Source organism: Pelobates fuscus, chromosome 7 (genome assembly GCF_036172605.1).
Source record: "Pelobates fuscus isolate aPelFus1 chromosome 7, aPelFus1.pri, whole genome shotgun sequence".
NCBI classification, from domain to species: domain Eukaryota; kingdom Metazoa; phylum Chordata; class Amphibia; order Anura; family Pelobatidae; genus Pelobates; species Pelobates fuscus.
In genome coordinates, this window is record NC_086323.1 from 147,452,159 (window position 1) to 147,524,247 (window position 72,089).

The window sequence follows — 72,089 nt, forward strand, 5'->3', positions numbered from 1 at the left end:
AGGGGCTGCTGGGGGTAGAGGGACTGTAGTAGGCTGTTGGGGGTAGAGGGGCTGTAGTTGGTAGGGTGATACAGGGGCTGCTGGGGGTAAAGGGATAAAGGGGCTGTACTGTGTAGGAGGTATAGGGGCTGCTGGGGGTAAAGGGATATAGGGGCTGTACTTAGGTGGTATAGGGGCTGCTGGGGGTGGAGGGGCTGAAGTGGGTAGGGGGATATAGGGGCTTCTAGGGGAAGAGTAATATAGGGGCTGCAGTGGGTAGGGAAATATAGGGCTGCTGGGGTAGAGGGGCTGTAGTGGGTAGGGGAATATAGGGGCTGCTCGGGGTAGAGAGGCTGTAGTGGGCAGGATGATATAGGGGCTGCTGGGGATATAGGGGCTGCTGGGGATAGAGGGGCTGTAGTAGGCTGCTGGGGGTAGAGGGGCTCTAGTTGGTAGGGGGGTATAGGGGCTGCTGTGGGTAAAGGGATATAGGAGCTGTACTGGGTAGGGAGATATAGGGGCTGCTGGGGGTAAAGGGATATAGGGGCTGTACTGGGTAGGGGAATATAGGGGCTGCTGGGGGGTAGAGAGGCTGTAGTGGGTAGGGGGATATAGGGGCTGCCGGGGGTAGAGGGGCTGTACTGGGTAGGGGGATATAGGGGCTGCTGGGGGTAGAGGGATATAGGGGCTGTAGAAGGTAGAGGGGCTGAGCCTTACCTTTAGCCAAAGAAGCCCTGGTGGTCCTGAAGTGCTGCCTCTAACACAGATCAGGCAGCTCCACACGGCTCCCTGACCTTTTGACACATGATGTCATTTCCTCTATCAGGAGCCGCATGGAGCTGCCTGATCTGTTGCAGTCAGCTCTCCTGCTCTGCTCACGAGTCAGGCACAGTGAGAGACAGCATAGTGGGTCTTTAGGAGGGCCCTTTAGCTGTCTCTCACTGTGCCCAGCCGAACAAGGGGGAAATGTGCCGTGCGGGCCCCTGACTGACTGGGGAGATTGTTTAACTCCCCAGCCAGCTGTTCCTTTCCTGCTCAGCGGGCGGGCCCCCAAGAGCCTAGAGGCCCTCGGTCCATGACCGATTTGCCCGAGTGCTCAGTCCGCCCCTGCCCCACTCCCTCTAGCATGTAAGCTCATAAGCAGGGCTCTCAACCCCTCTGTTCCTGTGCATCCATTTGTCTGGTTACAATTGTTGTCTGTTAGTCCACCTATTGTACAGCGCTATGGAATTTGCTGGCACTATATAAATAAAAAAATAATAATAACAGATACAGACACACACTAACACACATACAGATACACACACACACTAACACGCATACAGATACACAGACACACACATTGACACACACAGATCACATTACATATATTAACCACCCCCCTGCTTCCATACCTTTTTGGTGCAGGAGGGTGGCTTCCCTGGTGTCAAGATTTTGTTGGGATTCTGTCTCTCTCTCCTCAGGTCCTGCCTGTTAATCTCCCTCCTCTCTTGGTTTGTATGTAAGCAGGAAGTGGGAACCCACTGAGTGGGTCCCTGATTATTTCAGTAGCGGCTCGTGCGTGCAGCACACGCCGATGCACTGACAGTGATGTTGATGTTGAGCGCCCACGCGCACATTCCGGAAATAACCCTGTGCTTCCCCAGACCTTACCTCCACTTCTGGTAAGTAGTGCCAGTCACAGGACCCGAGGACAGCACGGTTATTGCGCGTTGGACTCGAGCGGTCAGAGCAAATGTTGTTGTGTTTGACTGAGCCACAGACACAACGTGGCTGAGTGGCGGGGCCCCTACCTCGGCCGGCCCTTAGACCATGTCCAAAGTGGCCGACCGTTCAGTCCACCCCTGGCTCTATCTACCACCAATCAAAAAAAATGACCTATCTCCCTCATCCTAATAATAACAAGGTGGGCAAATAAAACCCATACGTGTTAGAATATATATTATATATATATTAGAATATTTATATATTATTATACATATGTAAAGGCTAAATAAAAATCCATATTAACTTTCATTTTTTAAAATAAAAAATAAAACTTCTGATGTCTAAAAAATAATCCATCTTCACCCATGGAGAGCTACGTGCAGAATGAGCTTGCATAGCATTGGAGTCCTTATAAAGGCTTTCCTACATTATGCTTACAAGTCAACCAATCAGTATGCTCTCGCTAAAATTTTATAACATGGAAAGAGCCTAAAGGCATTAGGTCTTCCCCCCATCTGGTTTATTAAAAGGAATACTCACCCACTTACCATCGTGGTTTATTAATTATAGGAGTTACGGAAGGACACTTTGTGTATTATTATCTATCTATAGGCCCACTTTGGGGGCCTCTATGTCCCCCTGGTTTGTTTTTGTAATTAATAGGCCCACTGTCAGAGCATAGGCAGGGGACACTGATGTGTCCACACCATGCTCTTTAACCTCTTAAGGACACATGACATGTGTGACATGTCATAATTCCCTTTTATTCCAGAAGTTTGGTCCTTAAGGGGTTAAAGAAAGTCTCCACCCAATGGCCATTGGTGTAGGCATTATGGTCTGTACATTATTTGCTAGTCTTATGTTGCAGGCAGTGAGTAGCTCTATGTTTAGCAGACATGCCACCACAGTGAATGAGGGTATAGGAGTTTTATAAATGTACTGATGTGGAGATCATGTTTTCCCCCGTTTCTTAATATGGCATCTGGCTAGCAAGCTGTGGCCATTCACCACATGATTGACCTTTACGCTGCCAATGAGTTTAGTTCAGCCACACTTGTTTTCACAACCAAATTTTGGCCAAACTGAACCAACATATTGTCGTGCACTGGACGTCCTGCACAAAATGTCCAATGTGGGATATTTTGTATGGAAGAACTGAACAATTGCGGTGTGCACAAGTCTTCTGTAAGTGCTGCTGTGAATATTGCACTTGGTGCCAATCAGGGCCGGTGCAAGGATTTATGCCGCCCTAGGCAAAAAAAAAATTGCCCCCCCCCATATGTCCTGCCCACCATGTGACATCACATTGCCCCGCCCATATGCTCTGCCATACGTCAGTCTTCACAAAGTGTCTTATCTGAAAAGACTGTGTTTACATTAAAAAGCCTACAGGCACAGGCTATAGACACCAGAACCTCTACATTAAGCTGTAGTGCTTCTGGTGACTATAGTATCCATTTAATGTGAGCTAAATTAGAGATTAGTGCCACTTATAATATATTGGATTGCCTACTTACCACCAGATGAGGACAAGAGGCTGATGATGGGCTCAGTCTGGCTCCACAGGTCTGGTGTAGAAGAGGCTCTGTGGAGACTGTTTTTAACAGTGCTCACAACAATTAACGAACAGGAAGCAGCTCCAATTTTTAGGGCCCCTTACACAGCTCAAGGTCTGGGCCCCCAGGGCTTGACCGTGCGTATGCCTACAATGCCCACCCATAAATACCTACATGGCCCACCCATGAGTTCTCTCACAGGAAGTGTAGTGTATGTGTGTAGGGGATGTTTTATGTGTTATTGTAGAGGATGCAATGTGTGTGTTCTTATAGAATTTAGTGTATAGGGATACCAATTTGTGTAAGGGATGTAGTGTGTTTATAGGGGATGCAGTGTGTGTTTGCGTGTAAGGAATGCACTGTATGTTTCTGTGTGTGAGTGTGTGTGTAAGGGGTGCAAGGTGTGTTTCTGTGTATGTAATTGAATGCAGTGTGTGTCTGTAAGGGGTGCATTGATTGTGTAAGAGATGCATTTTGTTTCTGTGTGTAAGAGAATAAGTGTTTGTGTGAACGTAAGGGATGCATTGTGTGTTTCGGGTGTGTCTGTGTGTGAGTTGGAATGCATTGTATGTTTCTGTGTGTGTGTGTGTGTGTGTGTGTGGGGGGATGCATTATGTATGTGTGTAATGTAAAAGAAAGGGTTTGTGGGGTAGGATAGGGACTGAGAGGGGAGCAGCTCTTTATTTAAAAAAAAAATAAAATCATAGTGCTCTCCCCTCCTGTCAATTATTGATTTCCCCTTCCCTCCTGTCCCTCCATGTCCCTTAGTGCTCTCCCTTGGCCCCCTGTTCCTCTGCAGTCCCCCCTTGGTGGTCTTCTCACTCCACCCTCTCCCTCTTAGTGGTCCTCCCCCTCCCAAACCCCTTAGTGGTCCTCCCTCTCCCAAACCCATTAGTAGACCTCCCCTCCTCCCCCCACCCCCTTAGTGGCAATCTCCCCCCCAGTGGTCATTACCCTCTCCCCCCCCCCTTAGTGGTCCTTACCCTCCTCCCCTCTCCTTAGTGGTCCTCCCTCCTTACCCCCCTTTGGTGGTCCTTCCCCCCCTTAGTGGTCCTCCCTCTCCCAAACCCCCTTAGTGGTCCTTACTCCCCCCTCTCCCCTCCCCTAGTGGTCCTTACTCCCCCCTCCCCTCATGGTTCTTACCCCCCTCCCCTCTCCCCTAATGGTCCTTACCCTCCTTCCTGCCTATGTAGCGTGGCCGGGTGGTGCGGAACGCGGGACAGGAACTTCTGTTTCCTGTACCCGACTGCCGGCGGACTGAAGGGAAGTGCTCATTCAGTGAGCACTTCTTGTCAGTCCGCCGGCGGACGGGTACAGGAAACAGAGGTTACTGTCACGCGTTCCGCGCCGCCGGGCAACGCTACATTGAGAGACCGGCAGGAGGGAGCGCTCTGTGCCTCCCTCCTGCCGGTCACTCAAACCCGGCCGCCCTCCATACAGCAGTGCTGCGCCGCCTGGGGCTTGTAAAAGCGCTCAGGCGGCGCAGCATGAGGAGCCGCAGCGGGGACTCCGGGCACAGGGATCCGGCGCCCCATGCTAAGGTGCGCCCTAGGTGGCTGCCTAGGTCGCCTTACAGGTAGCGCCAGCCCTGGTGCCAATGCCTGTCACAAGATTGGAAGTGACCTGTGTCTATGAATAAAGATGGTGGATGTTACAGTCAGACAAAGTGTGTTCTCAGTTCTGTGCAGTGTCATAGTTCATGCATGACTCACGCAATGATCTGGGGATTTCTGGTTCTCTGTGCATACTGCAGTTGTTTACTTATTTATTGAAAGTCATATTTTAGCAGAAATACTCAAGATAACAGGTCATTGTGGAAACAAAATATTACAGTCTTCCCACCCTCTAAATAAACTTCCTTGACTTGATTAATAAGCACATCGAAACCATGCTGTTATTTTGGGTTTCAGCTAATGTCATTTGTTTTTCTTGTGTTTTGCTTTTTTAACATAATCTCAATTCACATAATTGATGTTTTAGTTTTATGGTGTAATCACATGTGGAAATCACATTTTTACTGTATTTTTTAATATACAATTACAGTTTATAATGCAGAGGTTATCTTAGAAGTTGAGGTTGCCACTTAAGCTTTCTTTGTGAAACACAGCTGGAAAGCTATGGGGAAATAGTAACTATTTGGATGACAAGCTGGATAGTAGCTAGTATAGCTGTTTTATCAGTATCTCTTGTATTACACCGAACTTGACCCTGTGGTGAAAAATCTACCCAGCTATCCCAAAAGTAGGGAGGGTGGGTGGATTTAAAATGTAATAATAATTGTGAATGTGGTGGGGGAAAATGTGTGTGTGTGTTTGTCAGTGAATGTGAGTGTGTGTGTGTGTGTCAGTGAATGTGAGTAAGTGAGTGAGTGAGTGAGTGTGTGGGTCAGTGAATGTGAGTAAGTGAGTGAGTGAGTGAGTGTGTGTGTCAGTGAATGTGAGTGTGTGTCAGTGAGTGTGTGTGCATCAGTGAATGTGTGTGTGTGTGTGTGTGTGTGTGTCTGCCAGTGAGTGTGTGTGTCTGTCAGTGAGTGTGTGTGTGTGTGCCAGTAAATGTATGTGTCGGAGTGATTGTGTGTGTCTGTCAGTAAGTGGGCGCGTCTGTCAGTGAGTGTATGCGTCTGTCAGTGAGTGTATGCGTCTGTCAGTGAGTGTATGCGTCTGCCAGTGTGTGTCTGAATGATGGCATGTGTCTGTCAGATCGTGTCAAATCAGTGAGTGTATATGTGTGTATGTCAGTGTATCTGAGATTGTGTGCTGGTTCATGAGTGTGTGTCTGTCAGTCAAAATGTGTGACTGGAGGAGGTTTTGGAGGTGTGGCCTTGGCAGGAAGGGGCAGGTAAATTTAAATTAGGGAGTGCCGAGATCTGTCATGCCTAGGGCAGCACCATTTCAAAATACACCACTGGCTGGGCTACAACTCACAAAAGAAAACATTTAAAAACAATGTTTTAGAGCAGAGGTGTTTCAATGCAGTTGGACTACAACTCACAAAATTATCTACCAGTCTATACAAGTCAGATCATAGTGCAGTTACAAATGCAGGAATTAGTTATATCCTCTTGGCCTAGAGTTCATGATATTTATTTAGATTTTTTTAAAAATCTTTAGTTCAGCGTGCCTACCATTTAGATGAGAACCTTTAATTGTCTCCAATATCATGACAAAATGTTTGTCTTTTCATAAATAAAGCATTTTGTAACTCTATGATTAAACACTAATTTCAGGTGCAAGAATTCTGTGAATGTGTTAATAAATATGTTTCTGATTTTTTAAATTAAGGTTTAACCCACTGAGTATTAACAGTTTTAATAATGCAGTTATCCTGATACATCACATCTCCTTAACCCCTTAAGGACACATGACATGTGTGACATGTCATGATCCCATTTTATTCCAGAAGTTTGGTCCTTAAGGGGTTAAAGGGTAAATGTTTATAGTTTAAATGTTTAAACTTGAATGTTGCCATTGCATACAGAATGCGTCAATAGTATTCCTTTTTTTTGTCCTTTCTTGCTATAAATGCTATTTTTTTTTGTCCTTTCTTGCTATTTCTTGCTAATTTTGTATCACGTGTAACTAAAATGAAAAAGTTTTCTGTAAACTTGTGGAGGCCTTATTCATAACAACACGAATATCTATAATTGTTTAACTTTTCTTTTGTTAGAAAACGAACTAAAACTAACTAATAGATGTTCCGAAGCAATCACATGGTTGATGTTTGAATGTTTTAGACTGAGGAACCAATTCTACTAATATCCAGAGATTTTACATGAAAATGATCTCAAGTTTTATAAACGACATACATTCACTGCAAAAAAAGGAGAAAAAACTGAATTATTTTGTGAAATGTTTATTTTTGTGAAATTAAATACATCATATTAAGCCTCTTCACTAAGATTTTACCTTATTATTACAGTAATCAGAACAACACCTACACACTATAATGAACACTCATTCTAAACAAAGTTAAATGTGTGTGGGTGAGTCCTTTTTATAAGTTTCCTGTCTTTTACAAATCTCTGATATGATTTGCTTGCAATAAACAAAGGCTGTTGATTCTTGATGATTTTTAGACAATGATCAGCAAGCAGAAATGCATTATTTAAAAACTGCCTGCTATGGCCGATATAATATCAGTATGGAGAGTTGTCAAGGAAACTGTACCTTTATAGTCATCAAGAAATTCATGTTCAAGTTATGAAGCCGAATTGGCAGGTGGACTGGTGGGAATGGCTGCAAAGGAGATATTTAATCTTGGAGGGCATGCGTACCAGGTTGGGCAAAATGCTTTTGAATAGACAGAAATGCTCCAAAATAGCCTACTAAAGCGGCAACTACCCTTATGCATGTGCTTAAAAAACACTTTATGGGGACTTTTCCCATGTTCTCCCGAAGCTGGCCACCAGTCGGAGAGGACTCCAAAATAATAATTTTCCTATCAAATTCAAAACAGCTGGCTAGTATACCATCACATGTGCTATATAAGACCTGCTAAAACAATAATAATGTACCTGGGTATCATGGTTCGAGGGGTTGAGGACAGTGATAACAAAAGAGTGCATAGGTTTGTGTGTAGGTGATGTGTCAATAAGATTTTTGAAGTGATGGACTGTGGGGTGGTGTTAGAACACCTGGTCATGTAGAAATTGAAAGAGCAAGAATCACTGCAGGAGAACAATTGTCCCCATTATTGCAGAAGGTGGGGGGAGAAGGTGCATCAGAAAATAAATGTGATGGATTTTATGCCATGGGGGCATGGTTCATCATTCATAGTAAACATATTGTCAATAAATGTGATGTATGCCGGTAATGCATGGAATGGTTACCCAGTAGAGGTGTATTGATTGACTTATAAGGAAAACAGTGTCTGAAAAGCAATGGGATAAGTCTTGTTAGTGCCTGGAAAATACTCTGAAATGGTACAGCAATTAAGGTATGTTTTATTTTCATGTTTGTAAATAGCGTAGACGTAGTGGAATGTGTGACTTGTCCAAGAATGGGCATTCTTTATTATTGGGCCTTATCAGATAAGTCAATGTTTTATCTCAAATGAATTGTATGAATTCACCAAAAGGATCTGATCTGGTGGCAAAGGGATCAGAAACACATGTACATAAATATATTAAATTGTGCATTTTCAGCCCGGTTTTTAAATACATGAATTGCCCCTCATAAAACAGCAATTCTTGCACCCCCTTTTCCTCCTCATAAGGGCTGGCCTAGAACCTGATGTAATCAAGTTGAAAAAAAGTTGATATAATCCCTAATGAACTTTGTAATTCATTTTGAGAGCCAAAGCTCTCTTGGGACAGAAACACTGGCACTTTGCTAGTACAGTGAGTATTAGGGTTTTGTTTATTTAGTCCTTTTCATTTTTATCTGTTTGTTCATGTGTGTTCCATATATGTTCATGATCAGAATTTTCAGTGGTGTGTTTTTAATTTGAGTCAATAACTGTTTCTAAATGTTACTGAGATTCTGGAACATAAATTTGAGTCAATATTTTGTTCAACCTTAAGCACTATCTGATTCCTCAGTAACAACTCAAAATTGTTTCCAACTGCCACACAAAGACCTAGACATTCTAAGAGGCATGTCCTGCTGTTTTTCAACACCCTTCTTTTCCCATAAATCAATCAATCAATCAATCAATATATAGATAAAGAAATAAATAGAATAACAACTATGAAGACTTTGGATAACATAACATTCAGAATAATACACTAAACCATAATCTTGAGCCGAAACATTGTAAATAGTTAAAGTTCACATGATGCAGGGTACGATACAGATTCATATGGACATATAGACATCTGGAGATATGGTCTTCTCATAGAATAGTTGCTTGAGAGAAACTGGTCTATGTAAGAGTAACTAAGGGTTGAATAGCACCAACCAAATTTTGTTGCTGAACAGGATCATTGGGATGTTATTCTGCATAATTTTCAGGCATGGTATTTTCATTCTTAGGAGACTTAAGTGGGCAAAACACATGCCATGCCAGATAGCCCTATTATCGAATTCTTGGATTACATTTAAACTGGTGGAAATCTATATCTCAACTTTTCTACGTGGCAAACAATAGTACCACCTGCTTGTAGTTGAACTTTTAACATTCTCTTGTCAATACCTCGACTGAAATCCATTTATCCTGACCACAGTGATTTCTAATACATATTCTATCATGGATATGAAACTCTGGAACACACAAATTGTTTAACTCTTGTTTATGAGGTTCTGGCTAAGCATGATCAGCTTAAATTTTACTACACCCTGATGTAAGGTGTGCAGTAAGTTCAGTGCTAATGTTTATAGCACAACAGAATTATTACTTGTGAACCCTAATTATTACTCGTGAATAGAAAGCCTGAAACTTGCACAATTTCATAAAATATGGGAGAAGATCAGGGTGAACCACTTTATGCCACCCAAGTTGATCAAAAGACCTAATCTTCTGTGAACCTTACATGTGAATATGTTGATAGAGTTCTGAGAAAGGGACAAACAGGTGGCCACGGTATGTACCCCTGCTTTGGAGGACTTCGAGAGCTTACCCCTACCCAATCTTCTAGGGAGACTGCAAGCAGGGTCCTTGGACCAAGTGCAGTTCAGGGTAGGAGCAGGTTGGACAGTTGGTCAAGCAAGCGACTTTCTCCCATGAGCCAGGGTACACCACATTAGCAGTACATAATGTAGAGCACCCTGGGCAGGCACCTCTGAGGGTGCCTGCCCAGGCAGTCCAGGAGACAGTTCAGGAAGGGATGCAGAAAGAAATCCAAGAGATGCTCTGCTTAAGTGTCATAGATGCGCCTTGCCGGTGGTACACTTAACAAAGCCGTGCAGTATGACCTGTCTCTGTATAGACTACTGGCAACTTAATGACAAGACAGTGACTGATGTCTAGTACCCGATGCCCTAGGAGAGTGCCAGGGGACATCATCTGACCACTATCGAACTGTGTAAGGGATACTGGAAGATTGGACAAGGAAGCTGTCCTAAAGTCAGCGTTTGTCACTCTCTTGAGCTTGTACCTATTCCGGGACATGCTGCTTAGGATGAAGAATGCCCCAGCTACCTTCCGAAGTATGACATCCAGTATCCAGTATGCATACCTGGATGACATAGCGGTCTTTAGCGACACCTGGGAGGAGTTCAATTGGATTGAGATCTGGGTAATTTCGAGGCCAAGGCAACAGCTTGAACTCTTTGTAATGTTCCTCAAACCATTCCTTAACAATTTTTGCATGTGACAGGATGCATTATCCTGCTTAAATAGGCCACTGCCATCAGAAAATACCATTGCCATGAAGGGGAGTGCATGATCTGTAAAAATCTAGGTAGCTTGTACCTGTGAAGGATCCATCCTTTTGAATGCCAGGATCTATGGTTTTCCAGCAAAACATTGCCCAGAGCATTACATTGCATCCACCAGCCTGTCTTATTCCCATAGTGCCTCCTTCTGCCATCTTTTCTCCACGTAAATGACGCACAAACACCTAGCCATCCACCTGGTGTAAAAAAAAGTGATTCGTGAAACAAGGCAACTTTCTTTTATTTTTTTGTGGTTCAAATCTGATGCTCACATTACCACTGAAAGCACTTTCGGAGGTGGGCAGTGTTCATCATAGGCACTCTGACCAGTCTGCGGCTACACAGCTGCATAGCACAGCAAACTGTGATTCACTGTGTGCTCTGACACCTTTCTATCATGGCCAGAGGTCAGTTTTTCAGCAACTTGAACTACAGTAGCTCTTCTGTGTGATCAGACCAGACACACTAGCCTTCATTCCACACATGCATCAATGAACTTTGGGCACACATGACCCATGAATCTGCTTCTAAAGCCCCGTTATTACTCCACTAAAAAAAGATGAGGAACTGTTTTAGGCAACCACTCCCTGACCTTATTACAGGGTGAACACCTTGGGAGCTTTCTGAGACAGAGTGATATGAACTGTGTAGTGTCTTCGAATAATGAGGTAAAAAGGAAAAAGTGCATAGTGAAAATTATGAGTGTATATTTCATGTGAATCAAGCTTCATCCATTTGTTCATTTGTTTTCTAACGAAATTCAGGAATTATTTTTTTGGTTCTGAATGGTACCCATAAGCAACCTGTGGGGGCCCTAAATAATCAAATGGGTTGTGGGACTATTGTCTCCCCCAGCACCCACTCATTGGCGGCAAATATGGACCTTTTGTATAATAATGAGGGATGGACCCCTCCTAGAACACATCCATTGGTGGTGGTGTGGGCCCTAAATAATAATTGGCAATGCTTGGGGCTAAAAATAAAATGTATTCCGGTGGGGACTGGGGGCGACAATAGGTCAGCCCCCTTTTATTGTTTAGAGCTACCGCCAATGGTTAGGACTGAGGAGGTGCACTGTTCAATTTATTTAATAGCCATGGGTGGGAACTGGAGGGGTCACTTGGTATGGGGAGACACTATGTCCCCCCTGTTAATTAATTTACTTGTTGCCCCAGCATGGAGGCCAGGTGCTAGGTCCATCTTTTTGTATTAGCGACTAGTCAACTGCAATATCTTTTTATATTCGCTGGATATTCGCTGTTAAGTAGACATGTCACTACTCACAGCCCAGAGGGTGGGGCAGGAGGGAGGATTTAACCTCCCTTGTGGGGGTCATATTGACCTCCACAGGGTGAGTAGGGGCATGAAGGGGTGGGGACTCCCCGTCACTTCTATGTTTCACTTCCTTTTAATATAAAACTAATGAAGGAAAGAACAAATTGCATGGATTAAATTTCATCCAACAAGCAATGTTTTAATTTGTTGTAATTTGTATTTGTTAATTTGCCTTTTGGACAAATAGCCCTAATTTAGATGAAAACATGTTCGGTCGAAAACGAAGACGCAAGTCTAATCCCAAGTAGGGCAATCCCACATCTCATTAGTAAATTAGTGGAGTCCTTTTCTAAACTGTACGCTATTCAGATATCCTAAGTAGGGCAAAGCCACATCAGGGTACCAAATTAGGGAAACTGTCCACTAAACTGTGCCCTAATTTCGTAACAAACCAAATTATTAGAGCTATCTACTAAACAGCAACCTAATTTGTCATACCAATTAGGGTAATCCAACATCAGAGAACCACATTAGGGGAGCTAGCTACTAAACAGAGTCCTTATTTGGTATCCTAAATTGAGCAATCCCACATCAGGGTACCAAATGAAGGGAGCTATCTACTAAACATCACTCTACACTGAATAACAGATGTCCTAATTTCTAAATATTTCAGTAACTTTTTGGATGAATTTCCGCTCGATACAAAATTATAATTAACAAATTTTGCCACAACGAATTTCAGAATTATCAAAACGAAACTGAAGATGATCCATTTTTTTCCCCTGTGCACATGTCTAGTGTAAAGCTAGATGTGAGTAAGCAACATGGCATGAGGTTAGGTTGGAGAAGTATTGTTGGTAGTGAAACCTTCATAGCTGCTAAAGTGAGTTATGTGCAGGAGTCAGTAAAAAGATTCATGATATTTACTACCATGGCTCGCAAGCTAACTACTGAGCAGTTGTAAGCTTAGTCAACATAGTTATTTTCTAAGCATAAGTGCAGGTTTTGCATGATACTGGAAAAATAACTAGTTTGAGTAACACTTCCTCTCTGTTTTTAGGTATCAATGAGGAAGAGCAGTAAACAAACATATGAACCCTTACCCCCCTAAAAAGTTGCTCTCTTCTGATGGTGTTAGAAGGGTAATTAAACTGTTTAAAATAATACATGCAGTGCATTGTGTACTCTCTCCTGTGACACTAATAGGCTTGATTTGTGTGATGTAGCTTGCAAAGTGAGACTTTACACTTCGTGTCAATAGGTGTAGCATTCATATTGGGAAAAAAATGGACTTTTCCACCTCTCTTAAACCATGATATAATTTAGTGAATAGCAAATTACATTGAGGTTTCTATGGCATTCTATAGCATTTTTATATTACTTTTCCAAAATGCTAAATGTTTCACTTGGTGGGACTTTGTAAGATGGAATAGGAAATAATAAAAATGATTTAATACATTATGTAACCTATTCAATATGACTTTATGTGACCATAATCTGTATTTTGATTTGACGTTATAGAAAAAAACTAAAAGTATGCAAATCAGGCAAGGCTTCACAAGATATTTAAAGCAGCACCCTTTCACAAATACAATTTATTCTATATTTCAAAGAATAATGCACGCTATAAATGTCCTTTAATATTTTTTGTTTCTTACACAATATACTGTCTAGCATACAGAGAACTGAAGGTAGGTGCAATATCCATTCTGTCTTTACTTCCTTTCTATTAATTATTGTATTAATTAATCATTTTTTGATAACGTACACTCATCCTCATACCAGAGCAGGTTGTCCATTACATCGCTGAGATGTTCTTGAATGTTCTTGTATTTGTCGGTATTAAACATGAGATTTATTCCTGTGTTGACAACATTCTTTTGGCTCTGATGTCTATACCTGAATCATACTTAGAATATGAAATCACACAATTAACAGATGTTTTTTCCCTATGGAACGAAGTACTAATTTGGCACAAATTTGTGAGAAAATGTAGAATTAATATTTTTAGCTAAAGAAGTGCAAAAGACATATTTTGCATTACCACACTGATAAAAGCAAGTAAATAAGAATGAAGAATGAGACATGTTTGTTTAGATTCTTTAAGATCAATGCAATGTTGCATTTACTGTAATTTTACAAATTTTTAAGTTGGGTATCATGTCACCATAGCTGATTGTTTAAGAAATAGACCCTTGACTACTGCATATTTTTTTTTAAATAAATGCATAGGTATAAGCAAGCAAACTAAAACTTTATTTCAATGAAATGTTGGTGGTATCCCATTGTGAAATACAAAATAATCTTATATGTCAGAATCTAACTACTCTGACATGGTTACCCCAAGATAAGAAACCAAAAAACTACATATGTTCAAATATGTCCCTCTTATATTGACTCTCCAATCGTGTATCAGGAAAGGTCAATTAAAGCTAAACAGTTGAAGGTACTGGTATTTTCCAGTGTCCACAGTGTGGTGCTAGCATGGCCCAGTTTTATGTGTGAGCATCACAGTGAGGGGTTCAAGGTTTATAGTTTGCAGCATCCTTGATAGATCATGATTAGCTGTTAGGGATAGGGCTACCTGGGTTCCAGGGTTAGTGGTTCCTAGGGTCCAAGCAGAGACATTCAGGTCCATAGTTAGTATTTTAAGGGACTATGGTTAACTGTTAAGGTGACGCTCCATGGTTTACAGCAGGAATTCAGCGCTAATCAACACACAATATTTGCAGAATGGGCAGCAACCCAAGCGAAGGAAACACCTCAAGTCCTTCAATGGATCAAATACAACACAAAAAAGATGGAGTAGGGCTGCACGAATATGAATAAAATAGTCTTAGAAAGGGTAGGAGGTCTCGCTAGAGTAGCAGTAGATAATCAGGGAAACTTGATAAGACGCATTCTCTTCAATGGGAGTGGATACGTCTCAGGGTGTTAGTTCGTATATATTATTATTAATATTTTTATTGCCATTTATATAGCGCCAACAGATTCCGTAGCGCTTTACAATATTATTAGAGGGGGGATTTAACTATAAATAGGACTATTACAAGAAAACTTACAGAAACGATAGGTTGAAGAGGACCCTGCTCAAACGAGCTTACAGTCTATAGGAGGTGGGGTATAAAACACATGAGGCCAGGAAATTGCATTTAAATTAGGTGAGAAGTCCTGCAAGCGCAAGTTGGTCATACGGGTGCGAGCAGCGGACAGAAGAAGGTCACGGGCAGAGCGGAGAGAACGAGAAGGGGCATACCTATGGATCTGTGAGGAGATATAAGAGGGGCTAAGATTATTCAGTGCTTTATAGGTATGGGTTAGCACTTTGAATTGACTCCTATAGTATACAGGAAGCCAATGTAAGGACTGAAAAATCAGTCTGGTGGCAGCATTCATTACAGACTGTAACGGGGCAATACGGCTATTGGGAAGACCAATTAGGAGAGAATTACAAAAGTCCATGCGAGAGATTACTAGAGCATGGACAAGCTCTTTAGTAGCATCTTGTGTAAGAAAGGGGCGGATGCGGGCAATGTTTTTGAGGTGGAATTGGCATGATTTGACAACAGACCGGATGTGAGGCTCAAAGGTGAGGCCAAAACCAAAAGTAACACCAAGACAACGTGCTTGTAAGGATGGGCTGATATGGATACCACCAATCTGAAGGGAGAGCGAGAGAAGAGGATTAATATTAGGAGAAGGAAAGACAAGAAGTTCTGTTTTGGAAATATTCAGTTTCAGAAAGCGGGAGGACATCCAATCAGAGATAGAAGAAAGGCAAAAGGTGACACGTTGCAGGACATCAGGGGAGAGGTCTGGGGAGGAGAGATCAGCTGGGTGGTATTGGAATCCGAATATATGAAACAGAGAAGAGGCAGAAAGCAACCAATAGTGCAGTACATCTAGAGTCCTAAAGTGCAGTAAGTAACAAGAGGTAGAGAACTCACATTTAAAAGAGCTATGGCCAGCTCTGGTATAAGAGCATACAGTAGTATAATCCCTGTTTATGGGATGTGGTAAGATGTATCCGTCAGCACCGTCTGGTAATCCAAAGCTTCAAAGGGAAGATAAAAGGCAACAATAGTGCTCTCAATTGTGATAAAATAGAGTATAAAAGAGTGATAAGAGTAATACTCACAAGTGTAGAGCAGAAACAGTGCTCTATTGATATAGCGTTGGTGGTATGATCCCCACCTCAGATTTACTTGTAGTGGACAGGCTTACTGCTCGATAGTATCAGCTCTGGTGGTATAATCCCTACCTTGAATTTCTTTTGATTAGTAGTAAAAAGACAAATAGCAGAGGAAATATATTATTATATGTCCTCCCTCCCATCCTCCACCCCTGCGCGATGGGTGGGGGCCATAAATTACAATGGGGGGGACCTACTGTCCTCCCCCCCGGCCCCACCTTTGAGTGGTGGGTGGGGGCCATAAAGATGATGAGGGGGGACCTACTGTCCTCCCCCCGGCCCCCACCCCTGCGCGGTGGGTGGGGGCCATAAATTACAATGGGGGGACCTACTGTACTCCTCGGCACCCACCCTTGAGCGGTTGGTGGGGGTCATAAAGAGAGCGAGGGGGGGGACCTACTGTCGTCCCTCCCCCGGCGCCCACCCCTGGGCAGCGGGTGGGGGCCATAAAGATAATGAGGGGGGCTCTGTGCAGACTGAGCTCTGCAGGCGGGGGAAGGCGAAGGCTTATAAAGCCTTGCCCCGTCCTGCAATTAGGCTAAGAACACTCTGATTGGCTGGTTTAAGCCAATCAGAGTGCTCTTTGGAATTTTCCCACGCTGTGTAAAATGACACAGAGCACTCTGATTGGGTGGCTTGAAATCCATTCAATCACAGTGCTCTGTGTCATTTTACACAGTGTGGGAAAGTTATTTGGAATTTTCCCACACTGTGTAAAATGACAAAGAGCACTCTGATTGGTGGCCTTGGAATCTAACCAATCACAGTGCTCTGTGTCATTTTACACAGCATGAGGAAGTTCTTTGGAATTTTCAATGGGTATGATGGTTTTTTATTTGGCCTTTTTTGGGGCTGAAAAATGAACATTTTAGAAAAAAGAAGACGGCAAATGGTAAGTTTAATTTTTCTTTACAGGTTAGTTATTTTATTCCCCCCTCACTATATTGTAGGGTGAGGGGAGTAGGTAGGGGGTAACTTTTTATTTGGGTGGAGGGGTGGGTGACTAGGGGCTTGGAGACCCCTAGTCACCTTTGATGGGGGGGAATTTGTCTTAGGGCCCCCACCCGCTGCCCAGGGGTGGGGGCTGGTGTGGGAAGGACAGTTTGTCCCCCCCCTCATTATCTTTATGGCCCCCACCCGCCGCCCAAGGGTGGGGGCCAGTGGGGGGAGGACAGTAGGTCCCCCCATTGTCTTTATGGCCCACAACCGCCGCCCAGATGTGGGGGCCAGTGGGGGGAGGACAGTAGGTGCCCCCCTCATTATCTTTATGGCCCCCACCCGCCGCCCAGGGTGAGGGACAGTCCTCTTCTCATTATCTTTATGGCCCCCACCCACCGCCCAGGGGTGGGGGCCAAGGGGGGAGGACAGTAGGTCCCCCTCATTATCTTTATGGCCCCCATCCTCCACTCAAAAGTGGGGGCCGGGGGGAGGACAGTAGGTTTCCCCCTCATTATCTTTATGGCCCCCACCCGCCAGGGATGGGGCCTGGGGGGAGGACAGTAGGTCCCCCCACTCACTATGTTTATGGATCCCACCTGCTGCCCAGGGGTGGGGGCCGGGGGGGATGACAGTAAGTCCCCCCTCATTATCTTTATGGCCCCCACCCGCCGCCCATGGATGGGGGCCGGGGGGAGGACAGTAGGTCCCCCCCTCATTATGTTTATGGCCCCCACACACCACACATAGTGGGGGCTGGTGGGAGGACAGTAGGTCCCCCCTCATTATCTTTATGGCCACCACCCACCGCTTAGGGGTGGGTGCTGGGTCGGGGCCGGATAGTAGAGTTTTTTTTTTTTAAACAGTGAGCAGTGAGCTCACTGTTTAGTAGACATGCCCCTACTCGCGGCATAGCGAGTAGGGGCATTCGGGAGATTTTAATCTCCCTTATGCTATTATGGGGGTCATATTGACCTCCATAGAGTGAGGGGGGACCTGGGGGGCTTAGGAAGTGGCGGGGAGTAGTGCTCCATGCCGCTTCTATCTTTACATTTTACAAGGAGGGAGCTGTGAGCCGGTAGCTCCCTCCTTGTAATAAACTGAACGAACAAACAAACACTGATATTCAGTGTTTGTTTGTTCGTCTGACAATGCTATTCATTCATTCGGCTTTCTGACGAATGCATGAATAGATGAAATTCCTGTTCGCATGCCCAAGTGTTTCACTGGGCATGTGCGGGAATCTCACAGCGCTATATAGTGTGGGCAGATGACGTGTCCCACAGGGACTTCATCTACCCACACATCTGAATATAGATCGGGGCAGAAAATAAAGATTAAAAATAGGTAATATGGGGGGCTTAGGGACATTTGGGGTGACAAAGGGGTCAATTAGATGTAGTGGAGTCGGGAGGGGGTTTAAAAAAACAAAACGGGATTCGGCATTGACAGTGCTGCTTTAAAACTGCAACTATGAAATGCCAAATTGATGTATCAACGAGCAACCAAAACTGCAATGGATGAGCCATTTTCTTTGGTTCATGATCCAAAGTGAAAAATGCCATTGATTTGTCCACTGGCAGTACGAAATAGTTAAAACTAATTGCAAAAAAAACACCTTTGCAATGCAAGAGTTAATCATGTGGTGGCTTTCCAGCACCTGCTAGCCAGATGCCACATTAAAATGTAAATAAAAAAATAAAAGCTTGTTATGCCTCTTATGCCACCATCCAGCATGATGCAATGTGGGCATGCATAATATACATTAGTCTCCAACCGTTGTCCATTTTTGAGGATCAGGGGGGACTCTAGCAAGTCCCATAATTTTTGTTTTGTAGAATCCCCATCTGCTGGCCATGGGTGAGGATAGGGTGGTGGATAGACCCATTATTTAATTTTAAGAACAAATGATGGTATGGGAGGAATTGTGCCAAGTATTTTACAATAGCTCCTAGTTACTAGTTTTTAATTACAGTGAGCAGCCACAGGGTATTAAACCCATAGGCTTTTTGAAACATTTTCAGTTTGTCCGAATCATTTGCATGGATGAAATTCATCTGAACTAAAATCAAATGGATGAAATTTGGTTTGTCCGAAACAAAACTGCTTTTAAAGCGGCACATGGCCGAATCCTGTTTTCTTCTAATCCCCCCTCCTGGCTCCACTACATCCCATATTACCTATGAAACAGGAATTTTGTCTACTCATTCATTCGGCCTCCCCCTGACCCTTGAGCGGTGGGTGGGGGCCATAAAGATAATGAGGGGGGACCTACTGTCCTCCCCTGGACCCCACCCCTGCGCGGTGGGTGGGAGCCATAAATTACAATGGGGGACCTACTGTCCTCCCCCCGGCCCCCACCCCTGGATGGCAGGTGGGGGCCATAAAGATAATGAGGGGGAGACCTACTGTCCTCCCCTCAGCGTCCCCCACCCCTGCGCAGTGGGTGGGGTCCATAAATTACAATGGGGGGACCTACAGTCCTCCCCCCGGCCCCCACCCTTGAGCGGTGGGTGGGGGTCATAAAGATAATGAGGACCTAAATAACACAGTGCAGTGGGCGGGTGGGGGCCCTAAATAACAATTAGGGGGGACCTATTGTCCTCCCCCCAGCCCCCACCCCTGCGCCGGGGGGGGACCTACTGTCCTAAATAACAATAAGGGGTGTGAACCTATTGTCCTCCCCCCTAATATAAAGATAATGAGGGGGGACCTACTGTTCTCCCCCACCGGCCCCCACCCCTGCGCGGTAGGTGGGGGCCATAAATTACAATAGGTAGACGTACTGCCCTCCCCCCGGCCGCCACCCATGGGCGGTGGGTGGGGGCCATAAAGAAAATGAGGGGGGTCCTACAGTTCTCCCCACTGGCCCCCAACCCTGGGCGGCGGGTGGGGGCCATAAAGATAATGAGGGGGACCTACTGTCCTCCCCCCCAGCCCTCACCCTTTAGGGGCCCTAAGACAAATCCCCCCCATCAAAGGTGACTAGGGGTTCCCAAGCCCCTAGTCACCCACCCCCTACCCCCAAAAAAAGTTACCCCCTACCTACCCTCCTCACCCTAAAAAATAGTGAGGGGGGAATAAAATAACTAACCTGTAAAGAAAAATTAAACAGCAGGTCCCCCCTCATTATCTTTATGGCCCCCACACACCGCCCAGGGGTGAGAGCCATGGGGGGAGGACAGTAGGTTCTCCCCCCTCTTTATCTTTATGGCCCCCACCCACCGCTCAAGGGTGGGGGCCATGGGGAGGACAGTAGGTCTCCCCATTGTAATTTATGGCCCCCACCCACTGCGCAGGGGTGGAGGTGGAGGACAGTAGGTCCCTCCATTGGGATTTATAGCCCCCACCCATCGCGCAGGGGCAAGGGGGCAAGGACACTAAGTCCCCTCCCCGCTTCATTGTCCATTATGGCGGGGGGAAGAAAATAGGTCCACCCAACCCCCCCCCCCCTCATTATCCTTTAGGGTACTAGTTGTTGTTTTTTTTACAGTGAGCAACCACTGGCTGCTCACTGTTTACTAGACATGCGGTATAGCGAGTAGGGGGGCTGAATTTACTAATACTTAGTAATCTTTACTTAGTATTAGTAAATGTGGCTGAAAGACTAATTTAGGTCTTTCAGCCTTTTAGTAGATAGCTCCCTGATACCGTGGGAATTAGGGAGTTATCTACTAAGCGGCTGCAAGATGCAGCCGCTGCAATGAATTGGATCGGAGTTTCATTAATTCAAATAAAATTCTGATACGAACAAATTCCCGAATTGCATTCTAACACGAATGGAGAAACTGTTAGAACGCAATTCGGCAGTTTTTCCGGCGTCCTGTCTAAGTGACAGGAAGCATCGCGGGAACAGGGAAGAAAGGTAAGGATTGTGGGAAAATTGCTGTGACCACCGGAAACGAAGCACACTTTGCTCCTCCGCTGGTCAATGCTGGTCACCGCATAGGAAACCTCCAGAAGAGAAATTGTCCCTACTTTTTCTTAAGTTTTAAAGAAAAGTTGAGCAGACAGGAAGAAATGGAGAACAGATCCTGAGAGAGGGAGAGAAGAGGAATTGATTGGGGAAAGGTAAGTTCGCAATGACAGTGCCGCTTTAAGATGAATATTTGAAATAATCACATTTCTTTGCAATGCTGAGTAAAGTCTAGTGGTACTTTTCTTGAAAGAGATCAGATCATTCTTATATTTTTAAGACTCTTCACCTAACATAATGCTGCGGAATGCCTGTCTTTTCAAAAAGTAGTCTGGCTTCAAAGGGTTAAAATGTCAGCAAAAAAAACCTTCTAGCTTTAAGTAAAAAAAAAACAGCATGAAAACTTTAATAACAACAAGAAAGCATGTGGTGAACTCTCTACACAATTAAAATCTAAATAGAAACCAATTCAAATGAAGAATTAACTATATATCAAGCCAAAGGGAATACTATGAATAGAGTATCATTGCTTTTATTAGAGTAATTGATGTATAGCAAAATAACAGGTAAGATTATCTGTATTAATACACAAAATTCATAAAAACAAAACAATAAAAATGTAGGTACAAATTACATGTCACACAAAGCAATCTTGTCAAGAGACAGTAGGTACAAAGACGCATAACAAGGAACAAATAACTCTGAATGGTACCACGAGTTCAAACCAATTACATACCAACAATGTTAATTGAATAGTGATGAAAGAAGAATTCCATAGAGGAGAAATACACTCCGATGTTTTGTCAAAAAATGCTGCTTTTCAAGGAAAAGTCAGTTTGACAGAATGCGATTTTTACTTTTTTTTATGGGGCATGTATTATTATTTATATAGTACTAACATGTTCTCCAGAGCTTTAAAATTACTAATATAATATCTTTTATTTATATAAGTATGCCCAGGAACACTTACAGTTAGGCAGTGGAGTTACCACTGCTCTCAAACTGACACCTAAAAATGGAGTCTACATTCTGATGGACAGACGTTGAAAATACTTCATATTGAAATAAGCAAAGCACACACACGCACATACACACACACACACACACACACACACACAAGCAGTGCTGCCCCTGGTGTCTAGTGAGAAGGAAGCGGTCACTGCAACCTGAAGCAGCAGAAATGGCTTCAGGACCCCATTGTATTCCTGCTCAGCATCTTGCCTCAGCGTGACGTGATGATATGATATCAACAGCCTGATTTCCAAACTATCAAGCCTCAATACTGCTGTAAGAAAGTCAGTGCTCCATCAGCTGATCGTCTGCAATAAGCAAAGATAGCTTTCTGGAAGACCACACTAAGACTCTATCCTGCACAGCTTCATTTATATTTAATTTAACCACCCTGTACATTTATTTTATTTTATTTTATATCCTGTGTGCATTGTATGTGTTCTTGCCTTTATATCTTGTTTGTCATGCTAAAGTGTAGTTTTGCTAGCCCTGTATGTAATTGTTTTATTCACCTATATGCATTACTCTATTTCCCCTCTGATTTCTGACTGACCTCTGACCCCTCCCTTATTTTATTGATATGTTTGTTTTTATCTGAATAACCATCCCTTCATCTCTATGCCTAGATACATATCCCCTCCCTCAGCTTTATTGCAAGCCTATCTGACCCTCACATATCTTTATTCAACAGCCTGATTTCAAAACTATCAAGCCCCAATACTGCTGTAAGAAAGTCCGATACCTGCCCTCTCCTCTCCTCCCCTCACCACACAACCCCACCCCATGCTCATTATTGCATTTATAGATTGTCTGTCACACCCAAATTTTAGATAAGTAAAAATAACAGGTGTAAACACTGCCTTTTATTAGTACACTCCTGCACTTTCTTAATCAATAAAACGTAATATTTACTCTACCTTCACCTGATCTTGATATTCCAATTATTTCCGATTTACTTTTTCCCACTTTAGCAATGATCTGTCTTCTCCTACTCTTTATTTCCTCCTTCTCCCTCAGTATAAAAATATCTCCTTACACCCACTTCACTCATCCCCCCATCCACATTTAGATATTCCCCTCTCTCCTACATGCCCCCCGTCTCTCATCTCATGCCTTGCACTCATTTTTCTACTCTCGCACTCCGACCCACAATCAATCTCATCCTCGACCCCATGCATACAAAACCCATTCACACCTCCTGTCAGTTTCTCTCCTCCTGCTTCTAGCAGCTGGTGATGCCTCTCCCAATCCAGGGCCCTTCAACTTCTCTGCACACACTAAGAAAATCAGAAACCCCACAAACCTCATCACAATACCCTGCCCTTTACCCTCACTTACCAACATTCAGTGTGCACTCTGGAACATCCGCTCCGTCTGCAGTAATTTAAAATCAACAGCCATACACGACTTTTTCATCTCAAACTCACTCACACTACTTGCACTTACAGAGACCTGGCTGTCCCCCTCTGATACTTCTGTCTCTTTATGTTTTGGTGGGCTACAATTGTCAGGATCAAGACAGGGATCCAACACGCAGTGTACTGAAAACTATAAAGACGTGTACCGGACCTTAGAGTGGCCGGACTAACGTCACGCAAACAAAGAATGGTCAGGGATGAGCCGAGGTCGAGGGATCGAGAAGACAGGTAAGCGAAAGCCAAGCCGAGTACAAGGATAGGAGAGAGAAGCAAGGTCAGGGTACAAGCCAAGTCAATAACCGAAGAACCAATCAATATAAACGCACTGAGGGACAGACAAGCTGAAATCACGACAGGGTAATGACTCACTGTAAGTGAGTACCTTTTATACCCTGCCTCTTTAATTGATGTCCACGCCCCCAAAACGTCCAGGTTTGAGATTTCCGGCGGGCCGTGACGTAATTGACGTAATGACGTCGGCGGCATTGTGCCGCGTCATAAAAGGGGGTGGGGCTATCGCGGCCGGTGTCCAAAGTGCCGAAATTGCTGGAGGAGAAGGAGGCTTGAGTGACAGGTACCGTGACAACAATTCTCTCACACTCCCAGGCTCAACTGTAAAGAAGGTGGTGTAGGCATCCTTCTCTCCCCACAATGTACCTTTCAACCAATCATAAGTCCCCCTGCCCTATCCTTTTCTTCTTTTGAAGTTCACACTGTCCGCCTATTTAAACCCACTCCTTTAAGAATTGCTATAATCTATCGCCCCCCCCCGGTCATCCTAGGCTATTCATTGAGCACTTTTCTTCCTGACTTCCCCACTTCCTCTCATCTAGCACTCCTTCCCTTATACTTGGGTATTTCAATATCCCAATCAACAACCCCGACTGCAGTGATGCCTTTCGTCTGCTCTCTGTAACCTCCCCCTTTGGTCTTACGCAATGGTCCAATTTATCAACCCATACAGCATAGCCATCTCTATACCGCCTCTAATTTCTCCAATATTCCTCTATCTGACCACCATCTTCGGACTTTTGACATCGGCATACCTAAGACCAATTGACACCACCCTCTGAACATCTATCTCACAGAAACCTTCAATGTCTTGATCTAGAGCATTTCTCCACTAATCTCCAAACTCTTCTTTTACTTATCTCAAACCTAATCCGGTCCTAGCTCTGCAACCTCCTTCCACAATTCCATCCTCTCCTCTCAACTAGACATCATGGCATTTGAACGCAGCAAGTGCCCCCAACAACAACCTTGACACACCAAGATGACCCGATACCTCCAAAAATGCTCCAGAACTGATGAATGCTGTTGGAGAAAGTCTCACTGTGCGTCTGACTTTATCCACTATAAATTTATGCTGCGCTCATACAGCTTGGCTCTTTCCTCTGCAAAAGTAAATTACTTCCATACCTTCATAACCACACTCTCCTGCGAACCCAAACGACTATTTCACACATTTAACTCTCTTCTTCGCCCTATTGTTCTTCCTCCACCTACTAACTTGACTGGTTCAGAATTTGCAACTCACTTCACTGACAAGATCTCTACAATCAGGGAAGAGATATCTCATCTTTCTTCTTCCCCTTACAATACTTCCCCTAACCTCACTCCCTCTGCTGTTCTAGGTTCATTCACACTCGCTACAGCGGAAGAAATTTCTGCTCTGCTCCAGTCTTTCCGCCCCACCACCTTCTCCTTAGATCCAATTCCCTCTCATCTCATCTATACTCTGTCTTCTTCTCTTTCTCTACCTCTCACTAAAATTCTCAATCTCTCTCTCTCCTCTGGCATATTTCCATCTCCCTTCAAACATGCAACTATAACCCCAATTCTAAAGAAGCCCAACCTTGACCCTAACTCCCCATCCAACTACCGTCCTATCTCGCTACTGCCTTTTGCATCCCAAGAGTTGGCTATGTGAGATTGACAGACTTCCTCAAGTCCAACTCTTTGCTAGACCCACTTCAGTCTGCTTTCCACACTAAGCACTCTGTGGAAATGGCACTCACCAAAGTATCCAATGATCTACTCGCTGCAAAATCTTGTGGTCTCTATCCTAATTCTCCTTGACCTTTCTGTGGCTTTTGACACTGTTGATCCTCAACAGATTCTTCTCATCCTCCGCAATATCGGTCTACACGATATTGCTCTCTCCTGGTGCTAATCCTACCTCTCCCTGCGCTCTTTCAATGTTTCTTTCTCTGACTCTGCTTCTTCTTCCCAACTCCTCACTGTTGGTGTCCCCCAAGGTTCAGTCCTAGTGTTCTCCATCTATACTGCCTCCCTTGGTAAACTCATTAGCTCCTTTGGCTTCAAATATAATTTCTATGCGGATGACACGCAAATCTACCTGTCCTCTCCTGATCTCTCCCCGCCCCTCTTGACTAGTGTCTCTGACTGCCTCTCTGCTATTCCTGGGAAAACAGCAAATAACAAAACAACACGGACACCCGTGGAAAAGTGATAAAAAACACAAAAACTTTAACTTAACTGATAGGTACACGGCCTCCCAGGGTTATCTCCCAGCTGATAACCAAATTGCAAGACTGTATAGTTGATGGGATATTTTGGGATATTGCTAGTGTACCTATAATAGAGGACAAAACATAGTGCAAATATTGCTACTAAAATATAATGAATATTGCCAGTGATCAGAATGCACTCACATATTCCAGAATAATAATGCGTGTTATAGGTGCCTCCCCTTGGTAGAAATGGGGGGTGTGTTCCTTTAAAATTCCCTCCTCAAGTGATAGCCGATAGGGTATCCAGGTCAGCATAGAATCTCACAAACAGCAACCAAAGGAATACTTAAAGGCGATTTATTCACTTGAAAAAAGGTTGAATTGAATAAAATAATAAAAACAAATAAGAAAGAGATGCTGGTCCTACGTGTTTCGTCCTTCTACAGCAAGGACTTCCTCAGGGACCTCTTTCAGTAAATCAAATTTTACAAATAACAGCATCCTCTTGTAAAATTTGATTTACTGAAAGAGGTCCCACGCATTATTATTCTGGAATATGTGAGTGCATTCTGATCACTGGCAATATTCATTATATTTTAGTAGCAATATTTGCACTATGTTTTGTCCTCTATTATAGGTACACTAGCAATATCCCCAAATATCCCATCAACTATACAGTCTCTGCTATTCCTAACTGGATGGCTGCCCACTTCCTTAAACTCAACTTGACCAAAACTGAAATTCTGGTCTTTCCTCCCTCAAATGTTGCTACTCCTGTGTCTGCCTCCCTCCAAGTCAACGGTGCTATCATCAGCTTCACCATGCAGGCTCACTGCCTAGGTGTTCTCTTTGACTCTGACCTCTCCTTCACGCCTCATGTTCAGTCTATCTCCAACTCCTGCTGCTTCCATTTCAAAAACATTGCGCGCATCCGACCCTACTTAATGCCAGATGCGACTAAGGTGCTGGTCCATTCCATTGTCCTTTCTCGCCTTGACTACTGTAATCCGCTTCTCAATGGTCTTACATGCTCCCAACTTGCGCCGTTACAGTCCATAATGAATGCGACGGTGAGGCTCATCTTCCTGTCCGCCCGCACCTCCCATGCCTCACCCTTCTGTCAGTCCCTACATTGTCTTCCTGTAAGATATAGGGCTCAATTTAAAATTCTGGTTCTTGCTTTCAAATCTCTACAAAATGCTGCTCCCACCTATCTATCCTCCCTAATACACAAGTATGTCCCGTCTAGGCCCTTACGCTCTGCTGAAGACTTAGGTCTATCTTCTGTCCGTACTCCCAACTCTGATGCTCGCCTTCAAGACTTCTAGAGGGGTGCACTGTTCCTGTGAAACTCACTTCCCTCCTCTGTTACATGCTCCAGATGCCCCAGTCTCCACTCCTTAAAAAAAATCATTAAAAACCCACTTCTTCATAAAAGCATATCAATTAAACTGTTAATAGCTCCCGACTGATTCCTCTCTTGCAACTGTCATTAGTCTAATTCTATCCTTACCTTTTGTGCCACTTTACTCCACTCCCTCTAGCATGTAAGCTTATTGAGCAGGGCCCTCAACCCCTCTGTTCCTGTGTGTCCAACTTGTCTGGTTACAACTACATGTTTGTTCATCCACCCACTGTAAAGCGCTGCGGAATTTGTTGGCGCTATCTAAATAATAACATAATAATAATAATAATAATAATAATATGAGGTCCCATCCTTCCAGTGTTAAAAGTCAAGATAGCAATTGAGATTGAAAGAGAAACATTACGTTTTTCTTTGCAAGTGGAGTATGAAGAGGTAGTTCCTTCCTTTCCGTCAGTAATGGCTAGTCACAACTGTTCTTTTGATCTCCCTTGACAGGCAGGTAAACAAATTCTCAGCTTTTGTGTAATCATGGCAACTTAGTGCTCTGGATTTGTCAATCTGAATTAACTAAGCATGTATGTGGTAGATGTTATGTAAAACAAGTTGTGCCAGAAAACATCAAAACACAGAAAAGCCTTCACTTACAGATGCAAGAGGACTTTCACAAAGGTGGTTTGAGCTAGAGGTCTCTGGAGAAAAAAAAAAAGAGAACATTTCATGAGTACAAACACTCAAAAAAGAACAAGAAAATAATCATGTCCATATCTGGAAAAAAAAATTTCACTGGTTTAAAACATCTGCATTATCACAGATGGGTGATCTTCATGCACTAATATTTTAACCCACCAACTCGGGCTTTGGTACATTTCCAAATCCGGAGTGGGCTCTAGAGTGCTCTAGAATGGGGATCTGCATTCTATCGGTCTATGGATTTATATTGTGCATAAGCAGAATAGGCTCATACCTCTGTGGGATTTCTACCTCTCGTAGCAATTTTGTCATATCTTTAATACAGTTCCATTCTAGTACTCACTGAAAGAATATACCGTATATACTCGAGTATAAGACGAGTTTTTCAGCACATTTTTTGTGCTGAAAAACCCCCACTCGTCTTATACTCGAGTCAGTTGTCTGTATTATGGCAATTTGCATTGCCATAATACAGACATGGACCGGGGGCTGTCAGGAAGCTGTAACTTACCTTCACAGCAGCTCCTGTCAGCTCCCTTCTCTCTTCTCCGGTGCGTGCAGCTCCCAGGTCAGCTCCCTCTGCAACTCTCGCGACCGCGCGGAGCGTTGCCACGGTAACCCGTGGCAACGCTCTGACCCCGCGGCTCTCGCGAGAGTTGCAGAGGGAGCTGACCTGGGAGCTGCACGCACCGGAGAAGAGAGAAGGGAGCTGACAGGAGCTGCTGTGAAGGTAAGTAACAGCTTCCTGACAGCCCCCTCCTACAGCCCATCCACTGGACCACCAGGGAGTGAGAGCCCCCCTCCCTGGCCAGCTAACAAGCAGGGAGGGGGGACGAAAAAATAAAAATATTAATAATAAAACAAAAAATAATTAAAATAATAACATAAAAATAATAATACAAATAATAATAAAATAAAAAAAAATAGTTACCTAAAAAAAATAACATTTAAAAAAAATATTAAAATAATAATTAAATAATAATTAATAAAATGCCCACCCCCCACCAATGCTCTGCACTCATACACACACACTGCACATACACACACTGCACTGCATTCATTATAAACACACTGCATTCATACACACTGCACTCACACACACTGCACTCATATACACACACTGCACTGCATTCATTATACACACACTGCATACACACTGCACTCATACACACACACTGCACTCATACACACACTGCACTGCATTCATTATATACACACTGCATTCATACACACACACACACTGCACTCATATACACACTGCACTCATATACACACACTGCACTGCATTCATTATACACACACTGCATACACAATGCACTCATACATACACACTGCACTCATACATACACACTGCACTCATACATACACACTGCACTCATATACACACTGCACTGCATTCATTATACGCACACTGCATTCATTATACACACACTGCACTCATACACACACACTGCACTCATACACACACACACTGCACTCATACACATACACACTGCACTCATACACATACACACTGCATTCATACACACTGCACTCATACACACACACTGCACTCATACACACACACTGCACTCATACACACACACTGCACTCATACATACACACTGCACTGCATTCATTATACACACACTGCACTCATACACACACACACTGCACTCCATTCATTATATACACACTGCACTCATACACACTGCACTCATACACACACTGCATACACACACACTGCATACACACACACAGCACTCACACACACACACTGCATTAATTATATACACACACTGTAAATAAATATTCAGTTAATATAATTTTTTTAGGATCTAATTTTATTTAGAAATTTACCAGTAGCTGCTGCATTTCCCACCCTAGTCTTATACTCGAGTCAATACGTTTTCCCAGTTTTTTGGGGTAAAATTAGGGGCCTCGGCTTATATTCGGGTCGGCTTATACTCGAGTATATACGGTATCTATAATGCATAATCTGTTACCTTCTTTAATATAACGTAGCAGCAGATATCTGTGACATTAGTGGCAATATCACATGCTAGACGCCTAGTTCAACAAGTAAAGTTTACAGAGGATACAGGGTCCTGAGCATGGTTGCAGCTGAATTGCCAAGATCCATATAGTTCTGCTACTGGGTTGAAATATTACTGGATTCGTTTTTATTTTCTCCATGAGTAATAACTCTGGAGTGAAATATCTCTTGTTTTCTTGTCTGAAACTCTTTGAAAGCTCCAGTAACCTAAATCAGTTAGATTTCGAGGTGGACTGGGTAACAGTCATTCTTTGGCCATTTTGTTACAACAATTCCCAGCATGCTTTGCCAGAAATGTTGTCCAGGCCTGCATTAGAACATTTTTGTTGGGTATCCTAAGCACATAAAACTTCTGAACATATATTTAATAATACTGAAAGGTTCCGTACATATAAACTGTGTCTCTGATACACATCATAAATATATGTATATTTAAAAATCACATAATGTTATCTCATTATTAAGAGGAACATTTTCAATCATTCCAGTGGTTAGCTAATACTTACAACTTGTCAGATACTACAGTGCCGCCTAGCGGGTGATTTAATAAGCAGACATTTTATCATTCCCTGCAAACAAATCTACTTCACATTTAGAGGAAAAGAGATGAACGATGTGCAGATTATCTGTAGTTTTATATAAAAAAAAAAAATGAAAATGTAAAAAAAAATTAAAATGTGTGGACGATTTAAGATGAAGACATTTAAAAAAAAAAAAACTTGTTAAAATGGAAATTCCTCCAGTGAGAGTTATATTAATAATATTAATCATAACATAGGAAAATTAAAGGGGTACATTTATAAACAGTGAGTTGAGGTTTGAGTTTTGTTAATTATAGTGCAAGTAGGAGTCTTAGATGGGTCTATTTACTAAACATCAAATTGTGATGAATTTAAAAATTATTTTATAAAGAATTGGGAAAAAGTTTGAAAATGTATATTCAAATAGTATATTTTGCAATTTGGTTGACTCTTTGCGAATAAAGTCCAAAGCGTCTCACACTCAGTAGACACCCTAGAGCAGCGTGTCCCAATTGGTGTTCCGCGGAAATGGGGTTCCGCCAAAAGTATAAAAAAGAAAATGGCCGCGGGCGACAAGGGAGCAGTGAGCAATGATCTCCCTGCTCATCTCCCTCGCACACACAGCAGTGCTGCTGGAGCCGGAATATGACGTCTGGAAATCTGGTGTTTGATTCCGGCTCAGCAAGCACCCTGGCTCAGATTTGTGGGAGTGAGTGCAGTTCCACATATACTACTCAAGGTTTGTGTATGTGCCAGTGTGTATCAGTGTGTTTGTATGTGCCTGTGTGCAGTGGCATAAACACAAACCATGGGGCCCCGGTGCGAAAATGATCCGTGGGCCCCCCTCTCTATTCCCCCCCGACAGACACACACACATACATAGAGACACACACACACACACACAGACACATACATACAAACAGACAGGCACACATATATACATACAGACAGACACACACACACAGACACTTACATACAGACCGACACACAGACAGGCACACAGACACATACATACAAACAGACAGGCACACATACAGACACACACACACACACACAAGACACATTCATACAAAGACACATACATAAAAAAGACAGGCACACATACACACAGGCAGACACATACAGACAGACATACACACAGACAGACATACAGACAGACACACACACACACACACGACATACGTATGTACGTACGTACATACATACATACAGACAAGCGCACACACAGACACACACATATACATACACAGACAGGCACACACACACACACATACATACAAAGACATACATACAAACAGGCACACACACATACAGACAGACACATATACATACAGACAGACACACGTCCATACAAACACACACAACATGTTTAAGTCACCCTCCTGTTTCCTACCTTTAAGGTGCAGGAGGGTGACTTTCCCTGGGGTTCAGTGGTGGCTCAGGTAGATGGTAGTCAGAGTTCCCACTCTGACTCCCTGTTCTTCCTCCCGCGCGGGCTCTCTATATGCACTGGGGGCCTGGTCGCACTGTTAAAGCGCCCAGCGCTGACCGGGCCCCCTTACAATCCACATCCATCGAGTGGCCCTGACAGCATGGGCCACCCGATGGACCCCTTGGACGGCAGTTCCGGCAGTCCCGGCGGTTTGCTGTGTGGGCCGGGGCCGCAGAAGATGATGGCGGCGGATACCCGGTCACAGGGGTCTGCAGGGTTGCTGCTGGACCTCTGCGACCGCGGTATGTACGCCGCTGCTTGTGTGTGTATCTGAGTGTGTCAGTGTGTATATGTGCCAGTGTATACGTGGGTGCAAGTGCGTGTATATGTCACTGTGTGTATCTGGGTGTTTTTATTTGTTAGTCACGATGTGTGTGTCAGTGTGTATCTGAGTGTGTGTATCTGTGTGCCACTATGTGCCAGTGTGTGTGTGTGTGTGTGTGTGTGTAAGATACATACACACACACAGATACACACCGACACAGAGGTACACACACTGGCACATACAAACACAGATATACACACCTTGACACACACCGGCACATATAAACACAGATAGACACACTTTGAAACATAGATACATACACCTTAAATGACAGATACACACACACACACACACACACACACACACATATATATATATATATATATATATATATATATATATATACATACACTGTCAGTGTGTGTGAATCGGTGTGCCTCATTCATACACACTGGCACATCCAAACACAGATACACACCTTGATACACAGACACACACAAACACATACACACACACAAACACACACAGATATACACTGTGTGTCAAGGTGTGTGTATCTGTGTGTTAGTGTGTGTCTGTATGTCACTATGTGCCAGTGTGTGTGTATATCTGTGTGTCAGATACACACACACACACACTGGCACATACAAGCACAGATATACACACCTTGACACACACCGGCACATCCACTATGTCAAAGGGTTCCATAGCAAAAATTAATTGGGTGCTGCTGCCCTAGAGAATAATGTTTGACCTAAAAATGCATTAGTATGTATTATTGGCAAAGAATGCTTCATCATGGAAAATAAATTAATTGCATCACAATTGCACTTTAATAGTTTAGTTTTGACACTGTTTTGAATTGCTTTTATCACATTAATTTTGTATACTCATAATGCTCTTACAATAGATTAACTTAATAAACTTTAGCTTATTTAACACTATTTGATTTGTCTCCCACATTGGGAGTTAGTGTAGGACCCACCGATATAGGGGCATTGTGAAATAGTGGTGTGCTTAACACAATATGGCCATATGGTGGAACTGAATCCCCATATTTGTTTTTTTAGATAGGCAATTTTACATAGCCTGATAAGATTATTAGTGTATTATTATGTGTGCGCTGCAACTTAATTTGTATCATGTGGAAAATAAATTAAAACATACTGTTGAGAAGAAATACGGGGAATTAAAATATATCCTTAGATACAAAGTGTTAACTTTATGCTGTAAATTCAATATGCCCATAATATTTTTTTTCACAACTTGTTAAATAAAGTAGCATGTGTAAGAGCTTAATAATATTTATAATAATACATTATAATAATAATACAAAATGTGTGATTTTTTCCACCATCTACTGCATAGGTATCCAACTTTCGCCACCCAAATGGAAAACATTTCCCATCATTCTCTGCACCCATCTAGATTTGCGAGCCCCAGATAGCCATTCCTGTACGAGAACAATATCCAACTCTTTGAGGATTATCCACTAAAGTGTAAATTGACAAGAAATCTGAATTAATTTTAAATAATTATTTCATGTTAGGCCATGATTTACAAATGTAAAAACATAACTGATTTGGAGAATTTCCCAATTAGATTATTTTGTCATGAATTGAAATTTACTTTGAATTCACTGTAAATTTTCATTAATTCTCACTTTAGTGAATAATCGTTCAGTAGGTAGAAATGGCCTCAATTTAATTATTTTTCCGAACACAGTTGATAAGTAGCAACTTTTTTAATATGATTTTTAATTTTTTTTTTCTGATTGGATTTTATTCCAGTACTAGTTATCCCCCTATTGATTGGGCAATCACTAGTTATTAGCTGCCTACTTGCTAGTCATGTTATGAGAGAGAACTTTCACTGGCTCCTTGCTGTATAGTAGTCATGTAGGGTGTATGAGGGAGGTTTTAAGCTGTTTAGTAGACATATATCTACTTGTGGGGCTCCATGGTGGGGCAATTGATAAAATCATAAAGCTGGGTATACTCTTGATCACTCCTTAAATTATGCCAATTCTAAATAAAATATACCCCCCCCCCCTCCCAGGTGACTAGGGGTTCCCGAGCCTTTAACCCCTTAAGGACACATGACATGTGTGACATGTCATGATTCCCTTTTATTCCAGAAGTTTGGTCCTTAAAGGGGTTAATCACCTCACCAGATAATAAAAAAAAAAACACTTAACTCCATTACCCTAATAATAGTACGAGGGCCCAATTAGTTACATTTCTGTTAAAAAATTATGCTTGCCATCACGTCTTCTTTCTTCTTTTGTTCAGTGCCAAAAAATGGCTAGCCACAGAAGGGGGCAGGGATGGGCAATAACCTCTCTGCAACCCGTTATTTCATTTCTGCCCCCGGTCCATGCCCACTATTGGGCTGCTCACTCTAACCCCACAAAGGCACATGTTTGCTCTATTTTGGTTCATCCAAAACTTTTTTTCCCCAAATAATCACATGGATAAAATGTATCTAAACTGAAAAACCATATGCGGTACACAAGTGATCTTCGTAATATAGTGCAAAACAGCATGGAAAGTAAAAAAGGTGATGCAGATTCTCACCAGGCTGTATCCTGATTGTCATATTTGGATGTGATGTGTACACCATATTTTTTCCTTTTATACTCAGAGAAAGACGTTTATATTACAAACACAATTTTATCTTTTAATCTAGCAAAGTTTAAGAAAGAGAGAAGAAAAATAAACAATAGTGAAATCATAAAGGTCAGTTTACAAAAGACTGCAAATACAGGTTCCAATGTGAAAGCTGCACAGAGAAACGCTTGGCATGGACATTTATTAGTGTTAACGTGTCAAGCAGTTTATGAGGATGTAACTGATGCTCACAATTTCAACAGACAAAGGACAAGGAACCTGGCTCTACACTCAATTAGATATATCAATAATAGGATTGTGGATTTTATGTGCTTAAGTGGTTAAACTCAAAGTTAAAAAAAAAACTAAAAAAAAACAATGTACCATAAAATCGCAAAGTTAACCGACATGCTTCAGATTTATGGAATCTTTTTAATACATTGCTAAGATCTAATGCAAATACAGAATAAAGGATAAGGAATTAAGCAATGATAAATCAGTCATATTAATAATTCAATCATCATAAAATTTTACGAACAAAGATTTTCTCTTTTCTTACCAATTTCATGTCCAAACTAGTTCATTGAATATCCGTTGGGAATGAAATTTGAAGACTTGTTGAATGATTAATGATTGTCTAATCATTCAACGTTTTACAGTATTGGTGTAATATCTGCTATCCCCTTGTTTAAAAGTTTTACACATGCTTATTGGCAGTCTGTAAATTCCAATACTGTGCAGTTACTCCGTTTGTGATAGGCGACTCTGAGCCAAATCTGGTTTAGAAGTAGCGATCAGCCAAAACTGACATCTTGTGTGAATATTTACTTCTGTGGTGCAAAAGTGGGATTTTGTTTCTGCTGAAAATTCCACCAAATGATATTAAATACATTTTGTCTGGATTGATGCCTTTCTGAACATGCAGTGTTTTCCTTTTTTCCTACACTTCAGTACATGTTATAATAACTTAATTGGGTCTGAGTTGATCATCTGTTAGCACTCTATAGTGCCTCTAGTGCCTCTAGTCACTGTGTATAACATACGCTCAGGAGTGTCATAGTTAATTAAGTGAGAATATTGATTGACTGAATATTTTCCTTGTTAGAATAGAGCTCATTGCAGAGGCTTCAAATTTGGAGGATTTTACAGCAAACGCTGATACCTAAAATATGAGATTTGTATTTATTAAATATATATATTATCTATCTATCTATCTATCTTTGGCAAACTGCCTTTTGTCACTGGTTTTTCATGTGACAAACTGCCCTGTTCCTCTGGCTTATGGAGAAGTCTGATTGCCAGCCTCCTGCCTCATGACTATGGACCTGGGGTGTATGGCCCTTTAAAAACAGTCTATGGGCATATTAAGACTTATTGTGACACTGCCCTTTTAAATCTGTAAAAATACTTTGTTCATGTCTTTTTCCCAGATGGTTCGGTAAATTGGGCTTACCGAACCAATTACTGAACAGGCGGACCACACACGAGCAGCCTATTTACCTCCCAGGCTGGTGGTTAACCGCAGGTTAATTGCCGACCGCTGGGTGGCCCGCCGTTTGTACAGTCGAACACGTGGCGGTGGCCATCTTTATTTAGTCGAACACGGTCGAACACGGTCAGCGGTGTGTGCCGTCAAATTCATGGAACTGAAATCGGCTACACAACGGCACGAACACCGCTGACCCTTACCTTCTCCTTCACTTCGATGCTTCGGCTGAAATCGAAGTGCGTTCGACGATTCGAAAGCCACATTCGAATGGGACTTAGTCATTTACTGTGTAAAATAGACCGACCGCACAGCCCAAATCTATGGAACTCTTTTGGGCAGGAAAGCCATGCTTGTGGTCGGTCAAATAAGACTACCAGCTATCTTTTGAACCACTGGAGGGAATTGTATGATTTTTTAGTATGTTTGTATATGGAGTATGCTGATTCAGAATATGTAACTTTTTATGGGAAGTGCATGTATGTTTTGGGAGTTATGAATATTGTATGAAACTGTATATTTTCCTGCCTGTGATAATTAAGTTAACCCATTGTGTACAGTAATTATATCACAGGCAGAGGTAGATGAAGTCTACCCAAGACGAAACGCGTTGGATTTAGGACTTGGACATTTGTTTTTTCCATTTTATATTTATTATTTTTTATTGCTATCTGACTACTGCTCCACTTGCTGTCGGTTTATGGACCTTTCCACATATTTCCATTTGTTAGTGGATATATGCTGACTGACTGCAATCTTAATGTAAGTGCAATCAGTGAAATAAATTGTGTTTTCTTTTAACTGTACTACTCTATATGGTTTCTTTCCTTTGAGGACCTGATTCATCAAGAGTCCCTTCATCAATTTTGCAAGATTCCCTTGCTTAGGAAGAAACACCTTTTTCATCTATACCCCACTATCAAGGGGAGATAAGCGCAGACCATCAGTGGCTTTTGTAAGTTTTCTACCTCTGGGATTAAGTCACTGGTCTCTACATACTTCACCATTGTGTGTATTTTTTATTCCATAGCATCTTCCCAGATTACTTCTTGTTATATACAGGTTGTATTTTATGTATATTTGTGCACTACCCCCTTTTTGATCTTTACACCTATCCTTTTGGGTTGGTTGTATAGATCTGCTTTTTGTATATATCAGGAGAGATGTAGTCCACAACATCGGTAGAGTATCCTTGCTCTAGTTTATCCCTTACTAAGAAAAGATATAGTATTCCTGCCCAGGCTGTGATTTACTCCTCATTGTTAATAACAATATTACAATTTCCATTGTCCTGTTCAATAAACAACTACATGATGTCAACAAAGCCCCTTAGAGCCAATACTGTCAGCACTTTTACTATAAAAATTGACCAGCTACATTTCCTGGTGTTCTGGAGGTCCTGCACTGAAGAAGAGTTATCAGGAAACATTGAGCTAGCTGCTTCTGGAGATGACGAAAATAGAATTGAAATGCGCCTTGAGTGTATGGGGGATTTTTTTTTATAGGTATATTACATAAAACACACACACACATATATATATATATATATATATATATATATAACACACACACACACATATATAAAATATATAATATAAACAGGTATTAATATACATTTAATATAAAAAAAAATTCTACATCTATCTATGTTTATTAATAATAATAATAATTTAAAACTAGGTAGATAAATACATAAATATTTAAACTATAAAATATTGCAGGCTTGTTTTACTTTTAATATTTTTCTTTTGCCTGTAGAGAATTAATTTAATAAAATACAGTTTCCATGCTTGCAAGATTATAAAGTAAAGTAATGAGGGATTAATACTTCAAAAAGTCAGCTTCAAAAACTTCCCTTTCTTTAAAGTTGTATTAATTAATAATATTATTTGGAATGCCTGGTTTAAGAAAATTACAGGATTTAAAACATCTATTCTTCTAGTGTGAAAAATGAAACTAACCATTTACCTTGTCTTTATACTAATGAAGATATTATTAATTAGTTTAGCAAAAACATAGATCTAACCATAATATGCAACAGTTATTAGAGATAATTAACTGCGGATCATTGGTTTGAAACATCTAGCCCAAAATGATTTCTGAAGGGCACATTATTCTAGGAGATAAAATAATTACTTTTTGAACTGCTGTACGAGACAAGAGTAAGCCCTGTGTTCATTTCTTTTGTTCTCTTTATTTTTATGTTTTTTTTTTATTCTGGGGAGACGCTTGCTGGCCAGAAATGTTTTCACGGCAGAATTTCAGTTGTGTTTTGTGACTCATTGGAGAATAAAATATACAAATTAATCTATATAATAAAAGTAGAACATGTGTTTGTTTTGTGTCTGTATTTGTATATGAACAGTACACTTGCATGGGTCAGTTATGAGAACTGACTTAGAGGAGGTAGCAAGAAAGGCCTACCAACAGGCAAAAAACAAAAATAAGGTACAGATAGTACAGGCAAAAGTCAAAAATACCAGAATGGAGTATAGTAAAATACAAACCTGAACCAGTTGACCAGAAAACAGAACCGTTGTATGGACTTTAAATAAAAGTAGGTGTTTTATTATTATGTTATTATTTATATAGCGCCAACAAATTCCGCAGCGCTTTACAGTGGGTGGATGAACAAACATGTAGTTGAAACAAGAAAAGTTGGACACAAAGGAACAGATTGGTTTTGGGCCCTGTTTAATGAGCTCGCATGCTAGAGGGAGTGGGGTAAAGTGACACAAAAGGTAAGGCTAGTATTCGACTAATGACAGTTGCAAGAGAGGAATCAGTCGGGAGCTATTAACAGTTTAATTGATATGCTTTTATGAAGAAGTGGGTTTTTAATGATTTTTTTAAGGAGTGGAGACTGTTGAGCATCTAACGGAGGAGGAAAGTGAGTTCCACAGGAATGGTGCAGCCCTCGAGAAGTCTTGAAGGCGAGCATCAGAGGTGGGAGTACGGACAGAAGATAGACGTAAGTCTTCAGCAGAGCGTAAAGGGCCTAGACAGCAGGGCCGGCCTAAGGGGTGTGCGAGCTGTGCGGCCGCACAGGGCGCCATGAAGCAGGGGGCGCCGTGCGGCCGACACAGCGCACACATGGCCAGCCGGGATTTAATAAAAATAAAAAAATTCGGCGGGGCAGAGCTTCCCTGTGACGGGGGCAGAACTAAAAGTGGCGGATAACTGCTGCAGGAGAAGCAGGAAGGAGTCCCTGCTTCCCCAACAAACATAATCCAGGAGCTGCACTGCCTCCACAATGAACAGAGGTAACTATGTGCGATTGTCAGTGTGAGTGTGACTGTCTGCCTGTGTGACTGTCTGCCTGTGTGTGTGTGACCTTCTGCCTGTGTGTGTGTGTGTGACTGTCTGTGTGTGTGTGTGTGTGTGAGACTGACTGCCTGTGTGGGTATATGACTGTCTGCCTGTGTGTGTGTGTGACTGTCTGCCTGTGTCTGTGTGTGTGTGACTGCCTGTGTGTGTGACTGTCTGTGTGTTTGTGACTGTCTGTGTGTGTGTGTGTGAGTGTGTGACTGACTGCCTGCCTGTGTGTGTGTGTGTCTGTATGTATGACTGTCTGCCTGTGTGTGTGTATGACTGTCTGCCTGTGTGTGTGTGTGTATGACTGTCTGCCTGTGTGTGTGTGTGTGTGTGTGGGTGTGTATGACTGTCTGCCTGTGTGTATGTGCATGACTGTCTGCCTGCGTGTGTCTGTGTGTGTATGACTGTCTGCCTGTGTGTGTCTGTGTGTTTGACTGTCTGCTTGTGTGTGCCTGTGTGTTTGACTGTCTGTGTGTGTCTGTGTGTATGACTGTCTGTGTGTGTGACTGTCTGTGTGTGTGACTGTCTGCGTGTGTGACTGTCTGCGTGTGTGACTGTCTGCGTGTGTGTGTGTGAGTGACTGTCTGACTGTGTGTGTGTGAGTGACTGTCTGCCTGTGTGTGTGTGAGTGACTATCTGCCTGTGTGTGTGTGTGTGTGTGTGGCTGCTTAACTCTGTGTGTGTGACTGCCTGCCTCTACGTGTGTGGATGTCTGCCTCTGTGTGTGTGTGTGTTTGTGGCTGTCTGCCTCTGTGTGTGTATGTGTGTGGCTGCCTGTGTGTGTGTGTGTGTGTGTGTGTGTGTGTGACTGTCTGTGTGTAATTATGTGTGTGTAAGACTGTATGTGTGGCTGTGTGTGTGTGTGTCTGTCTGCCTGTGTGTGTGTGTGTGGCTGTCTGCCTGTAAGTGTGTGTGGCTGTCTGCCTGTAAGTGTGTGTGTGTGTTTATCTACCTGTAACTGTGTATGTGTGCTACTGCCTGTACCTGTGTGTTTCTGCCTGATCCTGTGTATGTGACTATCTGCCTGCGACTATGTGCATGTGGTGGATTTCACAGTGTATATGTTTAACTGTGTGCATCTGACTGTGGTACTGTGTGCACATAACTCTGCAAAAATATACACCTGCATTCACACACAGGCCTAAATGCATGTTTTTATCTGAATTAAATAACCATGACACACAGCCAATTAATCCAGCATATCACATACAACCAATACACGTATATCACACACTGTTAATACACCCATTACAAATATCACACACAGCCAACACATAGCATACATATCACACACAGTCATCACACCTATCACATACACAGACAACACAAACATTACATCATACATGGATGACGGGGAGGGAGAGGGGGCGCTTTGAAGATTTTTTGCACAGGGCGCCTAAAGGCCTAAGGCCGGCCCTGCTAGACGGGACATACTTGTGTATTAGTGACGATAGATAGGTGGGAGCAGCATTATGTAGAGATTTGAAAGCAAGAACCAGAATTTAAATTGAGCCCTATATCTTACAGGAAGCCAATGTAGGGACTGACAGAAAGGTGAGGCCTGGGAGGTGCGGGCAGACAGGAAGATGAGCCTCACCGCCGCATTCTTTATGGACTGTAACAGCGCAAGTTGGGAGCACGTAAGACCACTGAGAAGCAGATGACAGTAGTCAAGGCGAGAAAGGACAGTGGAATGGACCAACACCTTAGTCGCATCTGGCGTTAAGTAGGGTTGGATGCGCGCAATGTTTTTGAGATGGAATCGGCAGGATTTGGCAATAGACTAAACATGAGGTGTGAAGGAGAGGTCGGAGTCAAAGAGAACGCCTATACAGCGAGCCTGCGTGGTGGAGCTGATGGTAGCACCATTCACTTGGAGGGAGGCAGACACAGGAGTAGCAACACCTGAGGGAGGAAAGAGCTTTAGGATAAGAGAGGCCTCTTTCGAGAAATGTTTTGCTGACTACTGAATTTTATCACAGCTCGGGGATTCAGGGGATGGACTGCATCACTGGGTGATACACAAATTGACTGGGGTCATTAAATGACATATTGTGGCATGTGGTATCATGAAAAGACACCGAAGCACAACATTGTTAAGTGACACCAGTCTTGTGAAGGAAGTTTTGAAGCAGCAGCCTAAGCATCATCACTGCAAACATGGAAGGTGGAGACACCATAACAACAGGTAATGTTTAATTCAATTAGATTGCCTGAAAATTCATGCAATATCTTGAGATATGTTTATACTATCCATTTACCACTTGCTGAAATATGGCAAATTCTGCTGCCTTTTCCTAAGCTCCTTCAGTTCTTGTGAGGTGAAAAGTGTAATATAACATGGACTGATAACAATAATAAATCAACGGCTAATGAAGTTAAAAATGCCTTTAAGTTCTTTTTCTGATGAATGTAACCACGCATTTAAGTCATATTTTATATTAAAATAACAGTGGATCATGTCTAAATTTTTTTAATTGAGTTAGACTTCAGAAGCTGATGATTTTTATTTTTGGCCTAGCAGAGCTTTTTTCAAGCTGACTTGAGAAAAGACAAAGCTACTTCAAAACTTTACTAATTTCACTCCCACCATAACACTCATATATCTTACAATTACTTTTTTCTCTATTCTTGTTTACTATACCCACGTTATTTTTAAAAAACAGTATTTTCATAAAAATATTATAGCAACTTTGACCACGGAGAATATATGCATTTCAGTTGACTATTGTTTACTGTAGATGAGACCCAACCATATGTGTGACTGTACTATCATCCCTATCTTAAATGTTCATTCTTCTGATGAAATTTATGTGAAATCAAGGAGATCAAGTTCATTTAAAGTTCAACTACACTCAATAACCACCAATGACCTTTCTGTTGGACTTCATTGTCTTCTCCTGCCAAGGTCAAAATGTTGGTCATCTCAAAGTGTCTTCTGAGTCACACTGCTGAACACACATTGTTAGTATTTAGTTTCCACTCCAAATGCTATCTCAGATTTTGTGAATAGACGCCATATGTTGAATTATTTTTGTTGGTGGAGATAACATTTTTAATTTAATTATAAGTGTGGCTTAAAGACTTTTTATTTATTTCAAGCTCCCCTTGTTAATTTAGTGGCACACCTCACTGAAAATATTTAAGCTATATGAAATATTAATCCTTTCCGGGCCAAAGTGGTATACAATGTTCAACTAGAAGCCTTTTTACCTATAATTAAAATATTGAGTCTTACTAGCTCCGAAACACACCAGATTTAATAAGAATGTTAAAATGACCTCAAATCTTGCATTTACAGACACAACCCAATGACTCTTTTAAAGGTAACACCACATCTTTTTTTGTTATCTCGCCATACAGATCCCTCCTCATTTCTAAGTAATTAAAACTTTCTTTTAGATGGTAAATGCCAACAAAACAGGTTGCTTAATTGATTTGACCTTTAGCTGTATTTTTTTTTTTTTCAATTTTCAATTTTAGATTCATTATTCCATCTGCCACGTTTAATACGACATCTGGTTAACTGTACTTAACCAGCTGATCACTGTATAGTTATTTTTAAATGTAATGTATGCTTAAGCAGATGTTATTTTTATAGATGTAGATCAAAACTACACTTGTATACGTGCTGTGTCTGCATAAGATCTTTCTGAAATTCAAATGTTGACATCAAAAATTACAAGCCAGAATGCTCGCGATCAGTTCTATTATATCGCTAGACTTTTTTTGCGGCTTGTTAGGTAAACAGCAGCTCAACTCCTTTTCTCTCTTCATTGCACATAAATAAAACATTAGCATTTCGTTTACAAAGTGATGAACATTTCACAGAGATGGATTTGGCTCTATAAATACGAATGCTGTCAGGAAGAAAAAAGGGATTTATTGAATAAATAATAAAGGCATTAAGGGAAGATGAAAAAAAATATATATACGTATTATGCAAAATGTGGTGTCTTTCAATGGGTCATTTCAGGTCATTAAACTCTATTTACTGAATATTTTAATCTCACACTACAAAGAACAGCAAGTAAGCATTACACACACAACACTGCAATTTAGACAAAATCAGGATGAATTCATATTTGCAGTTAACACTGTGTTTGTCCTAAGAAGATCTTGCAATCTGGAAACTCCAATGAATTAAACGGAATCTTGGCACGTTTTGTGTTCTGTGTGATTCATATAGTGATGCATGATAAACAGGTTAAGAGTGATGATATATGTGAATTATTACACAAGGATACAAAGGGGCAAAGCTGCTGACAGCAGACAAAAAAAAAAGCATTTGACTCATCTAATCTGCCCATTTCCTACTTAAAATAAAATTATACTTATTTAAGCTTGTGAAAGCATCATTCCTTAAGCTACTGCAATCAGATTTCTGGGTGGTTATACACTAAACAGTGAGTAGTGAAAAGCTACTAAATGAGCTACAAATTTAGTTTTTTTTTTTCTAGATTCCATGTATTTTGTGTAACTTAGTATCTTAACAAATTACAGGTTTCAATTAAATTAGCCTTTCTTGTTCTGATATTTATTTATATTGCATTGATATTAAATACATTATAATCAGGAGATGGTGGGACGACTAATGGTATAAATACAGATTGAGCTATAATTATCCATTTATAAATGTACAATTATATATTGTGTTTTCAATAAACGATGACTCTCAGTGCAGGAACTTTAAAGGGAGACATTGCTATCAAAATAATAAAAATAATAATACAAATCACTGTTTAGTAGATACCCTCCAAATTAAACCCATTCATGCATTAAATTGTGCATTTTTTTTCTTTGCGACTATATATAAAAATAGCTTTGCACGTCCTCCGCCCTAACCCTGTCAGACTTTCTGTGACTCTCAAGTTACCGAACTCCCAAAATAGGTGAAAGATAAATAATTACAAGGCAGGTGCTCTGGGCAATTGCCTGCCTCTTGAGTTAAAGGACCACTCTAGTGCCAGGAAAACATACTCATTTCCTGGCACTATAGTGCCCTGAGGGTGCCCCCACCCTCAGGGTCCCCCTCCCGCCCGGCTCTGGAAAGGGGAAAAGGGGTAAAACTTACCTTTTTGCAGCGCTGGGTGGGGAGATCTCTGCCTCCGATCCTCCTCCGTTCCGCCCCGTCGGCTGAATGCGCACGTGCGGCAAGTGCTGCGCACGCATTCAGCCGGTCGCATAGGAAAGCATTTACAATGCTTTCCTATGGACACTTGCGTGCTCTCACTGTGATTTTCACAGTGAGAATCACGCAAGCGCCTCTCAATGAGACAGCCACTAGAGGATTTGGGGGAAGGCTTAACCCATTAATAAACATAGCAGTTTCTCTGAAACTGCTATGTTTATAAAAAATGGGTTAACCCTAGCTGGACCTGGCACCAGGGCCGGATTAACATAGGGGCTGATGGAGCTGCAGCTCCAGGCCTAGGCCCATAGAATAGGCCCATTGATTTAAAAAAAAGAAATGTCTTTTTTTACACACTACTCTACTACACTATTACTTATGGTTTCCACCTGGCTTGTATTTTATTGGCACAGCCAGTATTTGAGGCTGCCTGGCCAATGCTGATATTGCAGTCATGCTGGCAATATCAATACTGATATTGCAGTCATACTAGGTATTTTTCTTAGTATAAACAGAGATTACAATGCAATACCAGCACTGGCCAGTAGTGGCCGCTGTGTGTGGAGAGAGGCAGGGACAGAAAGTCCCAGCATATCTATCCCTGCCTATCTCTACTCACTGATCCGCAGAGGAGCAGCTACAGAGAGTCCAGACAGCAACTCCCACCCTGCAGAGACAGCCTACTGGTCAGGGAAGTGACGAATGGGGGAAAGGCTGCAAGGAAACATGGGGAAACAGACACTAAGGGACATTGGGAGACATTATGACAGACACTTGGGGACACTAAGGGACATTGGGAGACATGGGGACACAGAGACACATGGGGACACAGTGTCCCCATGTATTCCAGTGTCCATGTCTCCCAGCCAGTGGCCCTGGTGTCTCAGTGTCCCCATGTCTCCCAGTGCCCCCTAGTCTCCCAGTGTCTCAGTGTCCCCATGTATCCCAGTGCCCCAAGTGTCTCAATGTCCCCATGTCTTCCAGCCAGTGCCCCTAGTGTCTGTGTCACTGGTGTCTGTGTTCCCATGTCTCCCAGTGCCCCCATGTCTCCCAGTGCCCCAAGTGTCTCAATGTCCCCATGTCTCCCAGCCAGTGTCCCTAGTGTCTGTGTCCCTTGTGTCTCAGTGTCCCTATGTCTCCCAGTGCCCCCATGTCTCCCAGTGCCCCAAGTGTCTCAATGTCCCCATGTCCCCCAGCCAGTGTCTCTAGTGTCTGTGTCCCTGGTGTCTGTGTCCTCTATTTTCCCATTGTCTCCATGTGTCCCAGCCAGTGTCCCCTAGTCTCCCAGTATCCCTGGTGTCTCCGTGTCCCCAGGGGGCACTGGAAGACATGGGGACACTGGGACAGTGGGAGACTTGAGACACTGAAACAGTGGGAAACTTGAGACACTGGGACAGTGGGAGACTTGAGACACTGGGACATTGGGAGACTTGAGACACTGGGAGCAATCCATCTATACAGCAGAAGCAAACCAAGAAGTTTTTTGGTGATTTTACAGCATTTTCTCTTATGCCACTCCTTGTGATTTACATCATGTGATGTCACCCATACATAATTAATTATGCAAATTAGCAAAGCTGGTATGTTTCTCCAAGAAAGTTGGCAACCCTAACTACTTTTCACATACTCTTGCTTATGTATGGAAAGTTAAGAGGGGTGTATGGGAACAAAACTTGTGTGGACTGGCTGAATATGAATATAGTTAAGGTAATATTGACTTTGGTCTATCAAACACTGTGGCATGTTCCCTTTCTTCTACACTCACTACATACAGCTTTTCTCTGTCCCAGACTATATACCAGGAGCTTCTGCCTGCTAGTAAGATGGTAAGGAGAAAAGTGGACCAGCGAGTGCTAGGGGACAGTCCTTAGAAAGCGTTGAGCGAGCGCATCATTAGACACATTTATGCCAAGCTCAGCGTACTGTCTGCGTAGTATATCTTTAGTTGGCCAGCTTGCATGATTGGCAGGCAGCCAGGCTGGCCTTCCAATTCTTTGAGCAGACATACCCTCTTATTGGGCTTGTTGGCCCCTTTTGGCAGATTACGTGATTTGTGTCAGTGGCCCATCCTTTTACCCCGCCCATTGACTTCCTGCTTCACTGGACCCTGCTGTTAGGGGTTATGGATTTACTTGGAAGATAAAAAACATAAATTAGAGCAAGATTAGCATAGGGTATGTGTTTTCTTTTAGCTGCTGTTTTCTTTCCCTCCAGCACCATCTCCATCATATACATGACGCTTGTGAGTGTTTTTGGTCGATAAGATTCTGTAATTAGGCCCATCATAACTGTCAGCACCAGGCCCCCTGGGCTGTTAATCTGGCCCTGCCTGGCACCCAGACCACTTCATTAAGCTGAAGTGGTCTGGGTGCCTAGAGTGGTCCTTTAAGTTCTCCAGAGCTAAAATAAACAGGAAGTACCAGAACTGTTTGACAGCCAAGGGGGTGTAACTACACTGAACAAAATTATAAACGCAACACTTTTGTTTTTAACCCCATTTTTCATGAGCTGAACTCAAACTCTAAGACTTTTTCTATGTACACAAAAGGACTATTTCTCTCAAATATTGTTCACAAATCTGTCTAAATCTGTGTTAGTGAGCACTTCTCCTTTGCCGAGAAAATCCATCCACCTCACAGGTGTGGCATATCAAGATGCTGATTAGACAGCATGCTTATTGCAAAGGTGTGCTTAGGCTGGCACAATAAAATGTGCAGTGTTACTTCTGTATTGGGGGGGGTCTGAAAACCAGTCAGTATCAGGTGTGACCACCATTTGATCTCCTTCGCATAGAGTTGATCATGTTGCTGATTGTGGCCTGTGGAATGTTGGTCCACTCCTCTTCAATGGCTGTGCGAAGTTGCTGGATATTGGCAGGACCTGGAACACACTGTCATATACGCCGTTCCAGAGTATCTTAAACATGCTGAATGGGTGACATGTCCTGTGAGTATGCTGGCCATGCAAGAACTGAGAGGTTTTAAGCTTCCAGGAATTGTGTTCAGATCCTTGCAACATGGGGCCGTGCATTATCATGCTGCAACATGAGGTGATGGTTGTGGATGAATGGCACAACAATGGGCCTCATGATCTCATCACGGTATCTCTGTGCATTCAAAATGCCATCAATTAAATGCACCTGTGTTTGTTGTCCACAACATATGCATGCCCATACCATAATCCCACCGCCACCATGGGCCACTCGATACATAACATTGACATCAGCAAACGCTCACCCACACGAGGCCATACACTCTGTCTGCCATCTTGTCAGGGTGGCGGTCCGGTGCCCGGGACCCAGACATTGCATAAGCCTGCCAACAACGCCAATGTACCCCATATCTGGCAGGTCCTACACTACCTAATGTATGCTAAAACAACCAAAGAAAACATATATAGCACTTGCCTGCAAGAAAGGGCAGAGACTTGAAACACTGCTGCAGGTCCAGGCTGAAACAAAAGGAATGATGGAAAACAAACGGGTGTGGCAAATAAAACAAACATGTAAATGAATCCAAGAGACTGGGAAATCCAGGGACGGACTATAGGAATGAACCAAGAAATCCCAGCATAAAGAAAACCAGACATAGAATAAAAAACCAAAAAAACAAGAAAAACTAAACAAGAATTGTAACAAGAGTACTGGATACCACAAGCCATTGCCAGACATCTCCACAGAACAGAACAAGATGTGACACATCTGCCATGTACAGTGAAAACTGGGATTCATCAGTGAAGAGCAGGGCCGTCTTTAATGTGGGGCAAAAGGGGCAGCTGCCCCGGGCCCAGTTGCTCCTGGGGGGCCCAAGGCAGCTGCCTCTTGAGCCCCGCTTGCCACTGCACACAAATTCGTGTCCCGATCTATTCCTTCACCTTCACTATGCGAGCGAGCGGCATTGCTGCATAGTGAAGGACTTACTTGTTGCTCCTCCTCCCGACCTCCCCTGCCCTTTGCGTATGCCGTGCACTGTGACATCATGCGGAGGCGGAGTCACGGCAACGCTAGGGTGAGCGTTGCCGTGACTCCGCCTCCTTCCCGAACTGCAGAGCGGTGCCTTCCGGAACTGCAGAGCGGCGCCATCCGGAACTGCAGGTCGGCACCCACCCCAGCCTTGAGCCCAGCTGCTCAACTGATCCTGAGCCTGCTGGAGTCTTCAGAACGGTAAGTAGTTACAGTATTTACAGTAGTTATAGTAATATATTGTTTTATGGGAGTAAGGGTGGTTAGAGGGGAGGGGGAGGGGTGGGGGAAGTGTGGTTAGAGGGGTGGTGAGGGGTGGTTAGAGGGGAGGGGGAGGGGTGTTTGGAGAAGGGAGAGGGAAGGGTGGATGGAGGGGGTTAGTAGTACAGTACTGTCACTTTGTTAAAAATAAAGTAATCTGTTAAATACTATATATTTGTGTCAGAAGTTGTGCTTTTTTAATTTTTATAATAATGATACAGACATTTTATTTAATACTTTTGTGCTGATCCTTTTTTTCCCCTCTATTTTCAAGGGACACTATAGTCACCAGAACCACAACAGCTAAACGTAGTAGTTCTGGTGTCTATAGCAAGTCTCTGCAGGCTTTTTAATGTAAACACTGCCTTTTCAGAAAAAAAGGCAGTATTTACATTACTGCCGAGGAATACCTCTAGTGGTCATTCATCAGACGGCCACTACAGGTGCTTCCTAATCTAAACACTCCTCATAGAAATGCATTGATTCAAAGCATCTCTATGAGGCCACGCATGTGCAATAGCCTCCCAATGCTTCTCTATGGGAAAGCAGTGGGTTGGGTATGATATACATGTGCATATATGTGACATGTGACATTCATGTGCATTGTATTAAAGAGGTGATCTGTAATACAATCACAAATTGTACGTTCCTGTGAGTTATATTGCTGTAGAGCTTGTGATACTCACACACTGCACTTTTCTATGCATTTTATTCTGAGGTGATCTGTGATGTACTTGCACATCGCACACTACTGTGAGTTGTATTGCTGTGGAGCCGTGCGATACACTGATACACTTCACATTACTGTAAGTTGTATTAACCCCTTAAGGACTGAGCCAAATGTACACGTTGTGAACAAAACAAAACGTTAACAAAACCTGGCATTTGCGCTATATGTCTGTCCAACCGTAATTCACCTCTTTCATATTAAATGCACCCCCCCTTATTATATATCATTTTATTCAGGGGAAACAGGGCTTTAATTTAATATCAAATATTTAGCTATGAAACATAATTTAATATGAAAAAAAGGGGAGAAAATAAGAAATTTTGTTATTTTTTTAGTTCTACATGACATTTTAACTGTCAATGCCATAATACTGTTTGCTTTTACTGCAATAAAATACACATATTTGTATTCAGCAAAGTCTCACGTGTAAAACAGTACCCCCTATGTACAGGTTTTATGGTGTTTTGGGAAGTTACAGGGTCAAATATAGCGTGTTACATTTGAAATTGAAATTTGCCAGATTGGTTACGTTGCCTTTGAGACTGTATAGTAGCCCAGGAATTAAATTTACACCCATAATGGCATACCATTTGCAATAGTAGACAACCCAAGGTATTGCAAATGGGGTATGTCCAGTCTTTTTTAGTAGCCACTTAGTCACAAACACTGACCAAAGTTAGCGTTAATATTTGCTTGTGTGTGAAAAATGCAAAAAACGCCAATTTTGGCCAGTGTTTGTGACACACTTTTAATGTGTCTGGAACATCGCCTAGGAGCCTACAGTGAAGTGTGTGATTTATTTGGTTTCTTCATAAGCGTTCCAGCGATGGACTCTGAATCCATTAACATTGCAGCAGAAAAGTTGTCTGCTTTCTACAAGCATGATCTGGGCACAACATTTGGTGATGAACTAATTCAATTTCAGTCATTCATTCTCTTTTCCTGGATGAAAAACCAGACGATAGCAGCATAGAGCAATTCACGTACAGTACAATTAATGCCAAGCATGTAAGAGATACTTTTCCGAACACGGAAATTGCTTTAAAAATATACCTTACTTTAATGATCTCTAACAGTTCAGGTGAACGATCTTTTTCAAAAATGAAATTGATAAAAAACATACAACGCACAACCATGAGCCAGAGCCGACTCACCAAACTATCTATAATGTCTGCTGAATCTGATATACTTCGCGGTCTTGATTTTTCAAACATTACAAAGACCTTTGCTGCTCAGAAAGCACGTAGACTCATTGTTTAAATTGCACTAAAATATTTATTTACTATTTTATGTAGAAGTTCTCTGCACTTTACGTTAATGGTTCTCTGCACTTTACGTTAATGGTTGTTAACCCCTTAAGGACACATGACATGTGTGACATGTCATGATTCCCTTTTATTGCAGAAGTTTGACCCTTAAGGGGTTAAACTACGTATTCTTTTATAATAGTCTGCTACTGCAGCAATTGGTGCCTAACAGGAATTATAATAAAGTTGACCATTTAACACTGGTACGTGATTCCCTATTCTCCATATTGGAATGGGAAATGTGCACTTGGATTTTATAACAAGACACGGAGGCTCATATTGCATATCCCTTTCTTTACTGTTGACAAATAGCAGCAAAGGAAACATACAGAATGAAAAAAGAATGAACATGTGATAACATAGGCCCCTCCCCCTCAGGTCCCAGTATAACAGGCAGCACTTCCCTTCCATTTCCCTCTTTCTTTGCTGCTCTGACACAAAGATAAGTACATGCCATACTTTCTCTTATATACTATTCATTGATAATTTAATGGATTTTTATTTAATTTGTATTTATTTAGTCTTTTATTTCTAAGGTTAGTAATTGTGTCGTTATACACTAGCCTCAGGGCCCAGACCTCCCCTGCTTATGTAACCTTGTCTGTTTCTTCTGCTCGAGCGCCTCTCTGCACACTTCTTCTTGTTTCATTATTCCTCCGCGTAGCTTGCGGGTGCCGCGAATCCCGCGAGATTCCCGGCGGCCATTTTCTGTCATTCTGTCCCTACCTCTTAGTGTGTCGCTGGTCTGGGCCCTGGTGAGAGCGTTTTTTTCCTTTGCTTAGTTTGTTTGGGTGACTAACCCATACGTCCTTGATCATGCCTAAACCCAGACTATCTACTGGGTCCGCTCACTCTGGGGAGTCGGATTCCCCAGTAATCAGAACTGAGGCCCCTGTCACCTCAGATATTTCGCCTTCTATGGCGGATGGGACTACCCAACCCGGTGGACCACAGTTTCTGGCGCTACAGCGCTCAGTGACAGACGCCATTATGGCTGCTATGGGGTCTATGTCCTCCACCCTCTCCCACACTATTTCACAAGCCCTCTTGCCCCGTCCTTCAGACGAGCAACTCTCGGGCACCTCGACACCCCAGGGAGAGGTATCTAAAGGGGACTTCAAAAAGGCTGCCCGTAAATCTAAACACTCCTCTGCCTCCAGAAACACCATGACTGGCGTACCTTCGGTCGCCCCAGAAAGCGTGTCCCATCCACGCAAAAGAGCCTTTCCGCGCCAGGCAGAACGGGCGCGGCTTTGGAAATGTGCTAGAGCACAGATTGAGAGCGGCACCGACTCAGAAATCGGGTCAAATGAGGAGGCTATGAACGAGTCAGATTCCGACTCTGATGCGGATTCCGCCGATGGCGCTCTCGACCTCCTTTCCTCTGCTCAGGCAGAGATGCCCGGAGGCGAGACGGGGACCAGGAACCCTGCGGCTGCGGGGCCATCCCTCGTGGATCCTTCGGGGGTCCCACTCTTCGACCCGGATGACCTTCATCATCCGAGGTCGGCGGAGTGGCTCCCAGCCGACCACGTTGCCACATATTTGGAAAATTGGGTCAGAAAACCCTTAAGCAAGGCGGCCCGCAACAAATTGAGGGCGGAGTGTCCTAGGCCTCTGGTGCCCAACAAGGTGTGTGACACCCCAGAGGTTGATCCAAAAATGACCCAGTTCCTCACTAAACTGGGCTGGAACCCCCGTAAAGGACTAGAGTCCGCTTTGAAGTCCTGCCAGGACAAGCACCTGGACATATTCGGGCCTTTGGCCAAATTATTTGACTTGGCGGAAGACGCCAGAGCGGAGAACCGCATGGTCGACCCTGAAGACCTTAGAGGTTGGGTCCAGAGAGCAATTTGTATTGCTGGGAGCGTAAATACCTCCCTGTCTATTGAAAGGCGTAAAGCCATATTGTTCAAAATTGAGCCAAAACTAGCCAACCTCGCCCTTAGACGCAAAGACGCCCAAGGACTCCTCTTCGGAGACTCCTTCATCAAAGACTTGGGGCGTTTTGTGGGGGCATTCACGGCTCTAGACAAGGCCCAGGCCTCCATGAGGCGAGTATTCCAGGGGCGGGTCTCTACCAGGGCCGGCAGAAGCAGGAGCCGTCTGTCCGGCCGCAACTATCCCCAATCCCGTGGCACGGGAAGAGGCTCCTTTCACCAGTATCACCAATACCAGGAGACCTCCCGCCCCATGTTTTTTCCATCCCGTGGACGTCAATGGCGATCCAGAGGCCTTCGGAGTAACCCAAACTCCAGACGACCATACGGTGAGTTGCCTTCTACCACACATTTCTTCTCCGGGTTACATAGGGGGCAGACTCCAACATTTTTTCCCAGCCTGGTCACAAATCACTTCAGATCCCTGGGTACTGGCCACTATTCAGGGCTTCCATATAGAACTCACCTGCCGCCCTACACACATTCCCCCTCCTCGACCGATCCGCTTTTCCATCCAGGATCGCGGTCGGATCGACGAAGAACTTTCATCCCTCCAGTTCAAAGGGGCTATCGAACTAGCACCCCCCAGCCCTGCGGGCGTAATAAGCAATATCTTCCTAGTGGAAAAGAAAGGCGGCCAATCGAGGCCAGTCATAAATTTGCGCCCCCTCAATGCCGTAGTCAGGTACCGCCATTTCAAGATGGAGGGTATTCACCTGCTAAGGGATCTCCTCCTCCACGGAGACTGGCTAGCGAAACTAGACCTAAAAGACGCGTACCTGACAGTGCCAATAGCGGAGGCCTCTCGGGACCTCCTACGCTTTTACTGGCGACACGAAATATGGCGATTCACCTGTCTGCCCTTTGGCCTATCCTCAGCCCCGTGGTGTTTCACAAAACTTCTACGGCCCGTTATGGCCTGGCTACGCAGTCGAGGAGTTCGGCTAATCGTCTACCTAGACGATATTCTACTCATGGCTCAGGAGCGCTCCACCCTCCTCTCACACCTACGACTAGCCATAAACTTCCTGTCACGCTTGGGTTTCATAATCAACTGGGAGAAGTCATGCCTGACCCCCGCCACCCGCTTGGAATTCCTAGGTTTCCAAGTGGATTCGGGGGCAGCGACGCTGAGTCTCCCGATATCCAAGATTCGTTCCATCCGCAAAGAATTGCGCAGGGCCCTTATCCGACCCCAGCTCACCTTACGCCAATTGGCACGCCTCATAGGCCTACTGGCCTCTTCAATCCAGGCCGTGTTCCCAGGCCCACTCCACTACCGAGCGCTACAGCGCCTAAAAATCGCTCACCTAAGAGCCGGGGCATCCTACGCAGACCTAGTCTCCCTGGAAAACGAGACGAAAGACGAATTGCGATGGTGGATTCTCAACCTGTCTGCGTGGAATGGCAAAGCCATCTTCGGCTTAACGCCGGAATTCACGATCGACTCGGATGCGAGTCTACACGGTTGGGGAGCCCACTGCGAGGGCATCTCAACTGGGGGCCGGTGGTCGGAGTCCGAAGCCCGACTACATATCAACGCCCTGGAGCTTCTGGCAGGCTCCTTCGCCATCCGCAGCTTCGCCAAGGACCGTGCCCTATCATGTATTCGGCTCCGCATGGACAATGTTTCGGCGGTGAGATATGTCAACCACCTGGGTGGTACACAGTCGGCGGTCCTGGCCAGGTTGGCGAAAGATTTTTGGGAATTCTGCCTGGAACGGAACCTGATGGTCTACGCAGAGTACTTACCTGGCCTGCACAACGTCCAAGCGGACTGGGGTTCACGTTATCTTTCAGACACCAGCGACTGGAGATTAGCCAGGGAGGTGTTCTCCAACATATCATCTCTTTGGGGACCATTCTCCATAGACCTTTTCGCCTCCCGGCTCAATACTCAACTCCCACGCTTCTTCAGCTGGAGGCCGGACCCAATGGCGGAGGCAGTGGATGCCTTCCTACAAGAGTGGAAGGGAGGCCTCCTCTATGCCTTTCCCCCATTTTCCATGATCCCTCGCTCACTCCTGCAGACCCGCAAACACCGGGCGGAGCTAGTCATGGTCACCCCATTCTGGGAGACGCAGTCTTGGTTTCCCCAAATGCTTGAGATGACGTTGGACTATCCTCGACTCCTGCCGGGTCGCCACGACCTGCTACAAGACCCGACGGGTCGCTATCATCCCCTCCGGCTGGAGGGCTCTCTCCCACTTCTGGCGTGGCGAATCTCCGGGGACCCTGGGAAATCCAAGGAGTTTCGGACGCAACTAGACTCTTATTGGCGGCAGCATGGGCTCCCGGCACTAGACGGGCATATGGGTCAGCTTGGCGAGCTTGGGCTGGCTGGTGCATGGCTCGGAACGAGGATCCCGTTTCGGCCCCTGTAACAACGATCCTGCAGTTCCTGACGTCTCTCTTCGAAGCCGGTAAGGCTTACAGGACCATTAACCTTTACCGTTCCGCTATCTCGGCGATTCACCAAGGCTTCGAGGGCCGCCCCGCGGGACAACACCCTCTAGTGTGCCGACTCGTCAAGGGCTCTAGATTTTCAAGGCCACCCAGGCCCCGCTACTCCACGACCTGGGATGTTTCAGTTGTATTGGCTTTCCTCTCATCCTGGCCCGCTAACGCAGGACTCTCCCTCAAACAGCTGTCGGCCAAATTGGTGTGCCTGCTCTGTCTCATCTCATGCAAGAGAGTCTCGGATGTCAGTGCACTGGACGTCGATGCCAAGTCATACACCCCGGACGGGGTAACTTTTAACATCAGCAGACGCACTAAGACTTCCATCAAGGCGGTATCCTACCCTAGTTTCCCTGCCTCTCCTTCGCTATGCCCAGTGACCTGCCTTCGTGAATACGAATCTCGCACCGAACCACACCGATCTACTGCCTCCCGTCAGTTGTTCTTATCTTTCCGCCCCCCTTTTCACCCAGTTTCCAGCACTACCTTATCACGCTGGGTGAAATGGCTGCTGGCCCAAGCGGGCATTGACACTACAGTGTTCGGCGCCCACTCAGTACGAGGGGCTTCGGCCTCTTCTATGATGTCTGCGGGCGCCCGCCTAGAAGACATTATGAGAACAGCTGATTGGTCTAGGGAATCTACCTTCCGAGAATTCTACTTTCGGCCGGCCCCACACACATTCGCTGTAATAATGGATCAGCTTTAAACTTGCAATATGAGCCTCCGTGTCTTGTTATAAAATTGCATGATTTTGCTATTACATGACGAAAAGTCATGATTTTATTAAAGACACGGAGGCGAGTATTGCCCCACCCTTTTTTGTTACTCTCACGCTGGTAAGTATATATCTCCCCACCCATATTACTCATACCACGATACACCACATGTTATAGTTTGGGACGGTAAGTGGGGCCGTCCTTATACTTGTTGTTTTCAATATTACTGGATATGTTAACATTGATTGTTTTGTGGGATTGTATATACAAGGGTCTTTGTTCTCACTGGTGTAACCTTGTACTAGTTACAAGTATCGACTTTAACCTGTTGGCTCCTGTCCTTTATGTCTCCACAGCTTAATCTGGCAAGACGTCTAGCAAGGGTCCGGTTTATTGGTCTCCTCCCGCTGTCCTCCGTCGGTCCTATGGATTCTACGGCCACACTTCCCAGTTTGTGATGTTATACCTCCTCGGTTTTTTCTGTTATTACCTTGGGACTTTATTCTCGCATTACTCTAGTTATGGACATTGTTCTTTGGTCGCATCTGCAGAAAGAGGGAAATGGAAGGGAAGTGCTGCCTGTTATACTGGGACCTGAGGGGGAGGGGCCTATGTTATCACATGTTCATTCTTTTTTCATTCTGTATGTTTCCTTTGCTGCTATTTGTCAACAGTAAAGAAAGGGATATGCAATACTCGCCTCCGTGTCTTTAATAAAATCATGACTTTTCGTCATGTAATAGCAAAATCATGCAATTATACAATAAGGTTTAATATTGTTTATTTAATTGCATTGTTATTTGTATTTTATTTATTTATTTATTTGTGATATTACTAGCCAACATGGTTATTTATTTTATAATTTAAACATAATAATGTTGATTTGCACTGTTACTGAAAGATATTGTTATTATGCTTGTTCTTCCAACAACGTATAACTGTTAATAAAAATATACTATACGACCGAGGTTAAAAGAAGCTACAGGTGGTCAAGCTAAGGACTTATTTGTGAACCAGTTCTTTATGTCTACATTATTAAAGTTTACTACTCTACGAGTTGTGTGTTTTGTTTTTTTGGTATGTGTGTGTGTGTTGTGGTGGAGGGCGTGATTGCATGCTAGGGTGTGGGAAGGCGGGATCCAGGGGGCCCAAGTAAATTCTTGCCCTGGGTCCAATCAATATTAAAGACGGCCCTGGTGAAGAGAACACCTCTCCAAAGTGCCAGATGCCATCGAATGTGAGCATTTGCCCTCCCAAGTCGGGTAATGACGATGAACTGCAGTCAGGTCGAGGCCCTGACGAGGATGATGAGCATGCACATGAGCTTCCCTGAGATGGTTTCTGACAGTTTGTGCAGAAATTCTTTGGTTATGTAAACCGATTGTTGCAGCAGCTGCCCGGGTGGCTGGTCTCAGACGATCTTGGAGGTGAAGATGCTAGATGTGGAGGTCCTGGGCTGATGTGGTTACACGTGGTCTGCGGTTGTGAGGCCGTTTGTATGTACTGCCAAATTCTCTGAAAGGCCTTTGGAGATGGCTTATGGTAGAGAATTAACATTCGATTCACGGGCAACAGCTCTGTTGGACATTCCTGTAGTCAGCATTCCAATTGCATTCTCCCTCAAAATTTTCAACATCTGTGGCATTGTGCTGTGTGATAAAACTGCACATTTTAGAGTGGCCTTTTATTGTGGCCAGCCTAAGGCACACCTGTGCAATAATCATGCTGTTTAATCAGCATCTTGATATGCCACACCTGGGAGGTGGATGGATGTTCTCGGCAAAGGAGAAGTGCTCACTAACACAGATTTAGACAGATTTATGAACAATATTTGAGAGAAATAAGCCTTTTGTGTACCTAGAAAAAGTCTTAGATGTTTGAGTTCAGGACATGAAAAATAGGGGCAAAAACAAAAGTGTTGCATTTATAATTTTGTTCAGTGTAGATTAATTTATTAAAGTGTACATTTTATTGAAATGGGCACATTCTTTAAAGTTAAAAAAGAGTGCACACATTCGGGGGTGGGGCCTGACTGTCATGGTGGAGAGAGGTGTCTGACTTAAGCTCCTCACTCATATTGGCAAAACAAGCGATTTTCAGCTTTCAAACGCTTGATCAAACCCCAAATCAGAGACATACCTGTCTCTTCTTGAACTGACTGCAGTGCACTACAGAGAATGAAACCTCGACAGAGGCTCACCTGTAGCTTGTTCTAGACCATGAGGTCTGAAGCACAACGGGCGGGAGAGACGGCCGATCTCCCAGAACGGAGCTGCCCACTGGTTCTCATCAGGTGCCCCGTTAACCCCCTTTGGACCGATGGGTTTGATCCCAGTCCACCCTTGGGAGGCTACCCTGACCTACTGGGAGTAAGGGGAGAAACTACTGAGTCCGCAGGGACATCAAGTGACGTATTAAACATGGTTTAAGCCACGAGGTCCCCCGACACTTTGAGGAACAGCTAGACTTTACAGCGAAGCTGAACAGAGCTTTTGATATTTTCTGGCAAAATCTAGAGTAGAGGATGCATCAACCTGCCCCTCAGTAGACGACACTCACCTCCACAACCTATCCCGAACATGCAGCAAACAGCCGCAGCCCAGACAAAGTTGAGGATCCCAAGAAGGCAGCGAGGCAAGAAGCTCCCATCACTCCTGCGGAAGGCAGCAAGCAGACTGATACTGAGCCAATCCAGCATTGGGACTCTTCGCGTGCCTGAGGTGCGTCTGTTGCGGCCCAAGGCTTAACTATATGATAAGCCTGTGCAGCTGCGAAATATCCCATTCTAGTCCAGCTATCAGGGCAGCCTGTCCGCATCTGGTCTCATGGCCCTTGTTGTGGGAAAGTGCTTTGCCCATTGTGGGTATCGGCTGAATCAGACACACAAACTGGGCTTATGGCCACTCACCTCTTTCCTCTACATGGAATATGATGGGGAACTTGTTTGTATTACTGTCTATCCTCATGGGTTAATATTATTTCATTTCTGTAAGCTTTAACACTGAATTTCTCATTATTCCACAGTCATAGGGGCCTCCTAGGGGTCTTAATCAACCTAGTTAAAAATTGTAACTTCTCTTTATTTAATCCTCGTTACCCTTTTGAGTTTAATCTTATGCATACAGCTTGTCTACTCAAAGCCCTAACGCTTCTCTTAATATGTACTGTGTTCATAAAAATGTGCTGTAGTATGTATACACCTGTGCTGGCCTATCATATCAATTCATTGCAATTTCTCTTCTGTATACTGTCTCCTATTTGTAATCATCAAGCACAACAAAAATAAAGTTATAAAAAAATGAGGGCACACTTTTCACACTTAAAGCAATTCAGAAAGCTGGAGTAATGTCTTACGTGCAATCTGTGTGTTAGAGATATAGGTGAGTAATATATCCTACCTAAATGTTTCACCTTTCCATCTGAACCTTGTTTTAATTATTTTTTTTAAGTTAGCACTTTTCACCTCTAGAGTGAAATGGAATTTTGAGGAAGCTCTGTCCTTTTGCAATAAAATACCATCTACTTTAACCATATACCATGTTTTCATCCACACTGCATTCACCTTTTACCTATGTCCCCCAACCACAAATAGTTAGTTTCCTATTTTTAGTGAGTTGTTTACTCATGTGTATACTTGTATCGGTGGACTTTAGCTCATCAGTGATTGTGATGTATTACCTGGCCCTTTGCCTATATAATGACCGAGTACCTAGAAACACCTGACTACAGGGCATCTCAAGCAAGAACTGTCTGTATTCACAACGATTCCCATGATATCATAAACAGAGCCTTGGCATGCAGCCATGTCAGTCACATTTTAGCCAAAATGTATATTATACATCTGTGGACATGGGTAACTATGTATTAGTCCAGTATTATATGCAATAACTTATTTTCAGGCATCTCTCTGCAATGGAACTGATTACGGTCTATTAATGAAAATTAATATTTTTTTTTTTTTTTACTATAAATTATAATTCTCCTTTAATTGGCTGGAGCTACGTAATGCATTAGGAACAGAAACAACACTACCATGATGATATTTCAAATGAGATGTGGAAAACCCAGAAAGACAATCCCAATCTCCAACTTTTCATTTTGCTCCAGAAGTAGAGATCGAAGCACATATTTCACAAAGAATGTTTGAGTATCAATTTCAAGGTTAAAAATCTCAGCTACACATCCTACCACAGTCGTTGATAGACATTTTCTCTCTCCAGAGTCCATTTTCTATGAAAAACACCACCTAACATCTGTTCATAAACAGTCCTTCTGTGAGAGAACTGACACAGGTCTTAAGGCTGTACCAGCCCAATTCCCTCAGCATATACAGATGGCACAATGTATTTATACAGCTGAATTCTTTGTAATACAAGACCGGCAGTATCTGCAGGTAACCTAGAAGACAAATGTGCAGTTATTCAAGTAAATTCACCTTTTGCCTGTTTATTATTTTTTTTTTCACTACTGATATGAAGACAAGTTTTACTGAATTAAGGGTTAGCTGAGAATTAAAAAAAAAATTACCTTCAGAGATGAACGCGGCAACATTTTTCAAAGGTTTAACTCTCTAATTCGCCCCTGCTATATTAACGCATCTAAAGATCAGGCACAAATAAACTTTGGTTTGGGTCCCTTTTGTAAGTTAGATAGTTTATTCTGCTACTATTTTATTTGCCATGGGTTCACATACTATTATTCAAAAAATGTATCTCCTTTTTTACTTTTTTATTTTATCTTTTTAATATTCTTTATTAGTTTTATTAACATAAAAAATATATATTACACATACATTGCACACAAAAATACAGAGACACACATCATATTGAACATAACATTTGAAGACCATGATCTGGCAATTATTTATAGATGGTGATGGAATGCAACTATGGTTTGTGTAAAGTTTGTATAATAATCTTTGTGTAGAGATTATCTTTTTTTTTTTAGATAATTTTAAATTACCATATGTTTTTGAGAAAGAGATGCTGGTATTCTTACCCCAGGTAGAAATGTTTAAATGTCATGGAAATGCATGTTGTCAGCCAGGTATTTCCTTAACCATACCCGAACATTAATAAAACCAGAAACACATTTAGTTAAACTATTTTACAAATAACAAAATATAGATGTGTTGTAATAGAGGTGTAGTTACATCATAGGTTATCTCAAAAGTTAGAAATCTCTCCATTCCTCAATGTTAGTGATAATTGTACTGGGTAATAAGGGATTTGGACTGGACTAGAATAAACTAGAGGTTTAGCAAATTTGTGTTGATGCATTCATTTTTTTTATTTATCAAATTACAAATGATACCATGGATGTGTTTAGATGTTTTTGGTAGTGAAGGGCGTGAAGAAGTGTAATCTGTCTCTGTTGATTTGGAACTTCATATGGAGGTATGTATTACATAGGCTACTGCAATTTTATGCAATATAATGCTTTGCTTCCATCAATTTGACATGGCTACTACTGAGATGTGAGATAAGTTAACTAAATTCAATGTCAGTGTTGGATAATTGGATTAGATGCAAGGGAATCATGAGATCGGATCAGAGGTTGGGTATTGATGTTAAAAGTATTTGGGAAAAAAATATGCATAAAGGTAAAAGACAATAAGGCTAGTGAATGTAGAATTATGGTTAGAGTTTAGAGATAAGGGTTAGAGTCAACAGGTTGATATTTTAGGGTTGTAGTTAAGACTTTGGATAAGCAGTGTTGGGCTTGGGGTCTCTGGTTTATGGATAAAAGTAAGAGGTAAGATGGCTGGAATAATATGTTGCTTACCTTATAATGTGTGGTCCCACAAAGGCAATTTCACAATATTCTACACCTGTGTTTCTAAAAGGGGCAACAGTACTCAGTAATGTCAAAATTCTAGCAAATTAAACTGGCCTTGCCTGAAGTTACAATGCTTCCAGCCTTACTAATACTCATTTAGACTATTTAAAGACCAGTTTTATTAATTGCTCTCATTACTCTTTATTCAGTAAAGAACCTATGGAGGTATTGAGTATTTCTCATGTAGATTTAGCAACTGAATACATAGCTTCTACTTTTACATGCGTGGGACATTCCATTCTGATATAGTATCTTTAAAGGAACACATCCATGTATTCCTGACCCTATAGTGCAAAACCTACTATTTAGGTGGCTTTCCCCCCCTTAGTCCCCGTAAAAGGAAATACAACTTACCTTATTTTCAGGGACTCGTGGGTCTGCCGGCGCTGGTTTTGCCCCCTTGGTGACATCATCAGAATTGCATATTTTTAGCCAATCCAATGCTTTCCCATTGGGAATGCATTGGGTTGGATAAAATCGACAAGGGGCGGTGCCAAACACGTTTTGACCAATCAGAACCTCCACATAGAGATGCATTGAATCAATGCATCTCTATGAGGAAAATTCCACGTCCCCATGCAGAGCTTGGGGACGCTGAATAGCAGGGCTCCCTACTGTGCAGCACTGAGCCAGAAAGCACCTCCAGTAACCATCTGATGAGGGGCCACTTGAAGGTGTCCCTAGGGGCAGTTCCTGTATATAATGATTATATTTACCAGAACAACTACATTAAGCTTTAGTTGTTCTGGTGACTATAGTGTCCCTTTAAAGGTGTAATTGTTAAGATAAAATTATTTCACTATTAGTCCTTAAGGAGTTAATGTACACAAACAGGGCAATGCTTGCGGGCAATACTTGGATTTTCTTTATTGCTATAATTTGTAAATATATATGTATATGTGTGCATGTAAATATAAAAAAAGACAAAATTAAGCATTTTAACCAATGATTGATCCTAATGCAGCTAATTATTTGAGCAATAATCTAAATAATGTTACTTGGAATTACAGTAATTAAAGGGTTAAAAGTTCCAGTGAAACCCCAAAGATATCTCTACAGATTTGCAGTTATATAGACATAAATACAAGAAAAACGAATGCTAGTCCAGAATGATAAATACGTAGCGATTGCTATTAAAGATAAGTCATCTGTTTATATGATACAGTTGTGGCACAGAAATTAGCCTGCAAGGACTATTCATTTTCATTAAAAATGTCTCTGAATACATACAAGTGTAATGTTAATATAAGTCAATGGCGTTTAGAAAACTGTCACCCTTGGGTGCTGTAAACATTGTGTGGGCCCATTAAGTGTTTTTTAGATTAATTGAATATGCATAATTTACACATGCAGCAAAGTATGTCCCTTTTGTCAAATTAAACTCCCTATTTAGAGTTAAAGGGGCACTATAGGGATGTATATATACCTACTAGCAATGTGCTAAAACCATCTATGCAAAATATATATTTTTTTAAATGACCTTTAAAGTTCCTATAATGGGAGAGCTTTCGTAGGCAAGTTGCTGCAGAAGAGAGACAAGGAAGTAGCTCTAGAAAACAGGAGAGTTATTTTTCCATAAACCCCTGTTCAGCAAGAGTTTTCGAGATAATTAGTTTAGCTTAGAATTGGGAACAGCATGCAAATTCGGTTCAGCCGAACTATTGTTTCCGATTAGAAAAGAACATTACGGGATGGCCCAATTTCACAGATATGTTGGTTCAGCTCTGCAGAATTTCGGTACCAAATAATTGATTCAGAGAAAGAATTAGACGAGCCAAAAGGACTCGAAAATGAGTCAATCACAGTGGAATATATAAACCAGAAAAGTAAAAGTGCTAATAAAACAAATCATATTAGTGCATCCTAAATTTATATCTCAATGTATTATCAGTGTACTTAAAATCATTCTTCATAGATAAAGCTTAGAAAAAACAATGAAATCATAGACCTTTTGAATATTTAAGTGAAAATATGTATTTATGGGTAGGCATATATGTTTGACATATTTATATTCATGGGTCTACACAGGGGTGTTTCTTTTATTTTCTAATTTTGTCAACAGCATTACAGATTATTAAACAGATTCTTTATTGTGTTGGCTCATCCCTTTTGGTGTGCGCTACGCAGCTCACCATAATGTCAGTGGGACTTCCTTTTTGTCATGAGATAGGTGCCACGGGCAGGACTTCACCCAGAGGTTGTAGAAATGCGTGGAAGGTTAGTTGGGGGGAAAGGTGAACCTGGGGTAAGGCTTAAGGTAAGGAGAGGGGAGAGAAAAAAAAAGAAAAAAGTAGGGGGGAAGAGTCCAAAGCCTGAATGTAGACTTCTTCACAGTTTGTTTTTTGCTGCTCCTGCTGCCCCATCATATAATGCCCCTATTGAAATGTACAGTTTCTGACTTTGTGCAGTGGTCAAAGACTTCAACAGAGGACTCCTAACCATTTACAGATATCCCATGCTATGACAATAACTTTTCCTGGCCTCTTTAAGCTGGCCTGCTTTTACTCTCTCTTGTCTCCCATCACTACTGCCGGGACAGGGAAGGATATGGCTACTAAATCGCATGTATGTCTGCTACTACTCACCAGCCACCCTGTGTTGTATATAGTCGAACCATGAAGTCCAGATATTCGTGTAGAATCCAGATGAGTTGTGCTTTCATATATTACATGCTGTTGACCTCCTCGACCTTAGTGATTCACTGCATGAGTGTCGGTAGCACCGGACTCTGCTAGTGCAATAGTTTGTGCACAATTAGCAGATGTTTGAGCAGCAATCTTTTTGTATAGCCTTCAGAAGACCTGAATTCTAAAGATGTAATATCTCAGGAGATCAATACCAATGAATTCCGGGTTTCTACCCCTTTTTCTGCAATTTAGAGCATACCGCATCTTGGTGTGTTAAAATAAAAAAAAATTCCCCATTCCTTGTTTAATGTTTTTCCGGTGTCTGCTTCCCATCGCTTCATGAACTTCAGACGCAAACCTGGGGTGTTCGTCAATAGCAACAAGTAAAGTATCGAGATTCCTCGGGTTTGGTGTTCCCTATCAATGTTGTTCAAATGGAGTCAGATCTCTGTGGAATATTCACTTGTTTAGGTTAGTGGCATAATAGTGCCTGATTTGATGATGTCTGAACACCTGACCAGCCCAGTGGGTCATGCATCAGGTATTCGTGTTGAGGTAGGTTTTAGTCCATCTGTGAAGCACAATTGCTTGACATGAGCAAGTTTTGCAGCTGAAAAGCATTATGCTGAGTCTGAGCCCCAGTAAACAAATCTAAGGATTGCTCCCAGAACTCACAGTTAGCAAGTCTTGCAGTGTCACGATTACTGTGTGACCCATCACGCAAATCTATATTAACACAAACAACGTATACAGGACCTTAGAATGGCCAGACTTAAGGTAAAAGAGAATGATCAAATAACAAGCCGGGGATACAGAATGAGACAATACGAATAAACTAACCAAGGGTCAGGATACAATAAGTAGGTAAAGTCAAAAACAATAGCCAAAGTCAGAAAATATCCCAAGAACGTACTCTCTGACAACCAACAAGTGGAAACCACGACAGGGCACTGAGAAAAGGCATTACAGGGTTTCAATATGTCTCTCAATGCTGTGATTGGTTAGTACATGGCCTGTGACCCCAAAAACATGCGTGTGCGTCAATATCGTGACATCACACGCACACCGGTGCCATCTGTAATGTTGGTAATGCGTCCTTTAACAGAAACAACTGGACCGCTGTGGTCGGCATCACTTAAAACGCTGTACCAGCTGGGATCCGTCTTCTGGGAGGATCGGGCGGCACTTACCACGATCCAGGTAAGTTAAGCTTTCCCTTTGCGGCGTGACCACCCTGCTCATGTGTGCCCCCCCCCCCCCCCCCGATACAAACCCCCTGCACCGTGACATGCAGCTCAAAAGCCTTATGCTGAGGTAGCATCTCTGGAAGATTTTTTCCAGCCACCCTGCCCCACACCTCACCCTCTCCATTGTACTCACTACATTTATAGATTGCTCAAATCACCTGGTTTTCTAAACACACTAATCATGTCTAACATCTTCTCCTCACCTGTAACACCTCCACTCTCTATCTTTCTGCTTACCTGTCCCTACTGACACCATCTTCATTGCTCCTGGTTTACTTCCCTCCTCTCTCTGTTCGTCCCATACACTATACTCCTACCTATCCACCCTTTCTCCTCCAACTCCTTATGAAACCTCAAAATACAAACATTCAACCAAAATATTTAAATCTTATTCCCATCTTCTCTTACTTTCTATGCTTCTGCTCCTGGCAACTGGTGATGTCTCTCCAAACCCTGGTCCCACCTCTACATACCTACCTTGTTTCCAACCCAGAAACCTCTCCAATCTTACACGCGTCCCATGTAACGCTCCCTTTAAGCCCTCCTTCCATTCTGCCCTCTGGATTGCACTCTCTTTATGCAACATAACTAAAACTACTTATATCCATGACTTATTCATCTCACGTTCCCTAAACATACTTGCATATACTGAAACTCGACTTCTGACACAGCTACCCCACCCTCATTATCCTATGGGGGTCTACAGTTTACGCACAACCCAAGACAGTCTGACAGTAAAGGTGATGGTGTAGGGTTTCTCCTTTCTCCCCACTGCTCCTTCAAACATTTACCCACGCCCCCTTCCCTCTTTTTTTCCTCCTTTAAAATTCACAAAATTCGCTTATTCAATTCCATATCTGTAAACATTGCAGTTATTTATCGGCTCCCAGGTTCTTCTCGTCTCTTCCTTGACCATTTTGCTGCCTGGCTTCCTTACTTCTTCTCAAGCAATATCCCATTCCTAATTCAGTAGCTTCAAAACTTATTTAAATCACCTCCTCCTTTGGGCTATTGCAATGGGCTAGTTCTCCCACACATGTAGCTGGCAATACCCTAGATCTTTTTTTTTCAAATGCATGCACAATCTCCAATCTCTGTAATACTCTATTTCCAGAATCAGGCCACCTCCTATCATTTGTTCTCGAGTGCACCCACACCCAATACCCTCAACCTAACCCCCCGCAACTCAAGAGAAATCTGAATTCTCTTGACCTCCAGCAACATTAAGGTGATCTCCATTCCAAACTCTCATCCATCCCTACCTTCTCCTGTCCATCTCTGGCTACCTCCTCATATGTTGATACTCTCACTTCTGCCCTTGACGCTGCAGTCCCACTCCAAACACGATCCTGAAGGAGGGTGTGCTTCCAACCGTAGCACACTAAGTCAACCCTCTAACGGCAGAGATGCTCCAGTTCAGCTGAATGCTGCTGGAGGAAGTATTGCACCTTATCAGACTTTCTACACTATAAATTTGTCTTGCACTCATACAGTGCAGCCCTCACCCTTGCTAAACAGTCCTACTTTTTGTGACGAAGTGCCCTTTGCCACTTGCTTTTGGAGGAGCCTAATTGCCAGCCACCTGCCTTATGACTATGGCCCTGGGGTGTATGGCCCTTTAAAAACATTATTTGGGCATATTGAGACTTTTAAGACAATGCCCCTTTTAAAAATGTGTCCCCAGACTGTGAAAATACTTTGTCCGTGTCCTTTTCCTATATGGTTCGGTGATTGTGGCTTACTGAACAAATTACCGAACAGGCGGACCACACACAAGTGGAGTGTGCAGCCCATTAACCTCCTAGGCTGGTGGTTAACCGCAAGTTAATTGTTGAATGCTGGGTGGCTGCCGTTCGTATAGTCGAACACGTGGCGGCAGCCATCTTGTTTAGTCGAACGCGGTCGGCGGTGTTTTGCCGTCGAGCTCATGGAACTGAAATCGGATACACGACAGCACTAACACTGCTGAACCTTACCTTCTTTGCCACTTCGACACTTCGACTGAAATCTACTCGAACGCCACGTTATAATGGTGCCCATTCGTGCATTTGAATGGGACTTAGTCCTTTTTTCTATGTGAAATAGATCGACTGCACAGCCCAAATCTATGGAACTCTTTTGGGCAGGAAAGCCATGCTTGCGGTTGGTCAAATAGGACTTCAATCTATCTTTAAAACCACTGGACCAATTCGGTCCAACACTGGACCAATTCGGATGATTTTTAAATATGTTTGTTCACAGATTATGCCAGTTCAGAAAATGTAACTCTTGTGGAAATTGCATGTATGGTTCGGAAGTTATGAATATGGTATAAAACTTTATGCCCTGTGAGGGGAGGTTTTGTGTGCAGTATTTGGGTGTATTAAATTATTAAATGTACAAATATGTCCTCATTGATTTTACAACTTCATGCCCTGTGTACCACAAGGTCCACGTGGGTGGTAACCTTGTGGGAAAACTTGTATATAAGCGCCAATAAACCCTCAGACTGATGAGTTCCTATTTTACCCTCAACATAGAGCCTCGTCTCATGTGTGGAGGAAAAGGCTGCATCTACACTGGGGATTGCTATACGCTGTATACTCCCCTGGCTATAATCACTAAGCTCTTTTAAGAGCTTGTTCCTGCTTTGCTCTCTGAAGCCTGGAGCCTGGAGCATTGTCGTAGGTCCAGGGTGGGTAGGAGACGGCGAGACCCCAACCAAGCTAAGGCGTTTCATTTCTGCAGTGCTTATGGTGTCAAGTGGAGTGCTTGGAGCCCTCGGGAAGCACTAGGAGCATCCATCAACAGAGGTACCCAGTCGGGGTGCCAGGTGAGCCATTACACTTTTATTTTCTCTTAGTTCATACTCCAGCAATGCTAGGCATCTCTTTCTTCTTTAACTTTCTTCTTCGCCCTGCTGTGGCCACCCCACAAACTAATCTTTCAGCTGATGGCTTTGCATGTTTCTTTACTGACAAGATTAAACAGTTAAGGAATGAGTTCTCCCCCCTTTTCCCCTCTCTATCTCAACCTCACTTGGACCATACCATCCCTATCTTCCAAGACTTTCCTTCAGCTACTGAACAGGAGGTGGCTGCGCTTCTCCTCTCCTCTCGTTCCACCACCTGTACACTTGATCCCATACCTTCCCACCTCATCAGAGCTATCACCCCTTATTTTGTACCATCCTTAACACACATCCTTAACTGCTCTCTTTCATCTGGTGTTGTCCCTGCTCCCCTTAAGCATGCTACTGTCATACCCATCCTAAAAAAGCCATCCCTAGACCCGTCTTCCACTTCCAACTATTGCCCCATATCCCTGCTTTCTTTTTCCTCAAAGCTTCTAGAAAGACTTGTCTTTACTCGTATGACTTACTTCCTAAATTCCAACTCCCTCCTCGATCCTCTTCAATCTGGCTTCCACACCCTGCACTCTACTGAGACTGCTCTTATTAAAGTTACAAATGACCTAATCACAGCCAAATCCAAAGGCCACTACTCCATACTAATACTTTCTTGACCTGTCTGCTGCCTTTGACTGTTGATCATGGCCTCCTTCTTCTAACTCTTCAATCTCTTGGTCTCTGTGACACAGCCCTCTCATGGTTCTCCTCCTATCTCTCCCAACGCTGCTTTAGTGTCTCTTTTTCCAACAGCACCTCCTTTCCTCATCCTGTCTCAGTCGGAGTCCCTCAAGGTTCAATTCTTGGTCCCCTTTTGTTCTCTCTCTATACTGCCTCTCTTGGCAAACTCATTCATTCATTTGGATTCCACTACCACCTATACGCTGACGACACCCATATATATCTCTCCTCCCGTGACCTCTCCCCTGCTGCCCTACAACGTGTCGCCAATTGCATTTCTTCTATATCTGATTAGATGTCCTCCTGCTTTTTGAAACTCAATCTCTCTAACACTGAGTTTCCTGTTATTCCTCCTCATAACACTGATCCTCCTCCTTCACTCTCCCGGCAGGTTGACGATACCTGCCTCACCCCATCCTTTCAAGCTCGCTGTCCTGGTATCACTTTTGATCCTGGCCTCACCTTTGCGCCTCATGTCCAGTCTGTTACTAAAACCTGTCGATTCCAACTTAAAAACATTGCCCGCATACGCCCCTTTCTTACGCAAGATGCTGCCAAGGAGCTTGTTCATGCTTTAGTAATCTCTTGCATCGATTACTGTAATTCTCTCTTAATTGGTCTCCCCAGAAGCTGTACTGCACCGCTACAATATGTGCTGATTTTTCTCTCTCGTCGCTCCTCTCACACCTAACCCCTTTGTCGATCCTTACACTGGCTTCCTGTGTTAATTTAAAATACTAACTGTAACGGAGCTCCGTGTACTCCGACCGAGTACCCTCCGTTGATGGATGCTCCTAGCGCTCTCAGAGGACTCCAAGCACTGCAGACGACACCACAACCACCGCAGGCTCCACAACCGCCGTAGCTTAACTGGAGCCGCGCCGTCTTCCTTCCACCCTGGATCGGCTTCTGTCCTCCAGGACCGTGTGGGGAAGACCTCTCCTCCAGGAGAGCGTATCCGGAACAAGCTCTTACAAGAGCTAAGTGATTAAGAGCTCAGGGGAATATGCAGCGCATAGCAATCCCCAGTGTGATATAGCAGTTCCCTCCAATAACGAGACAAGGCTACGTATTGAGGGTCAGAAGAGGTCTGAGGACTGGAACACCCAGCCTGCTTTTTATTAGGATAAGGTACACACAGGACACTCCCAGGGGGAGGATGAAATTAACCAATAACAGCATAGTACAGCCCACAGGTTCCCTCCCCTCAGATAAACAGTTAAACCAATTATTACATACAATAAAAATACAGTTTTCACATACACACTGTAACTTTAAAACCATACATTCAATTTCAATAAAAGTTACATATTCAGACTCAGCATACATCAAACATAAACACTTCCAAAAATCAGCCAAATCCCTCCAGTGGATCAAAAGTTAGCTGGAAGTCCCTTTATGACCGACCGCAAGCACAATTTCCTGCCCAAAACAGTTCCATAGATTTGGGCTGTGCGGCCGGTCAGTTTCATGCCGAAAAACGACTAAGTCCCATTTCGAACGGGACTTAGTCTCTGGAGCTGCAAGTTCAGTATGGGAGAAGGTAAGGGTCAGCGGTGTTCGGCAAAATGTGTAGCCGATTTTAGTTCCACAGAATCTTTAGCATACACCGCTGACCGCATTCGAATGACTAAAATGGCCGCCGCCACGTGTTCGGCTGCCGAATGGCGGCCACCCAGCGCTCGGCAATTAACCTGCAGTAACCTCACAGCCTGGGAGGTAAATTGCCTGCACACTTTAGCTTCTGGGTGGTCCGCCTGTGTGGTACTTGGTTCAGTAAGCCCTATTTACTGAACCAAGTGGGAGAAAGCCAGGAACAAGTTATTTTACAGGTCTGGGGACATAGTCTTAAAGGGACATTGTTCAGCAAAGTCACAATATGTCCCCAGACGGTTCTTAAAGGGCCATACACACCCAATAAATGTTAATAAGTTTTCAGGGGCACAATCTTCCAGGGGCCATAGTCATGAGGCAGGAGGCTGGCAAACATGCTTCTCCACAATCCAGGGAAGCAGGGCAATTTCTCATTTAAAGGGCCAGTTACAAATAGCGATTTGTAACACTAACCCTTACCTATAAAGCTCTAACCAACTCTAGCCCCTTTCATATTTCTTCACTGATTCATAGGTATGCCCCTTCTCAGTCTCTCCACTCTACTGGTGACCTTCTCTTGTCTGCTCGCACCCTTATTGCAAATTCACACCTGAAAGACTTCTCACGGATGGCTCCTTTCCTTTGGAACAGCCTGCCTACCCCTGTCAGACTGTCCCTTAGTCTTCAACCCTTTAAGAAGTCCCTCAAACCCATCTTTTCAGGAATGCTTATGGCCTCCAAGAGTAAAATCTATCTCTCAAAACTTCCTCTCACTCTCTCCTATAGGGCCACACTCCACTCTGACATACAGGTCTGCTACTTTCCCATCATGTCTATTTGCTGTCTCTCTCAATAACCTTCCTATTGTATTTTTATGCCCTACCTCCTCTAGATTGTAAGCTTGTTTGAGCAGGGTCCTCAACTACCTATTGTTCCTGTTACATTTTGTTATTGTTTCATTTGGTAAATCCCCCTTTTATTGAAAAGCGCTGTGGAATAAGCTGGCGCTATATAAATACCAATACTAATAATAATAACCCATTTGGTGACTCAGAAGTTTACAAGGGCAGCAGGTGAAAGTCCGTCAGCTATGTCCGAGTTGTAGGTAATTTGAGTCAACGGTCTTGGTGTGTTCATCAAGTTGGCAGAAT